The following is a 72,089-nucleotide window of genomic DNA, read 5'->3' on the forward strand; positions in this document are numbered from 1 at the left end:
TCCCACGTTTGTTTATTGCATAGCCATGATGATGATGATGATGATGATGTTCTCTCTCACTGCACTGCCTTGTGCTGCTCAGAGACCTGCTGGCCATGAACATTCCTGTGCCAGTCCAAAGGAGTGAGCTCTGGGACCCCTGCACGACCCCAGGCCTTTGCCAGTTGTTTTCCCTAAGAGTGGAGGGATCATTCCTATGGACAGACCAGCTTATGGGGTTGAAAAGGATGTGTAGCTACACCCTGACAGGAAACCCCCAAGGTCAGCATGACCAAGACAGGACCTGTGAGCTCTGCAGGCTCAGAAAATCTTCTCAGCAATGGCAGTGACAGATCCAGCTGCCTCCTTTGCTCACTGGAGGTGTTCCTCATCCTGTTAAAGGCTGGAGCAAGTTTACTGGCTTCTTTTCTTTTAACATTCTGTGAAAAGGTCTCTTTTCTGCTCATGCCATGTAGGGCTGCAGCATCACTTGGATCACTACTACTCTGTGACCATACACGAAGCCACACATGATTTTAGACAGAACTCCCACCAGTTTCAGGCATAAAGGTCTGGGCCCTCTGTTTTCAAATTGTGGATAATGGCAAAGATTAAAAAAAAAAGGGGCAGAAGGGATAAATCCTGCTGTCTTTTGAAAAGACTGACCAAAACAGACAATATATTTGCCTACTAAAGTAGAGGAGAGAATATTTTAGAAACAAATCAGCCACAGTATGTGGTTTGGTGTTTTATTAATTGAATTCTGCCCATATTAGCAAGTGTTACTACTTTTTTCCTTCAAATTATGCCAATTATGACTTCTCTTATGAAAATAATGATTCATGTTTTAGATTGAGTTTTGTGAACATGAAACAAAAGCAGTATGGAGTAAAACTGAAAAGAATTTTGAATTATTTCCCTCCAGTTTATCAGTACTTCAGGTCACAGTCCACTCACCAATTATCCAAATGGCACTCAGTCTCAAAGGAGCTAATAACTACTTAGCCATCAAAGAAAAGCTTTTGGGCTTCACAAAACCTCCCCAGCCACCTCCTCACTTGGAACTGCCATGAGCTGTATCGTGGGACTGCAGCATCACTGGCTGAGCAGCACAAAAAAGTCAGTCCTTCAAAATACAGAGATACAGGAATAGTGCTTTTCCCCCCACTTAGGGGAAATGTATCTCCCTCCTAGCTGCCCGTTCTCCTTTTGCCTGTAGGTGTTTGCTGTTGTGGTTTCTGTTAGTGTGACCCACTGGCCTTGCTCAGTTCCTTCCAGAAGTGACAGAATGACTGTCACTTCATCCCAACATTCAAGCCTTGGGCATGATTCAGAGCTCCAAGCCTCCTTCCTCCTCATGTCTCTCCCTTTTCTTTGGTGATGGGCTTCTAATTTTGGGTCTCCAGTGCACAGCTCCATTTTGTGCCCCTGGCTGGGACACCCCCCAGACTCAGATGCTCCTGGGGGCAGAGCTCCTGCCTCGTGCTCTAGTAAATCTGTGCACCTGGAACCCAGAAGGTTCAAGTTCCCTGCCCCTCAAACCATGAAGATGACATGATTTTTTTCATACTGCCAGAACAGGCCATAGTCCCACCGTCTGCTCCTGAAGAACAAAACGTGAACTAAAGTCCATCCAGGACAGTGAATCCACTGTTTGGCTGGACAGAGCAAGGCAATGGTGCTCCTCTCCAGGTCAGTTTTAGACAGGGGTGCTGAGTCATCTTGGACCTGTAAGCTAATGTCTAGGACTGTTCAGGCACTACATAGGAGGTTTCTTAGGAGAATATCTAATAAAACACAGTTTTTAGAGCTCAGGCTGTAGCTGCAGGCATGCTGGTGATTTTGCATCCATTTCAGATACAGGAGTTGAATGTCCAGTCCTCCAGCACAGTCTTGAGGTTGTGTTATAGCATCATCTGCAGCTTGCAAGTAATAAAAAAAAATGCAAGTATTTTTCACTTCACAGATTAAACAGCTGCTTCTTGAGTTGAAGGTGACCTTGAGCACCACTGCTGTCTGTAGCCCAGTGCCTTATCTGCACTTGGCTCCTTTTCAATGCTTTGGACAACAACTTAATGCCACAAACTTCACCTCACATTTTCCACTCAGATGTGACAATTAGACCAACAATAAAGCACATTTCCTTTCCCTTCTGGCTACCTTGAGAAACACACATCATCCTTTCTTCATCTCTGGCCTCTGGCAAGAATGCACAGTGGCCAGGTAATTTACTCTTCAATATTGGTTACTATTTAAAATAATAAAAAACAAAACCAAACCCTTGTGATTTTGCCTGAAACCTCAGAGATATTATGACTTGACTGTAAACCGAAATGTGTTCTTTTAGCTTGCCTAAATATTCAGCTTTATTTCCAGTGAAAGGGTTAATACCTGTATTTTACCCTTTTTGGGTCACGTTGTTGAAAGAGGGAAAGCTTCATGCACCACAGGAACCTGCACTAGTACCCTAATGACAGTATAATTAGAAGTATCATTGTGGTAATGATTCTTTTCATCTGGCAAGAGGCCTTAACAAAAAAGATCTCTTATTCAGTTAGCTTCACCTGCCCATTCTCTTCCCTCTGCAATACTCCTTTTCTAGGTCAGCATCAGAAGTTAATACTGGGTGTTTGACAAGGCTTCAGACTTTGTGCTCATCAAACTAATTAAAGAGAAACACATCCAAAGCCTGGTGAATTATTTTACTTTTTTAAAATGCTGCCCATTCATGTTGTTTAAAGATTTACCTGGCTCAGTGGGTTTGATTAATGCAAAGGACAATGGGGCTCTTGTCAGTGGAACCTGCAGTCACTTGGTTCAGGGTCAGCAGGTTGAGCCAGAGGCCTCCATGTCTATATTTAGTCTCTCTCTACTTTAAAAATCCAAAGGATTGAAACGTTCCTGATTTTATCAGTATGCCACAGTGGGGAGGAAAAGACGAGAACTGTCTTGATCTCCAGCTTCATTCAGCTCTTTTTTTGGTTTGTTTAAGTTAAACAGCACACAGCAGATCCCCCATGGTTGTCCTGGATGTGGGTGGGTAGGTTGGCTTTATGATAACACTAAAACCAAGTCTAGATGTGGGGTATGGACTTCAAGTAAGCTTAAAATGTAATATCTTCTAACTTGCTACTGGGGAAAATTTACACTAATATACACATTTGCATGAACTCTGAAAGGACAAAAAAAAACCATAAAGGGGGGGATATGATGCATATTAAATACCAGTGAGCTTATAAAATAATCATAAAAGCCTTGATCCTGCAAACATTCTGGCACACAATTAGCCATACTATCACAAATAGTCTTATTATTCCATTGGAGCTTTGATTGTGCCATAAATTAGAAACAAGGTAAAAAAATCACATTCATATAATTCCAGAAACAGCAATAAAGCAGTTTTCTGCCCACAGTCAGTGTTGTCCCTTTGTTTCAACAGAAGCATGCAACATCTACATGGCTTGGACTGCTCCTGTGTGTCCCCCCTCCCTGTTTGCTGCTGGCCGTGCTGGGCAGGGCTGAGGGTTGTCTCCCTCTGTTCCCCACCTGCCTGCAGGACAGGAGGCTGCTGAGAGCTGTTGCCTCCTTGTGACACAGGCAGCCAGCAGGGAAGTACCCAGCAGGGATTATAATCTGCCCTCTAGTGCTTCCTACAGTTAACATTTGGCAACATTTAACGTTATTTATGCATTACATAATTACACGTTCATTACATAATTATTTCATTATGCAACAGTGGCTGTGCCCATGCCTTACACCTTTCCAAGAGCTTCTTGGATATAATCAATGGACTGAGCATCCAGCAGATTGCTGATAATGATGGGTTGTGATCATTAATAACTCCTTCTACTGATATATTTATAGCCAGATCAGGCACAAATCACGCCTGTCCTGGGCCAGCTACTGTTGCTCCAAGCCATCTGCAGGCACAGAGATTGTGCAAAACAGCCACCCAGTTGCTTCACCCCAGTGCCTGGGGCCAGTGTTTTCAGCTGTGTGTGCTATTGAGCAATAATGCCCAGCTTCTCTCCTGTGAGGCTGAGTAGGATTTCCTGACTGATTTAATGGCCACAGAAACAGGGCTGAAACACAGCTTTGGTCGAGGGACAGCAGGAGAACAAAGGTGTTTGTAGTTTGGAGGGGAGGGCGTGGTCCCTGGTACTTAGTCTTGTGAGAAGCCTTGTGACTGGTAAAGGGCTTTGTTCTGTGTTACTGTACCTTGCTTTTGAGACAATCCTTGAGGTTCTTTATCAAGAATTCATTGCATCATGCCAGAATAACTCAGCAGTACATCATGGCAGAGCTCTACTGCCCCACAACAGGCTCTGTCTCAGGAATCTGGAAGGGCTTCCCAAATCAGCTGCCCCAAATGCCAAGCCTTCTGCAGAGAAGGCACCACAGTCCTGCTGTGATCCTGCTCCTTCAGCTGGGCAAAAACGTGAGACAGGGTGTCATGAGAGCCTTGGTCCCTCGTTCTGTCTGTGATGTGCACCAGTCCCAGTGCAGAAATGGAAGAACAAGTCCTACAAGGACTGGCTGTGCCTCCAGGAGTGGGGCACAACTGGAAGGAACATATCCCCCTCTCCCTGAACCCCCATGTGCTGTGTGCTTCATGTTCCACCTCCCCAGGTCAGCACAGACTGCAGTGACTGTCAGCACAGCTGTGCAAACCCACCCTCACTCAACAGGCACTTGAGTCTTGCAAATAAAACACTTCTGGGCTCGATCATTTTATCTGCCCTGTCATCTGGGAAAGGCTTTTGGATAAAGGGACATTTATTGAACTGTCTTTTATCACACAAGTATTTCTACCAAAGAAAGATTTCCAGGATTCAACTCTGTGTATTTAAAATGCAAAATTCAAAGAAGTATTATTGCCAGACTTTCACTTCTCAATAATTATGTCTTAATTGTTCTGCAAGTGTGTGTTAAAATTTGTCATACATTGGAGTAATTAGCATAGAAAAAAATCCACCTTCCTTCTGCTTCATAAATTGAGAAGTTGTATTCTAAATGCTGCTTTTTAAATGTTGTCATGCTCTGGAATTCTCCCTAGATTTTTAAATAGGTAAATACTACACTGGCATGTTTGCAAGGGAAAAAAAAACTAACAGAAAAGAAAAGAGAAGATTAAAGAGAGATGAGACTGTTGGGGGAAAGAAAAGTGTCATCTTTTCCACATAGTAAGTTAGATAGCAAATACAGTCACCTAAGGAAAAGGAGATCAGACACTGAACTCAATTTTTATTGTATTATATTTGAAATACCACTTCATTCCCATGAGAGAATTTCATGCAATCTTTCACACTGTACTTCTGCAAGAGCCATTTGCAACCATGCTGCCTATGGCTTTTCAAGACCTAAATTTCCAGTGTAGGAAGGTGAATTTTTTCAGTGTGTCATCAGTCATAGTGCACCCACCCTCCGAAGCCTGAACATTTCCTGCAGCAGCTTTGAGATAAAGATTTCCTGATACCTGCAAGCCCTGTAAGAATAATATTGTTTACAAATGAGAAATTCTGGTGCCTGATATTCCAGGCAGCACTAGGTGTTAGATCTTCCTTCTCAACGTAGTTACTTGTTTCCAGGTGTTAGATTTTTCATTATTTAAGAGCAGGTAGAAAAACCAGACAATAAGTATTCATAAAATGTCAGACATTCTCCAAAGGGCTGTTGAAGTTAATACAGGCCATAAAGCTCTCACTTTTATTAGGTTTGAAAATGACAGTTATTTGAAGGAAATTATGTCACTGGTTAAAATATTTTACCAGGAGAAACTGCTTAACACCATATCTTTAAACCACCAAGAAAGAAACTCCAGTTTCCACTACATTACAGCCTTCTGACAGCTCCTGTTAGTGTTGCAAAGCAATACAGGTGAAATAATCTTCCTATCCTGGGTCAAGAATACTAAGGTCATCAACACTTTTTGCTCAGGACATATTCCAGATGATTTTTTCTGAGTCTGCTTGGTGGTTAGCCGTGCTGCTGGCCCTCTGTGTGCAGTCCTTTGCAACCCTCCACCTGCACCATGAATACCTGGGAGCACACGAGTTCAATGAGGGTCAGCTGAAGTCCAGCTCGCTTCCAAAACAAGTGGATAGTTGGGTGCAGGCAGAAGATCAGTTTAAGAGCAGAATTTAGAGGTAAAAGGCAATATGAAACAGCTCCTGGCACTGCCCTGCAGCTGGTCCATGGAACCAGCCCCAGGCACATCCCCACTGCCCCATCCCAGCCAAGGGGGGCTGGAGAGGGGAAGGGCCCAGAGGCAGGAGGAGGGTGCACGTGAAAGGGGACTCGGGTCAAACCAACAGCAGGGAGCAGGGAAGCAGAAGCCATGTAAAATATGTTCCTGCTGCTGGTGAGGTGTGGATACAAAACCAGAATCAAACACCTGGGTTTGGATGCAGAAAGAGTTCCAGCTCCAGCCAGAATTTTGGGTCTGTGACAAGCACTTGCTGAGTGTATTTGTTTGAAGTGTTCAGATCAAAGTCAGTGCTTAAACCATGCTGTCACTTATACCTTCACAAAATTTCCAAGATACTGAAAACTCAAATGGCTAGAGCAAGAGGAAGAGAAGTAATTCTCTGAAATAGCTGAAAACTATGGTTGTACTTCAGGATTTCACACTGACATAAATAGATAGCAATTTACCTGTATATCTTTACAACACTACCAAGAGCTGTTCACCTCTTGGTGAAGGATTCTTGCTATTAGTACACTTGCATTTTAAAATAGGATAGACAAATAAAAGTATCCCATTGCTATCCATGTTTCTGACCTCCCAGAATAGGGTCAGAAATCAAGTACACTGCATAGGATATTAGCTAATTAAGAGGTGGAAAGGACATTTATTCTGTGTAGTACATATTTTTCTGAGCAGGGGCAATCAAACAGAATCTCTTTGTCTGTTATTATAAAATACTCTGAATTAGCAAATAAATTCTGCAGCAGAGAATCTTTTCTGGCATGCCTGTTAAAGTGCACCATCAAAATTGTTGGTGGCACACTGGCTCTGGTACAGCTGAGGGTTTACCTTTGTGACTTTTGCTGGTTCCTTCAATACAGTCATTCTGAAGGCCCCAGATGTTCAGTCTAACAACTCACAGGCTTATTTGTGTTCCAAGCCCCTCACTCTCCAGCATGGCTGTGCTCAATCCTGCAACGACAAAGTAGGTATTTCTTTCAATAACATTCACTTGTCATTAGAAAAATATCCTAATTATGGATTCAGAAGTGACAGATTGTGAGATTCAGTTTGCAAAGATGATGTCACTGGTGGGGAATTGGTGGGTAACCTGCAATTACCTCTTTGAATAAAGACATCAGTGTTGTATCTCGAGAAATAATGGCTAATGATATGTCTTCCAAAAGGAAATAGCGTTATTAATTACCTTACTGTGAACACACCACTTATTGACAGCTTTGAAGGCCATTCATCCAATTAAGTATAATGACTAAAAGCTTCATTTGGCCTTCATGGTTATACAGATGGGCTAAGAACAGAGAGCAAGATTCTGATTTCATTTATAACCTTCATAAATATTCAGAGAAAGTCACAAACACCCATGGAGCTCCCCTGGTTTCTATTGCTGTGATTAGAGTCAGACTGTGGCAGGTAATGATGGTATAGAAAGTGCTGTAAATTGATACCTCTAATACCTTGAAGACTTATTGTTGTGCAATAATACAATCTGTCATCTCTTCTGATTGTTACTAAGCACTTCGCTTCCAAGCACTTTCCTATCAACATTTAGGGGGTTTTTCTTTCCCCAGCTATCATCCAGGCCTGCATACATTTCAGTGACAGATGATTCAGTTGCAACCACTGCCCTAATTTAGTTCTTAGTGACACAGCTAATTTTTGCAATATTTTGCAGTTTCCACATTTTTTCCCCCTCAGAATAATCTAACAATCATTCTAAAAATCATTCATTCATATGATACTTCCCCTCAGTTTTATGGATCTGCTTCTGATTGTGTTCACACATGCTGTCAAGAATAATGCAACTGAAGCCAACACAATTACTTTGGAGAAGAGAATCTGACCCTAGGTATAAAGGATCATTTTTATGGACCCATCTAGGCATCTCCAGAGCCCTCATTAACATGCCATTTTGCTGATTAATTATTTTAATGGGTGGTAAGACAAATCCTTGTGCACAGGACAACTCAGATAGATGTCTCTGAGATAACTGTGTGGCTTTTAACAGTGCTTCTGCCATCACTGGCTTTTATCTCCGAACAGCAACAGGTTGCTAATGATATGTAGTTATCGTTTTCACATTTTGGAACATCAAAAATGCTGACAGACTGAGGTGGCAACAGTTTGTAAGCGCTCAGGTAGAACATCAAAGACCTTACTGAAGGTTTAGCACACACCAGGGGTAGCAACAGTTTTAGATCTACCTGTGCCAGGGGTCTAATCGCTCCGAAATCTGACACTGGGGCTCACATGACATCCCAGAAATGCTTTTTTTGTTAAATGGAAAGCAACATTACAGCCAAATGGCAAAGTGTCTGCAAGTGCTTTGTTTCTGTGCAACACTGAAGAGCCAAGAAACTCCAACCTTGTAACAGCTGACATTGTGGAATAACTTAATGCTGCCAACAGGTCTTGGGAGAATGCAGAATTATATGTAAATATATCCAGTAAATGTTTCTAAGTGATAGGTCTTCACCTTGTGCAAACAAGTTGCAACAGCAGCATTTATCAAAAGGGTGCCTGATGCAGAGGAGTCAGATTAATTGTTTATGCAGAGGCTTTCAGTCTGCATTGCAATGAGTGCAGGCACAGAGCAGAAATGTTTCTAGAAACCACCTCCTTCATGGGAATGACTGAGAATGAAGGAAATACAGTGGCAGCAATCTGAAGCACAGTTTTAATGCCTTCTGCCACTTTGCATTGCCTGTGTTCCTAACACCTGAGTGTACTCAGGGCTGACACAAAAAAGGGAGAGGAGCTGTTACTGAGCAGGTCAGAAATACAACCAGTGTGTAGATGAGCCTCCCACACCTGTGGAGGGACCAAGCTGTGGAAAAACACACTCTAGCCAGAAGATGCCTGGAAACCCATCAACCCAGGGACAAATTTACTGGTTTGGATTTGAAGCCTGTAGATATTAATCTATTTTTGCTTGTTACCTTGTTTCCATCACGAAGGTCTCTTACGGTGGCAGACAATGCTAAGGATTGGCCTCCTTTGCTTTTCCTGGCTATTCTTCAGAAACTACACCTGGCCCCACAGTTTCTAAGGCAGGGTAACCATTTCTGCTACTAAGAAAGTGGGATGTGGGGATAATGAAAATACAAATAAAGCACAAGTGGAGCGGCTGGAGCCAAGGGAGACTCTGGGCTTTGTGCTTTGGAGCTGTGCAGTGGTGCAGGGTCGGTTCCACAGCAGGGCTTTGCAACCTGGCCAGTCTGGATGGAGATTCAGGCTCAGCTGTGGCACTGGATCTCAGGGTTTATTTGTTTGAGACATCCTAATTTATGAAAGCAGGAGTGAAAGTCCACCCTGAAACATTCTCTGCACCTTTGAAAGCAATGCAGCACCAGGGCTGTCAATGACTGCAGGGCCATCACACCCTGTGCCAAACACCGGGGCAGCACAGGGACTGCAGGAGGGGGGGAGGCACCTGCCAGCCCCCTGTGCATCCCCAGGATGGGTCTGGCACACCAAAACCAGACAAGGCCAAACAAGGCATGTCCTTCCCTCAGGGTTCCAGCTGGCTGGCACTGAGAGCTGAAAAACCATCTCATCAGCATGACTGGCCTCCCATGGCAAAGAGAGGTGCCACAGCCCCTCCACGTGCTGTCCTTTCCATTCTGGGGCACCAGAGGGAACTAAGGAAGGCAGCAATGACACAGCCTCTCCAATACTTGGCCTCCTCAGTCACATACTTCCCTGATCCTCTGGTTAGCCCAGAGGAAAACAAAGCCATCACCCCATTCCTCATATCAAATATCACTGGATGGCAAAGCTCACACTGGAACTGTCATAAGTTGGGAGAGGCAAGTTCTGAGCATCCCAGTGAAAACATGAGGAGGACAATGTCACTGTGCTTCACAACACGGGCCATGAGCAAAACCATCTTTTGATCCTGCAGTTGGTTACATGTCAGTAACTGCACAGAACGAGGAAAAAAGATTCAAAGGCCTCATAAAATCATCAGGGGAACTGTTTTAAATTGATCATGTCGTACAAAAAAAATATCAAAACTTATTTCCAAGAAATAAACAAAAAATGTTTTCCAATAAAGCATTTAATTATGACAGTAAACATGATGAGTAGAATAAAAGAACATTGCCAATGAAAATCTAATTTCTCTATAGTGTCTTAATGCAGGACCTCATTTTCCAAGCCTGTTTAATAGCAAAATAGCAGCATCAATTTCATAAGTAATTTTTTTTGTTACTAAATGTACCCATAAATACAAGTTTTTTCAAGAGTGGAACTTAAGTCAGTGAATACATGATAAAATTTAGGGCTGTCTCCACAGCACAAAAAGAAGAGTGTAAAGCCTTTTCCTTCCAAGTCCACAATATTAAGACAAGGTTTATGTAGGTTTTCAATTTCTTAAACCAAGTCACTGCCATAGTGCCTTTGTAGCAAAAAAGGATGGATTTGAAGAAAATATTGGAAGTGCCAAAGTGAATGAAGAGAAAATAACTGATAGCAGCAATGCTGCCAACCAAAAATTACTGAACTCAGTCCCTCTGCACAAAGACCACCATAAAAAAAATAAAGTTAGAAGCAAAGCACAGCAGAAAGAATCACATTTCATGATATACCTGTGCCTGGCATATCACACACCTGTGATGCAAACACCTGCCCTACATTCAATTGTACATTCCCTACTGGCCACAATAATACTGTTAATGTCCTATTCACTCTGGGTACCATTAAGCAATTGGTGGCTGACAATGTTTTAGGAAGTCTAATGCAATACTTGCACTCCCATAATTTACACCAGTGGCCAGGCTATCTATTTATCATCCATGGCAGGTGTTAAAGCATGGTTGAAACAATAGTGTGGCAAATATATCCCAGTAAATTATCTCTACTGCATCATTGAGACAAAAATGAAAATGAAAAAAGAGATAAAAAATTAAAGAATTTGTCAGAAACACATTAAAAATAAAATAAAATCTGTGTTCTGTTTAATGTTCTTGCCATGGGAAAATCTCCCAGTGGAGTCAATGAGAGATTATCTTGGGCAGGGAGTACTGAGCTGGCCTTAACACATTAAAAGATAAATCATATATAGCTGATGCAAGTCAGGGGGGAAAAAGTGTTATGGGAAATGTTTATCTTTTCCAAATCTTTCTGGAGGGCAGTGTAAAAAAAAGTTGATGTGATTGAAGCATAATGTCTTTACTTGCCAGGAGAAATACAGGATGTCAGGAGGCTGATTAACCTGCCTTCACAGTACGAGCATGTGGCCCTAAATTTGTATCATATTAACTTTTTATCTTCTGAAGTTGTCCAACTGCAAAGGCACAGGGAAACTCAGAAGGTGTGTTCACTGCAGCTGGAGAGGGAGATGGGAGCTGGGGGCCACATTTAAAGCCAGAGCTCATCTGAACTTTTTGCAAATATGAGGAGGGCCAGCTCCAAGAATATAGCTCAGATCCATGCTTAGCTATAGGTAACTGAGTCCAAAGTGTGACCCTTCAGCCAGAGGAACTACAGAGCAATACAGCTTTTGTCAGTGCTGCTTGGGCTTGCACTGAATGTCTCCATGTGAAGAACAGAATCTGATCTAAAGCTTACCTATTTATAATCTGCACTCTATGAACTGTGTGTATAATCTTTTTATGATCCAGGATAAATAACTATTTTTCTGTGGCCTCCTGCAGCTTTGGAACTAACACTTTTCTTTGATTTACAAAACAAAGTTCTCACCCCTGGTTGTTAGGGCTTTCTATTTTGGGCTGGGGCAGCACTCCTGGAATGCAGCAGAGCACGACTGGGTGCTGCACCTCCACTCCAAGCAGGGAAGAGTCTCCCAGGGGCAGCACCCAGAGGTTTGAGGAGGGCCTGACAAAGCTCATCACTCTGGCACAAAGCACCGCAGGCAAATATATGCCTGCCAGCTCATGCCTCTAAAGACTGTAAGAACAGGCTGTTCCAGAGCATATATCATGAGATTCCCAACCTTACTGGCACCTCAATGCCTGTTGGAACACCAATGAACAGCATCATTACTCTTAAATTTGTTAATACGGTTGCTTACTCTCGTGTGACTTGGGTAAGATTATCCACCTGCATTAGACTGAGCCCATAATTTCTCCCAGTGCCAGTAGAAAATAGGTTTATGGTAAAATTATATCAAATTATGGATTTAGAAATGTTAAGAATATAAGTTTATAAAGTCAAGTGTTTCAAAGCTGAAAAATAACAAAATTAGGGTTGCCTTATTATTCTCATCTGATTTTTTCCAGAGGATGTACTGTGCTCACATTAAGAGCTGAAATTATACCTCTTGTTCTTGCCCTGCCCTTCTCTGTTGGTAGAAGGAGATGAGCTTTAAAGACTCATTTCTCAGAGACATTTACAGGCCCTCAACTGTCTCACTATGTTTCTTACTTGTTAACTATTTTACAACCTCCAAGCCAGATGAACTGGTGCCAGTGCCTCAGCAGAGGATGTGGAAGCTCAGAGCCCATGGTCAGTTTGGACTGATGGATGAACAAAGAAGAGATTTTGCAGGACAAGGAAATGTGTGATGTGTAAGTGAAGACTCTGTCACACTGGGAGAGGACGACTCTCCAGGCAGGTGACTCAGACTGTGGAGCACATTTGGGGTGTTTTTCCCTTCTCCCAGTCCACGTGGCTGTAAGCACCCCAAGACAGCTGTCAGTGTCCCCACAGGCTTCTCTGCCCTGCTGGACCTGCAGAGTTTTCCCACACCTATTTGTAAATAGCTGCTTGGTCACCCCAGAGGGTCCTAATTAAGCCTTTTAGAGTTCTCCATTGCAGAGTCCCTGTGATCTGTCGTGGAAGGGATAACTTACAAACAAACCTGATCCTCTTCACAGGGATCACCCAGAACAGAACAGCAGGGCCAGAGGATGATTTGCTAATTATGTCCCCAGCCTGAAAGACAGTGGCTTTGGTTCAGTTCCCTTCCTCATTACAGCTTTCTGCAGGATTTGTGGCAAATGGCCAAAGCCATCACCTGCCAAAGGATGCAAGCACAAAAAGGAAGAACAGAGTGAAATGCAGGCACTCAGGTACAGCACTGTGACTCCTCAGGTCACATATGCACTTACATTTTCAACAGCAAAACCCCCTCAAAGCCTATAGCCCAGCCCCACCACCCTCTGATGGTTCAGTGCCCAGCTCTAACATTATCCTAAACATGGGTGGCATTGCCTCCAGCACTGAGCAGCCACCAACAGCTCCTGCAGCTTTATGGTATCAAATACCATCATCACTGCACTAGAGAGCTCAGACTGTGCCTCCTGCCTTCACCACCCTGTCCTTTGTGTGCTTTCTGCAGCGCTGGCAAAGCCTCAGCCACACCAGTGGAGTGTCCTTGTGCCCAGCACTGTGACAGCCAGAGGCAAAAGCATCTTCCTGGGAAGCAGATGGTTTGGACCCCAACACAGTCATGCAGAACAGGACAGAGAACCTGAATTTCCTATGGCTTGGCCAAGGCCTCTAGTCACTAACGTGCTTTTTATCCTCCTCACATTCCTCTTTCCCTTCATTAAAATAAAATTTTAAAAAGGCCAGTATCACTTCCATTTTTAAAAGAAACTACAGAAGCATTTTAATTACAGAGAAGAGTCTAGCTGAGTGGAGTCTACACAATACTTTGGCCCAATAAATTAAAATACCAGCTTAAATATTTCCTACTGTCCTTAAATTCACTTGCATCAATGTATGGTCTGCAGTGTATTGCAAAAAAACTTTTCCACATGTCAGTGAGTGTAAAAACCTCTATAAGCACATATGAAGTGTGTGGTAACACCAAAGTGGATCTAGAGAAACAGAAGTGGTGTCATTTTCATACAACAGACTGCATTTATTCACTGGATTATCAAAACCTTTGTTCCCTTTGCTGTAACAAAGGCTCCACAATTGGAGTGCACCCACGGGACCACTGTTTACAAGATTCATTCAGAGATGCATCAACACTTCCAGTCCTGGTAGGGAGAACATTGTAGGACATTCACAGTCCATAAACCCTCACAGAACAACTGCCAAACCCTACAATATCTTGCTTTCAGAAGAACAATTCCCTCCTTTATACATCAAACAGCAATTTTCTCAACTGCAGTAATTGTGTATGTGATGATAAATTCGGATGGAAATCTGCCCAACAGTTTCTCAGGAAATGTAATGCAAAGAACTTCTCTAAACTTTTTCATGTATTATTTAAATGCTTAAATAGGCTTTCGTTTCTTTGGAAAAACTGGGTACCTGTGTGCTCCTGACACTGGCACAGGTCTTTCTCTCCCAGGATTAGTCTCACTGTAGTTTGCAGGATTTACCATGACTACTTATAATCACTGGTTGAAAAACTGACAGGCCGAGGGATTTTTCCCAAGAAAAGCACTTTCTAGGGCTTAAGAAACAGATATCTTGGTAATGGAGTTCAGAAAGGGAAGGCACATCACGCAGAGGAAGGTCATTGTTGCTGCAGTGTGACAGATCTGGTCCATATCCATTTATGGTGACTGGATGGAAATCTGTGACCTCACTGAGTGTGGGACTGACCCCCAACCACTGCAGACCCCAAACACAACGAGATCTCACTGTGGGGGCTTCCAGATCGACCCATTTGGGATAATACACTTCACAAAACCCAGACTGTGAAACTTGGGAGTTCTTCCCAACTCCAGCAGCTCCAAGGAAGCAGAGCAGCTGCAGCTGGAACTCTGTTTGGTGTGAGCCCTTACCAGACCTTGCAGTACCACAGTAAATCCTCCAGTTTTTAATCACTGCACACTAAGTGCCCTAAGTCTTCCTTAGAAAAAAAAAAAAAAGCTAAATCCATCAAACCCAAATAATAAAGTCCATTTCAAAAGATTTGTTATTTTCTTTTTGGTTTCACTTTTTTTGTGTGTGAAAATATGCCTTTCTGAACCAGGAGTTTTGCTTCAGCCCAGTGACTTGGGATTTCAAAGGTAAGGTACAAGTTCCAGCCTAACCCTGTATCACTTTACTTTAGGGCACTAGTTCTGATTAGTAATTAGTTCATCCTTAAAAAAAAGCTGGAAAATAATCAAACAGAAATTGAAAAATGGAAGAGATGTTATTTTCTCCTTTCTGTCTGTGTATAACAATACAGTGTAAGAGGGAGAAATTTATCATCTCTAAAATTATGAAGGATAAGGATGAATGTAAGTAAATCCATTCAATTTTCTAATTAAATACAATATTCCCTTTGTTTAGTAACTGAATTTAGATGAATTTATATTGTTTTCTTATGTATCTAGCCTACTCAAGATAATTTATTTCAGTAGCATCAAGATTAATTCCTAGATTTTTATCCATTGGAATTATAATTTCTATACAAATGAGGATACAACCATAATCCAACCCACAATAAATGCAAATAGAAACAAATCTATACAAGATCTTAAATAATAGATACAAGATAAAGTGTGGCCTATATGTAAGCAAATTTAAGACAAAGTTATGGCAGCCTTAAAGTTGTTCTCCTTGCTTATTAATATTAGTTAAATTAAATATTTATATTTGGGCTTAAATCAGCTTTGAATCTTGGTTTTATTGCAAACCTCTAATGGCACATCTCCATTCTTACCAGAGGATTGGGTTGGAGAAACCTCAGTCCTCCAGAGTGCAAAGCTCCCAGTCTTTCATTTCTGTACCTGTTGCAGAAATTCCCATTTCACCTCCTTAAACTCATTAGCTCTCACACCTTCCCTGTGCCACACAGACCTTGCTATCAATATCTGTACTTCAAATTTGGAGGCTGGTTCATAGAAATTCAATAATGTCATTCTGATATAGTTTTTATCTGACTGTGATTTTTGCCAGTTTAAGGAGTGCACTGCTAAACTCCAGAGCTTTATGGGTACCAGAACATGATTGTCCAACTTGCTTCTTGGATTAACTCATCCACTTTGGTTCAAACACACGTTATTTCAGTCCTATCAGCTCAGCTCCCTTTAATTCCTCTGACCTCTGAGTAAACACCAATGTTGTGGGAACCTCAAAACATTTTAAATTATTCCCCAAACTATTCTAATTTTGATCTCTCTAATATCAGTAGGTAAAACAATAGAGTGATTATCCCATGTTGTATTCTACAACTAAATCTATTTATAGGACCTAGGTAGTTTTTCCCTATGAGAACTTTATTTGACAGAATATTTAGATACAATTTTATCCTTTTTACAAGCTGGCCCTTTCTAACATGACCCCTGAAGAACACATAATTATACACTATTACAGTAATTTTCTATAAAGCTTGTGATTGTCCTTATTGTTACAATAATAATTTTGCTGCTAATATTGCTTGAGTATTTTTTATCATAACAAAACCATAAATCCCAATATTACTTGTTATTATAGTCCATATTAGTTTTTATTAAAGTTTGCTTTTCGATTTCTAGAAGTAGGAGTCACTTTTAACAACAGCACAGAGGCAATACTTACTTTTACACATCTCTGGGGGGTTCTGAGTTCGAATCCATTATTATCAGATCAATCAGCTGACTAGAAGATGACCTAATCCCATTCCCATTGCTGACAAACATAGTCCTGTTAACATAAATAGGGCAATGTAGAAGAATTGTGGATTACAAGGGGCTTTTACTTGTTTGTTTTTACATCTCCAAAGATGTTATGCAGTGTAATTCTGCATTTTGAGATACAAAAACACAAGAGCTGGTTACATTCCTGTGAAGAAACTGTTTAATTACACAGATTTCCTGGAAAGGTGATGCTGCCTAAAGGTGTTGGAAGCTGGACTAGAAGATCCAATCTGAGGGCCCTTCCAACCTGAATTATTCCAGGATAGACATCCCATCCCAGTGAGTCACCAGGCATCTTTAAAATTAACTGGGAGTTTCTTTCCCCCTAGTGCTTCGGGTGTGGAGAAATAATTCAGCTTTGTTAGTTAGACTTGCTAATGCCCTTCTTGCACACACTGTTTCTGCTAGAATGGACATAAAAAACACAGGATGCTTAAATTCAACTTGTTCTCCTCTCTAAGGCTGTGTCATTCTCTTCTCAGTGGCAGCTTTTCCTGCTGCCTCCCCAGCCAGTCCCCCAATCCAGAGGGATACACAGGTAGGAGAGGAAAGTGCTTCCAGCGTGGCAGATCCTGGAGGGGAAGGAAAAGCTTAAACCAGGAGTTCACCTGCCAGCTGTGGGAGGCAGAGGAGATGTCTTGGGGGCTAAACAACACCTAAAGATGAGAGCAGACCCTGGAGGGTGGCAGGAGGAGTCAGGGTTTGAATTTACTTCCCTTGCCAATGACTCCATGGAATTTCAGCAGTATTTCCAAATGCATCCACTCACCTTGCATCAGGAAGGGGAGGCTGTTTGGCTCAGTAGGACTCACAGAGATGCACAGGACACTCCTCCCAGGTGCCTTGGCCCTGTTCAGGAGGAAGCATCACTGTCAAAAACATTTGAACAATTACTGCAGTAAATTTGTCTGGTTTGAAACTCAGTCTCTGGGCTGCTTGAAGGAGAAATGCTCTGCAAAAGCAACACGTGGGGGTTTCTCCTCATACTTAAAGAAGATATTTACAATAACTTACTATTTGTTCAAATGGTGAAAATCCCTTTTAATTACATATATTTTCTGAAAAACTTCATGGTTACAATGGTTTTATGAGTCATTTATTAGAAAAGATTGAGGTTTTTAAGAGGATCCAGCTGTAACTTGCCCTGAGCACTGCACAAATTCTTTAGTAAGTGCTTTTTTTGTGTCTGAGTGATTGAAAAAAATACCCAGTAGTTTTGTTTATCAATGCAAAAACTTGTTTAAACATATTCAGAATTGTGTTTCTGGTTTTATTGAACATAATCTCTCTGTTTCTCTTATTAAGAATGCTTTCATACAAATGATCAAAATGATGAAACCTTACACCTCAGATTCACAGAGAATTTGAGAAAATGTAACAGTGGTAACTTTTGATGTTTTCTGAAGTAGGAAGACTACAAAATATCTCTATCTGTGTTTTGGCTTGGGGATAAGTACTTTAAAAGCGTAGCACATGATGTTCTTTTGCCCAGAAAAACAGAAGTAAAACAGACTTTTTTGGCAAAACAATTATCCTAACTTCCACACAAATCATCCAAGCAAACCGAGCCTGATCCCTTCACTGCAGCCTTGCTGGGAGTCAACATTTGGCACCACTGCATGCTTGTGCTTTCCAATTACTGGAAGGAAAAGATAAAGAAAAAATGAAGGAAAGTTAAGATCTTATAAAAAACCACCTAGCTGTGATGGTGCTTGGTTTAAATATCAAGAACATAAACAGTAAAATCTGCTCTGCTTTCCTGGGTCACTTGCTGTGCCTCAACTGATTTTTTTGTGGATTCAGAGGTGTTGTTTAAATGTTCTACCTGTGCAGAGCAATAAAATGCAACAAGGTGCCCAATATCTCCAAAGCCTTGTGCTGGGTCTGCTGCCTTCACTGGCTAAACATCCCTGGAATGACAGTTTTCCTTCTGAGTTACCTAAAACCCACAAACACTGCCAGAATTGCATCATTCTCTGTCAAGATAAAGGGAGAAACAAAAGAAAACCCCTCCTGAAATTCCTGATATTTTTACCCAGGCAACCTCCCAGATCCCAAAGGAGACTCGAGGCTGTAACTCAACACATGATTTTGCATAATTGGACTCATCTTAAATTGCAGTCTTCTAGTGTTGCCAACCCTGGAGTCTGACCTTGGCTTTAATTTTTAAAAGTTTACTTTGCTGAAGCTTCTCCTTCTCAGCTTCAGTGATATTGAAAACAATGAGAGAGCAGCTAATAACTGCAAAGTGGGCAAACAACAGAGCAATCATCCAACTTTTCTGTACTTGGATACCATTTTAAACACAAGTGATATTAGGAACAGAGCATGATTTAAATGTGCTTTGACACGGGAGATGATACCGGGGAAGATAAATGTTTTAAATCAAACTCTATTTAAGATAAGCAGAGCATACAAAGTAGCTACTTGACTCTTGATTTAAAAGCACAGTTATTCAGATACAGGCTTAAATATACAGAACTGTATCTGGAAAATAATTTCAATGAGCTATTATATTAGTAATGAAAATACAACATGCTTGGGCAGGATGCCATTTTACTTGTTATTATTCTACAACTAATTTTTACAGCTTGCCAAAGTGCATGCTCTATACTTATTTGAAGCCAAATTTTAAGTACAGGTGCACCAGTAGGTAAGAAAGTATTTCAATAGCTGAAGAAAAAGCTTATATCCAGAACTGAAGCTGTGCAATCAATGTCTTCAATGCTTAGCTGTGTGCCAGAAGAAAAAGACTCACAAAGAAAGAGGCTGATGCTATTGCCAACTCCCCAAAATCCTGGGCTACAAACACTTCACTTTTTGTGCAACTTTAATATCAGACAAGGCAAAATATTTAATTCCCAAGGACCAGGATTTATATTTAGTCCTAATTTTTCCTCTATGTCAGCAAAGCAAATTGCTGCTTTGAAAACAGGTGGGATAAGGGTCCACTGCCCTGGATCTAAGATAGTCATTAAAACAAGGGCAGACTGGGACTAGCTGTTAATATTGGGATTTAGTAGCCTTTTAAGCTCATTTTGACCTGGTATAATGCCAAATTTTTGCATTAATTTCAAAGTTTGAAAAAAATAATTACACTTACTAGGAATTTGACAACTTGATACTTAGTAAGGGTCTGGAGACAAATAAAAAAATAAATTTGAACAGGACTGAGCCTCCTGAGTTTTGCTGCTCATGAGAAGTGGTCTGAAAAAAAGAGATTCATGTTTCTTAGCAGATATGCTGCCAGCTTTTCTCACAGGAAGCACCAGGCAGAGTAAACTCCAGGGCCACATCAAAATGAACACATTTTATACCTGTGGGAAGCAGGAAGGGGCAGTTTTCCAGTAGTCACAATAATTAATCTCCAGCAGTTGAGAGGGTTGATAGATGAGGTATTAGGAAGGAATTCTCTCCTGTGAGGGTGGGGAGGCCCTGGCACAGGTTGCCCAGAAAAGCTGTGGCTGCCCCTGGATCCCTGGGAGTGTCCAAGGCCAGGCTGGACGGGGCTTGGAGCAACCTGGGCTAGTGGAAAGTTGGAACAAGGTGATCTTTGAGGTCCCTTCCAACCCAAACCTTCTGTGTTTCTGTGACACAAGCTGATCTAACACACAGTGGTGCCATTAGGGACAGCAGGAAAAGGGTGACAATAACCCACATGTCATGTGAGATCTGCCACTGTGCAAACTGCAAGGGCTGAGAACTGACTGCTCCAAGGTTCTCAGGCTGTCCAAGCACCAGTCCTGGGTCAGCAATGAGAAAAGGATGAAATGCTGCAAATTTTAGGATGTGATGATCTTATCACTCAGTATCTTTGAAAGTGCTCTCATGAGAACTCATTGCCTTCTCAGAAAAAGCACCACTTTGTATCTGGGCTGCAGTCAGGGGTTATTTCAGCTGGCCAGTAACACTTCCCAAGCTGGAATGTCAGCTGCTCCGTGTGGGGATTTATGGGGGGAAGTGCTGTCCCAGGACATGGCCAGAAGCACTCCTGGCAGAGCACCAACTTTCACTGAAAGATTTTAATTGTAAAAATAACTCCACCAGCCTGACATCCCCCCTTTATAACTGCATCACTCTTTGCTTCTGTGTCAGTCTGAACAAACCACCAACTCTGTTACCCTTTAGTCAGATTAAAATCCACGATTTTTCTTTCCAAGACAAATCGAAGGTAGAATCAAATAAAGAAGTAAAAAATTTAATATTTTGTGTATCTCCCATTGCCCTTTGGGTAACAAATAAATAAATAAATAAATAAATAAAATCAAGAGCTTGTACTTCAAGGAATTTACTCTGGAGGGCAATTTGTGTGCTTTTTTCCAGGCACTAGGAAAACCTGATAAATCTGCTGCTGTTTGTGTTCACAGCATCTCACACACTCCTGACGTGTGATGCTCACCACAGCCAGGCAGTTATTGCCTCCTGGAAGGAAGCAGTTATTGCTTCTCCTGTCTGCCACTGGAAAACTCAACAAGCTCATTCTGCACCTTTTATATTCTGAGAGAGCTGCTGTTCCCTTCTCCTGCTACCTCATGTATTAGCATTTGATCAACATTAACACAGCCACTGTCTAAAAGCTGTTTTACTTCCTCTCCTTCTAAAATTCCTGTTTCTCTTTACAACTCCCAATTGCTAGAGACCATCACTGCTGGATGGTTTTCTCCAGCTATTTCTGAACAACTTAAAACCTTGTGAGTTTGAGAGATCCTGTGATTGTGAGAGAGGCTTTGGTTTTTCACAGAACTCTCTTTTCTCCAATGCCAGCTTTTTTTAACACCCCCTCAACCACAAGGTACAGCCATCCCCTCAGTTACAGCAGCTGCCTTCTGCAAGTCTACACGTTCCTCTGAAGGATTCAGGGAAAAACGTGGCCTCTTTATTCAGGTGAACTGCCTAAAACTAATGAAACGAAGCTGAATGTCCTCATAGTTTTAAGTGAGATGAGGAGGACACTGAGTGTATTTAACAGAACATATCCTCAAACTTGGCAACTTTTCAAACAACTTAATGATGCCCCACATGACGTGATCAACAAATGTCACCTTTTAGTCTGAATGCTCTTTGACTAACACACTTGTGTGCAGTGAGCCCCAACAGGAACTGCAAAGGTCTGTGAGCCTGCAGCCCCAGAACACGTTGACCAACCCCCCTGATTGATCTGCACTTGGAAATTCATCTGCTTATTGGTTTCCTCTCCCTCAGACTGAAGGGACTGTCTGCTCTCAGAGGGACACACACCTTATTCAAGAAATCCCTTCTCCCCTCGGCGTTCCTTTCGCTGTGGTTTGCTCTGTTTAGAGTGTGGCTTTGAGTCCTCCTCCCAAAGTTCAGGATAGTTTCCCAGTGAGCTCTTCAGAAACTGGCTTTGGTGCCGGCTTTGGCAGTCGGCTCCCGGCACACATTTCATTTGTTACTTTAGACGTAATTCCCTTCCAGAGCAGCCCAAGAGCAAAGCAGAGGAACAGCCTCCGAATATGGTGAGAGCAGAGCCATCTCTGGAGCAGTTCGACACGTCGGCGTGCGTAAGAATGAAGGGAACTGGAACGAGCTCTAAATCATGCTCGAAATAGACTGTGCTGAAATGTTCAGAACTCAGAACCACACAGAAAACCCCGAGACAGATAAAAGAACAGCTCTGACCCTGTTAGCAAATAGAACTGTCGTCATCAGCTCCAGCAATAAAAAGCTGCTTAAACCCTCTGAAATCACGTCCAATGAAACAAAGGTTAAGCCCAAATCCTTAATTCAGTATTTGGTTTAGAGAGAGCCAGTAAAGTTTATACCATGAAACACAAAGGATGAGGTTTTTTCCAAGCAATTATACCAGAAAGTTACAATAAAAATACTTACCAGAAAAAATACAGATTAAGTATCCACCAGCTGAATCTTAATTCAGATCACACAATTCTTTTGGTTTTAATTAGGATTATTTTATTTCTCCCCACTATTGACGGATGTTCCTTTCATCAGTCTCTCAGCTTCAAATTCACACTATTTCACAGTATTCTGTGTGAGGATTATGAGGCCAATTACACGAGGGTCTCAAATAGCAGTAACATTAATCAAGTGAAATGTTACATGTGTTGTAGCCAAATATAATCTGGCCACCAACAATAAAATTTACACAAGTTTTTTTAATGTGAAAAATATAAGAAAACAGGAAGTTTTCCATATCTGACCCTGGAAACACGTGAACCTGGTATTCACATGCAATACACTTCACAAACCCCAAAAAGCCAAGAGCACATCTCACACAGCAGGAACATCTTTTAACTTGGTCCTTACAAGCAGCACCCAGCACCTGCTGCAAACTGATTCCTATTCTCCTGTCCCCCAGCTATAAAGAAATCAGGCAGATTTGATGCCAGGCTGTTGGATAAAGGAGTGCCTGAGGCTGCACAGCCACAGCTCTCTGCACTGCACTTCAACTCAAAGGTTTGGACAACTTCTTAGGAAGACTTTACTTCTCCCAGAGCTCACTTTTGACTTTTACAAAACACAGAAGAGTGTATCAGATACTTTGGATTTGTGTACTTTGGAAAAGAATAATTTGGAATCACACAATTGCAATTTAAAATATGTAACTGTGGTAGCTTTTGAATCATAACTATAAAATGTTGGAGCACGTATCCATAAAGGAATTAAAGCTATAAATTGCATGAACACTTCAAATTGTTTCTTGCTTTAGATGTTTAATTATTTAGTTTAAAATAGCATGTAAAAACTCCTTAAAAATAGCATATTTAAAAATGCTTATCCAAATGCAATTGCTATGCACAAGGCAAGACTTTTCGTTTAAAAAAAACCCTGACATTTTGTATTTTGTGCTTCAGTGTTCCTTAAAAATAAGCACTAAGTAATCTACAATTAGCAAAATATAAGCATGTTTAAGCTATGAATTATAAGCTAATGAAATAAGCTGCTTTAATGGGAAAACATTTTATTAGGAAATGGAAAATACTCATAGACTGAGAGTCAGCAGTTGCTTCCAAAGGATGCCATTAAGCTGCCATTATTTTGGCAAAGCTCTGGTCTCAAAGAGGCAGATTTTCTTTCTATATTGTAGAAGTCCTTGGCAAATTACATAATATTCATTAAATTTAAATGGAGACCCTTGATGTCTCCTGTAAAGATGTCCCAGGGAGTCAATTTTCAAGGAATTCATAATGTAAGCAGCAAGTTATCGGAGAAGGAGACGTTCACCACCTAAGAAGGCCCCAAATGAATGATTTAGAGAAGGAGGTGATGTGACACATTGTGGTGACTCCTGAGACAGACACCTGCCTCAAGGAACAGCAGAGCAATCTGGCCAGCCACGTGCTGCAAACCCCAATTTCCTCAGACACTTCCTGACTTTCCTAGGACAGTGGTTTGCTTAATCCCTGAAATCAATACTAATGTCAGGGGGGCTATAAAAGCAGAAGTGACAGGTGGCTGAAGCTTTATGCTCCTGCCTGACATCTGCCCCACATCCCTGGCACTTTGGGAACTCCCCCTTCTGCTAAAGAACCACCTTTGGGGGGGTTTCACCCTGATCTTGCTGGGAAAGGATGCTGGGTTAACTCTTCCTGTTACAAAAAGAACCTGGCACATGCCAGGCAAATAGATCCCCTAAAACCAGACTCCCAGCCCTGCTAACTTCTTGTTGATGGTGGTTTTTATGGTTCTCAACAGTGGAATCTCCCCAGTGCTGCTTCTACTCACTCCCTGTATGTCACACAGCAGACACTGTTCAGGCTGAAACAACAAAACATCCCACAAAGTTTTCCCCCTTTTTAATATTCAGCTTCATTTAAATGTTGCATGCCCCTAAAACCTTCATAAGCAGCTTACTTTTGAAGTATAAACATGTCAGTGTTTAGCCACATAGGGTACTTTTCTGTCCTAAATCATCATCCATTTATCAGACTGATCTACATTACTAAATGCTGTTAAAACACATTATAAATACATTGCAATAATCCCCATGTAATAGCCACTGGCTTCCAGCACTGAATATACTGATATTTATATAAGCATTACACAATCAATGCCCCACAGTCTCCAGGTTGGGCTGGACTCAGTGTGGCAGCCTTCTGTTGTCATTACTCAATAAGTACAGACAAGAGAAAACAGCTCACTTTAGCAGATAGTCTTATTCCCATCTCTCATAAAATGGCACTATTACAAAACAATCCAGCAAAATAATCCAACATTTAATTCATTAATGCAGAATAAGAGATGAGATTTGTTTTTCATCATCATTATTTATAACTTTACAAGCATGCCCAGTGTTACACAAAAGGGCAATGTATCCCAAGTGAGCTGCAGTCAGAACTTGCACAACACTCCCATAAAAACAAATTAAACAACTTGAAATATGGAAATGAAATCCTGATTTTCAGAGTAAATATTTATGGCTCCATAAGAAATATTTTTATAAATGTGACTGGAGAGAGAATTGTCTTTAATGACACATCTAATTTCAAGAGTTTTTTAACTGCTAAACTGTATTTAAAATATCCTTGAAAACCTTTATTAGGGGAAGGGAACACATCCCTGGGAAATTCAAGGCTCCAAGTAATCAGGTGAACTATTCACAGAGTTCTTGTCTCGAGCCAGGACTATTCTCCATACCTGCTTTACCAGCCAGAAAACCTACTTTTGTCAGGGGACAGACTTTGCTGGTTTGCTGCTTCACAGAAGAGGAAAAGAAGACAGGCAAAAGCCTATTTTTTCAGGGAAAAGTGTGTTGAAAAACTTGTGGGCACACTGAAAAAAATACCTACGGGGCAGGGCAGGGGTGGAGGATGGTTGAGTTTTCCGTCATTCTGGTTGGGTTTTTTCTGTCAAGTATGAAGAGAAATATGTGTCATGTTTTCCATATCAAAATTTGAAGTGCTTGTCCTCATGCTAAATGCAGCTCTGGTCTGCAGAGCCAAAGATCTCCTGGTAATATTTACACACCCAGGGAATCAGAGGAATAGTGCATTTAAAAGGATTGCAGACACAGTATGAAAAAAGATAATACAGATTAGTACATTTAAGAATATGGAGTTTTTTTAGTGGCTACCCTGCAAACATCTGGGATATTCATTTGGAGCTGTCCTTAAGGAAACACCCCTCTCTGTGGTCTGAGAGCCTTAACAGCATGGCTCTTACACACTTAAGCACAGCTTAGGACTCACATGCTTTGCATAACACAGATTAATATCACAATTCAAGAAATACTGTGGTAGTGCATTGTGGTGCTTTATTAGTGTTAGACATGCAATATTTATTTAATGAACAAAAATTAAAATATTAAGATAACATTTTAATCAAATTAAAAGGATCTGAACTTGCAATAATGAAACAAAAATAAAGTTTTTCATGCATTCTAAGTTTATAGTTCTCATAAGTGCATATAGTTATGATTCTGTACCATTATTAAATGTAGACAAACTACCATTGATTGCACGAGACAAAATAAACCCTTAAGTCATAAGTAATGTTTTTATCTTTCACAGACTTGCTATAGAACCTGGATCTTCAGCTTTTTATAGTACATTGTAATACAGGACATCTGGAAGCTTCTAAGATGACCAGGAATGGCTCTACCACTTGTAACATACAGTGGCTTCTTCAACACAGAAATTAAAACAGACACAGCAAATGCCCCCCGTGCTTTAGGAGACCTCAAACCCTTCATAGACACATTAAAGTGCTACCTGTTGCATATTAAGTACTTCCAGTGACTGTATCTCCATTTTTGAGTTACAGATCCCTGAAAACAGGGTTTCCTACTGAAAGTGCTGACAGCCCCTTACATCCAGCATCCTCAACACAGCAGCACTAGAATCCTTCACCAAGTACTTCAAGGAGAGCAAGCTGGTCACCCTGCTTTACACATCACCCCTGGGAAAGCCTCTACCAACCCTACAGCAGCAATGGGGACAGAAAGAGCACAAAGCATGAGCTTACTTTACACAGCTGATGCAGGACAACAATCTTTCTTTAAAGCTGGAGGTGTAAATAACCCTCCAGTGCAGCAGTAAACACATTAAGACAGCAGTTCTGCTCCTGTCAAGATGCACCAAGGAAAGGGCATCCTGGGCAGAAGGAAATGCAGACCAGGAGCTAATGAGCATGATTTTCATTAGGTCCCCAAATCATGAAACCTTTCTAAATGCAAGGCAACATTTTTCACAGCTGGAAAACTACAAATAGTTCTTGACACAGAGCCAACAGCAATAAATGTAGTTGTGGATAATCTAGGGAGAATGCTACATTCATTAGTAGGTGGAAAACCAAGCTAAACATAAAATACAGCAGCAAGGGGTAACATACATAAATATAAAACAACCTTCTTGAATGGCAAAAAGTTTAAATTTCTTGCTTACAACAATAAAGTATGGCCTTCATATTTGTCCTTTAAAGTAACCAAAACACATGGCTATGAGCAGAGCTGTTTCAAAGGATAATTTCAAAGTATAGTGCATGCATGGATGAACTCCTATGCTAATTTTTGAGAGAAAATATCAAAATAATATGGAGATGTTCAAAATTTTCATTCCTACATTTTAAAGGGCAAGAAAAACTGACTATAAGTAGCAAGTTATTATGGTTTTAAAATGATGTGCAAGAAAGTTGACAATTTTATTCTATGGGAGAAACAGAACTTTCTTTGTTTTCAACATATAAATTGTTCTGTATGAAATCTTTTATTTTGAAAGCTGCATGATTCAAAAAACACATGTAGGGTGAAGACGCTTTTCAAAAATAATCTCAAAATATAGAAACTAAACAGAAAATGTGTATATAATCTTTCAAGAATTCCTCCAAAAGCAGTCTATATCTTTACCTAAAAGAACTCCACAAAAATATTTTCATAGTTGTAAATGTCCCATTCTGCCTCCCTAAATAACTTTACCTTTTCCTAAATTGCATTTGTCATTCTCCCCTCTTTCTGTCAGAAACAAAAGGTGCTTTTATTCAACATGCAGATCAGATACAGACTAGGTAGTACATTGAAAGCTTCACTAAATTTCTTCACTAATGCACAAAAATTGATCTTTTCGCTACCTTTAATCTGCTTATCGTTCTTGGTATGCAAATATGTCAAATGATCTGCTTTTAGTCAATTATGCAGTTTGATATTCTACATTTACATTCTAAAAGAAGTGATTTCAGAGGTGCTAAATATAGTAGAGTTTCATTTTAATAATTATAAGTTGGCTTGCACGTGAGAAGCCATTGGAGCACATTCTGTGGTTAGTTTACTCGTTAATCCCCACTGGGGTGTCTGATTTAAGCAGAGTAGATACTAGAGATGGTCTCATACCAGTTAGCTGAAAATGACTGTGGAATTCCAAACAATTGCACAACACTTCCCCATCAACATGAGAAAACCACTTGCTTGGGCCAAGCATTTGAAAATGTTTGAGAATTTTTATGGAAATACTGAGTAACTGAAATACATCTTGGTGTAATTAGGAAATGAAACTCTAATTGAGTGCAAAACCTAAGTTCCAACAGCAAACGTACCATAACCCAGCACAGAACCTTTGGCACTTGGAGTACATTACAACAAATTTACAGTCATTTGGATCTTCAGTGGGTCCAAAAGAACATTCATGTGGTTTATGAGGTCCCCAGCTTGATAAATCCTCAGGTTGACAAAGTGCCTGATGTGTGAGCAGGTCTCTGCTCCACCAACTCTGAGTGCAGAGCTCTGCATGTGGGCAGGGCTGGGAACACTCAGGCTGCACACATTTCAGGGACAGCACTAGGGGGGTGGGAGGTAGCTGCTAAAGAAAAGAAGAAAATAAAGGAGAAAAAGCCCCAAACAGGTAAATGAAATCTGAGAACATTTGTACAAAGAAGCTTTTTCCCTAACAGGAATAATTCTGTGCTGCCATACAATACTAATGGCATCAAAGGCATTCAGATACAACTTTTTCACTTATGGTTATTCAAGATATTACCAATTTTTGCAGTTTTAAAAATGAAAGTATATTTAAGTCTTTTACAACAACAAAAAATTGGAATTTAATTTCAAGTTTTTTTGCCACCTCATCAACAATCATTTCATGGTGCTGTAAGAAAATAAAAAACAGATCAAGTAAAGAAAAAGAAAAGGAAAAGACAGTTTTCTTAAACCCAGATCTAAAATATTCTCTGCACTTTTTTGTTAATATTAGCTTACTGTTTCACAGCAAGAGACAATCCAACTGAGATTCTTATTAAGGAAATTAAAATTAAAATCTCCTTCTGATAATATTTTGAGGATTCTTCTCCTCAAAGTATTTCCCCATTACATGTACATCACTATATTTTGCCAATTCATTGAATAACAGATACCATTTTCATATGTCATTCCATAAACAATTATTAAATGATCAGGAAGATATTTACTACATTCTTCTTTCATTTGCCTCAATGAAAAGTGACTTTTAGAACTATTTACATGGATGCAGATATTTTAATGAAAGGTCTAAGTACTCTATATGTGTTTAAGCAACATGGCCTATTTCTAAAGGCATATACTTCATTGTCATAAGATTTAAAAAGTTAAGACATATATCATGTAAAACTCAACTTTACATTGAGTCAGTTCTACATTTTTTGAATTATCGTGTCTATTTAAGTCAGCCTCTCCATTTCTGCTACATTTTCATTGCAGTAGACTTTGACTGGACAAAAGTATTCGTATTTTTATTCCATACTTCTCTCCAGTCCTACCTCTGACTCTATTAACACTGTTCAAAGGACTTTAACACATAAAAAGGCATGCAGCAACTTCATACAAAAGGATCCTCAAAACAACCTTATGTCATGAGCTCACCACCAAAGTTCACTCATTACACACAAAATTCAGCATTTATGTGTAAAATAACTGTTTCCAGCATATGCCAGTACAGAAGTGGCACAGGTTCTTTTACATTGTTATAGAAGAAGCACATTGTATAGAATACAGCATTTACTCTGCAAAGATTGTGCATCACTGTTAGCCTTTACACTCCACTGCAATAAACCACACTTAGCTTTAGCAGAATACTACTACACTGGCCTGAAAACAGTGGTCTTGGTGGCATGCTGTAATAAAAGAATAGATACATTGCCTAATACCAATAATCATTCAAGAAAACACCCATAACAGCACAGGCTTCCCAGCTGAAACTGCCACATGGGGAACACTATGTATATAAACTCCATGGACATATTTAATGTGTATTATTAACTCTATTTTAAGTATTCGGTACCTAAAGGTGTTTTCAAAAAGAAAAAAAAAAGTTCCTCAGGTAATTTAACAGAGTATAACTTTTGGCGGTCCCTGCTAGTGTTTGGAGTACAAAAAACAAAAGAAAAACCCCACGCCACTGCCCCTTCTCCCTGGAAGGCGATTCCTGGAATTTCTTAGGAGAAAAGGAATGAAGAGAAGCCACAATCTTGCAGTGTGATTTCCTTCCACTACAGCATTCAGCAGGAGTACCCCCAGGTCCCGCTGGCTCAGCTTTTGGAAAACTTGCCAGCTTTGCGGGAAGGTTCGTATGGCACCCGGAGGATGCTGGGGGTCTCCTCCATCACTCGCACCAGAAGGTTGTCGATGTAGTCCTCCAGCTCCCGGATGTGGCTGTCCTTCTTCTTCAGCTGCTCTTTGTGTCTCACCAGCTCCTGCAGAACCTCCTCGTAGGTGAGGTTCCGGTATCCAGCAGTGGCATCGAAAGGGTTTCCTTCCTGCAGGGAAGGTTAGAAAAAACACCAGATTTCATTAAATACTTCAGCAAATTGATGGGTTGTTGCTTTTCATACATTTCTCATGTGCAGCTCTTGACAGAAGCAGCTCCTTTCAGAGAACACACCTCCATTTGCTCCAGATCTTTTCCCTGCCATACCCCACTGGAGCAGACACCAGAGACAGGCTGCACAGCTCAATGGATGAATCCCACACTGTCATCTCAGAGAAGAATATTCTTCTCAGTGAGGTGTACACACAGTTAATGACCATATGAGCAGCAACCACAAGAATGGCAGGTCCATTTTGGGAAACCAACTCTGTGGTAACCTTTATTACTGAAGAACAAGAGAAGAGCCCTGAGAATTCAAGTCCTGCTGTAACTTCCCCGAGTTCTCGCTTTGGGAGCACATCACAGCAAAGCACTTACTCAGCCCTAAATGGCATCAGCCCTCATCTGTCTTTCATATTCTATTTTTAGTCATCAGTGGTTCTCCAGGCCTTGGCTTCTGAATCACATAATAAAACTTCCAATTTTAAATTTCAGGTGAAGGTAAAAGGCTGCATCTTATTTTCACCCGAGCACTGAAACCAGAAATGTGTGCTTATAAAAGACCTTGCTTGCTCCTTGCTTGCCATAAAGCAGGAGGGGCCCAGAATTAAGCAGCAGGGAACATTATTTCTGTAATGATTTCTGATGACTCAGTAAGTGCAGGTATTAGCAGAGATGGACAAGTCAGTCCTCTTAACAAAGGGCAACATGTGATCCAAACCACTATAAACTTGAATGTCTTATTCTGTGTCAAGAATTAGCTGTGACCTTACGTAACCAGACAATGAACAATTTTGAAATGTAGAACTGAAAAAAGATTGTGAGAGTTGGTTTACAGAAGTATTAGCACTGCTAGACATGCTAAGCAGCAAGTTTGGTCTCATCCAGAAATGGAAACATTTAGAAGATATGGAACCTAAAAAGCCCTGCAGCTCTAACCGGGCAGAAGAACACAAGACAGTTTTTATTTACAGTAGAAGCATTAAAAAATATAAAGCTTGCACAGCTAAGAAGCACAGTGCATAATAAAGTCATATCCATTCCTTTTCCATGCTCCACTCCCTTTCCTTCCACACAGCTCCATATTTGCACACTGGCATATGTCAAACCATTCAAACACGCAGATGGCCAAAGTTTTCAAATACACCCAATTAAAAGTGATGGTGCTCTGCAAATAGGCTGAAGTGCAACAGATCAGCCTCTCTCCATCAATTATTTTCTAGCAGCAGTTCTCAAAAATATGTGCCTTTAAAGGTTTTTCCCTCCATTTAATTCATATCATGTTTAGGTACATGTATTCAGTATTTCAAACTTACCAAGTTACAGGACTGTAAGTAATCAGTAGCTCCCACTTTATTAAAATTGTTAACCTGATGAAATTTATAAATTCGTTAGGAATTGACTTCCAACAAGTATAGAAGAGAAAAATCACCTTTTGGCCATATTTTTAACAGATTTTCTTCTACAAGAAGCAGGTAAAATTTTCTCCTTAGGTTACTAAATTTTTGTACACATTGGAAAAGATATCATTAACACTTACATGTCTGAAATACAAAGTTTGCTTAATTTTTTGATTTGGTAAAGGAGCAGGAATTAAGATGCAATGATGTCTTTAATTATTCTATCAAGTTTACTTGAAAAGTTTGTGTAATACATATGTTTTAAAGATATTCATGCTCCATGCACATCTTTTGGGGAGAATAACTTATCACATTAATTATGCAAGAAAATTCTATTTAAAGTACAGTAGTACTTAGAAATAAATAATTGTTCAAATTAAGAAGGTTTTAAATGTTCAATTTGAGCCAATAGATGATATTTAAATGTATAAGGAACACCTATGTCCTTACAAAAAAAACAATTTTAACACAAAACATTAATCTTATAATGAATTATTAAGGAAAAAAAAGGATTCAAAAGAACAAGATATGCAAGTTATTGTCTCATCTACAAAGTGCTGTTGGGGTACACACTGCCAGGTAGAGGAAATGGCATTAGATAAAATGAAGGCCAGGCAATCTCTGATCATCTCTTCATTGTTCTAATGAGGAATTCTGCTCTGGGAATATCATCTAAGCTACTTTCACATCTTTTGTCCTACTTACTTCATCTTCCTTTCAGTTCTTAATTAGGCCTTAAAGAGCTCACGCTGCCCTTTCAACTGGCTACTGCTCCCATTTAAACACTGCTTTCACAGACAGGTGTTGGCATCACAGTGGAAGACATACAAACATAATTACTAAATAATATGCACAAGGAAGAAAAATAATAACTTGGTGAGGGCTATTACTGCAGAACCTAATAATAAATTACTTCAAACGCCTTAGAAAGCAATCTTGAATATTTTAAAAAAAATCAAATGGTTTCATTCAAAACTATGGTTGAGATATAATTTCTTCCCCACCTCATTTGTATTTTGTATTAAATGAGTGCCACCTCATAATCCTGCAACTGACATTTAGGATAGCTGGTATTCCAAAGGAAAAATCATCAAGGATTTCTTTTATCACCTTTAAATCCTTTAAATAAAACAATTCACATCTTATTTCTTAAAAGAATTCAACTGATGCTTTTACCAGCAATAAATTACATGATTTGCAGTCGTACATTTGCAAGCACATAGAAACTGTAATTATGGTTACTTTACAGACAATGGCTGCTAAGTCAAATCAATTTTTTTGATGTCGCTTTTTGTCAGAGATTAAGTAACTGCCTGGTAGAATTCAGTTTACTATCTGATCAAAGGCAGCCTTCAAATACTCTGACATCTCCCACCAGTAGCTCACATTATAAAAACTTGGGCATTTACAATAACATCAATTGTTATGACAAATCATTTACATAAACCAGTGAAAAACAAACAGTACAAAGCCATATTTGCTTGTGAACCTTGTTTTCTATATATTTTAAAGATTGAAAACAAACCCACTTATAAAGATTTCATCTATTCAGAGAACAAACCCCAGTAAGACCACATTTTCCTTCAAACAAAGACATTGCCTATGCCTTTTTTCTTTGTACACAATTTATTCTTGGTACTTTGAGAACGAAGAGCATTTGGAATAATATCTTTTAGTATTTCTATTTTTTAATGCTTTCTGAGAGGCTGTTCATGTATTATGTGTATTATTAATCCTATCATATATCAGCTCATTATTTCCATTTTGATTTGCCATCTACAGACTGTCCTCAAGTCTCTGATCAAAGTGACAGTAAATTCCTGTTTGGTCAATCAACACACCACTGCTTAATGCAGAGTTCCTCACCTGACCATTACTTCTCTAGATTAGTCACCTAAAGCACCCCCAAAGAAACAGTTTTGTTCCTGTTTTTCCTACTTTTTGTGCAAAGACCTAAATTTTTCCTTCCTCATCATCACATCACAGGTACACTGTGTATTGAGTGTAAAATTCTTCTTTATTCCCAAATTTCCATTAAGCCTGTGATTTTCTAATTAGATTTTCAGGGTATGTCAAAAGAGAAAGAAAAAATCCTAACATTTCCATATAGGAGGTTAAAAAAGAATATAAGGTTATATTGTGTCAAACACCATTTAGTTGGCATTTACTGATGTCTTTCCATAACATTCATAACTCACCGATTTTTTCCTGAGATCCTCAATGCCAGAAGGATTCATATGAAAACTGTGAGGAAAAAAACCCCAAACAAACAAATATTAGTAGTGCACACTTATTTGACCAAAACATCTACTAGAAGACAGTACTGAATTACATATATAGCTATAAAATATTTAATATGATTTATGTTCTTGATTTGTTGAACTCAGGAAGAGAAAATATTCAAAATGAAAGGAAATTTTAATGTACTCCTTGTTCAAAATTTTTTGTATTTTTCAAGTTCTTTTTGTCATAAAATCTGAATAAATAATTAAGAAATGCTAGAAAGGCTATCAGGGACTGGGCTCCCCTGTCTCTCCTCTTGTATCTAGACTTAGCTTAAGGTTCTAAGCAAAAAGTGATCCTTTAAATGAAATATCCCAGAAACAGGTCCCTGGGATGAGACTGCTGAAAAACAACCACCAAACCCTGCAGACTAACATGTATTCCCAGCTTTCATGGCAGCTCCTAGAGGAGAAAGGTCCCATGGAAATTCCAGTGAGATCACCAGCTTAAGTCAGAGCTGAAAAGCAACCCTCTGTCAGCAACACCTAAAACTGAGTAAATAATCAGTTCTTTTTATCCTACATATCCAAAAAGCAAAGCTATTTCCTGAGTTGTTGATACTGATAAAAGCAGCCACTGTCTAAGTGTCAGGGTTAAGAAACTGTCCACTGGTCTCTCAGGTTGGTGTCATTATTAGCAAGTATCTTCAAAAATGAGCGTTGCTATGTTCTGATGGACTTGCTGCAGAAAGTTTGGACAGAAAACATGCTCTGAAAGTGTGTTCAAAATCTGGATATGGCTCACAAACACTAATAACTTGGTAGCAACAGAGCAGACATCATTCTTTCACCTCACAGAATCTACTATTTCGTTAGACTGCATGTACTGGTTGTGAGGGTGATATTTATTGACTGAGAGTAACAAAAATATGTCCAGACTTTTTTAAAATAAATTTTAAAGATGGGTTAAAGTACGGAACATGAATTTTGTGACTGCTCATCACTCTTTGTTATCTGAATTTATAAGCCATATATTTCACAGTGTAAAAGCGGAAGGGACAAAAATTTACAAACTGAAACGATGTCAAATATAAAACATGATTTTTTTTCTGTAAAGAATTTCTGTTTATATTACGAGTTCTTTTTTTTGTTTTTTTTACATTTCTTTTATTCTGTACAATACTTTTCATTTCCAAAGCAGGCAGTCTTTTGCTCATACAGAAATCCCGTGAACCATGTGCTGGGCTGAGGGCTCAGACAGGGACTGGATTACAAGAACAGTCGCAACCAGAAATCAAGAGGTGTCTGACGAGTCAAGTTGCGGCTAATTCCCATTGTACCTGTTTGTACCAGTGCTCCCCAGCAGTCTGCCTCCTTTGCTGGAGCCCAGTTGTGAATGAGGGGCCTCTTTCCCGGGGTATTGTCTCAAGCCCAAAGGCAGGGCCCTCCCTCCCAGCCCTCCTTTCAGCCCCTCACCGAGGTGTCAAACCCGGGATGAACTCCCTCCATTGAGGGCTGCCTTCCCTGATCCCAGCACAAAGCACTGCCTGAGCTGAACTGCACTGAATTAGCCTGCTGAAAACCAAGAATGTCTCTATTTAACCAAGTGTGGCGTTAATTTGGGATATCTTTCTTTGGGGACTGCTTCCTCATGTTAGACAAGATATACAATAATACGGTCTGACTGCTCAACTGAGTGACTTTCTGAAAGGTCAAAAAAGCAAGATCTTTCACTGCCTTGAATGACTTTATAGTTTCTGTGAAATAAGTCCTAGGACTCTTTTGCATAGCAGCAGCTTAAAAGGAAAGCATTGGTTCTGATTATGAAAAGGTACTGTTTGAAAATTACAAATATAAATCACTGGCAATATGGACTAAATTTCTTTTTTAAGCAGTAAAAAGCCTGCAATCATTTCTGTAACATTGTGGACATCACAACTGCAGTTACAAGAGAGCACATCTGCGTATTTTACATGAAGAAATTTGAATACGCTTGCAAAAAATGAAAAACTATTAAAATATTCCCCAATAAAACCCCCAAACCCCATGAATACTCTTACTCATATTTTAAAGAGATATGTGGAAAATATAACGCTTCTCAAGGAAGAAACAGGTGCTGAGATTGCACAGAACATTTTTTTAAATCAAAGTGTCTGTTCAGTAAGGTGGGAGCTTGTTGGCCTCGCTGAGCCCTGTGGGGTTTCCTGCCAGTGCTCCCTGCCTGAGGTGAGTGTGAGCAGATGCAGACTCCCACCACTGCACCCATATTTCACTGTCCCCTCAAAAGAAATCACTGCAAAATTACGAATGCATTTAAGTTGGGGGAGTTGTCTGCTTGGTGCACTGAAATTAATGAGAGCGTTTATTTTTTAATTTCAATTTCATCATAATAATACACCCCTGAAGTTACCATTCTCACTCGATTACTGGCAATAATTACAGAAAACATGCCTCTAGGACTACAGCCCACATGCTGTACAACCATCACAAGCCTCCTTCAAGCATCCATTATCTTAACTTCCCAAGAGCATTCTGAAATCACTGATCTAAGCAACTATGAAGAACATCAGTTTTCCCTGTGTTACAGTCCTAGTTCATAGTGATAGTACCAGTTATAGTCCCATTCCTCTTTTTTCCCCCACGGGTTGATAAACTGGTGGGGAACCTCTGCTATGGAAGAAGTTCATATGTTCACAGCTTGGGAAAAAGTATCTTTTTGTTTTTGGGGTTCTTCTGAGTGCAGCTTACTGTGAACGGGGATTGTAAAAATCTAGCATTGCAGGATTCCGTCATTATTTTTTCTCAATTATGCCCAAACTAAATTTGCTCAGTTTACAAGTAAAATAATGTTTCTTTCCCAAGAAACAGCCTTTCTGCCAACTCACTCTGAGAACTGCAGTCAGCCTGGCTTTCCCTGGCTCATCCCCTGTAACCCTGTGTGTAACTCCAGGTGTTGGCACACCCAACACCTCCTCCCTGGACATACCTGCTAACCCACACACACTGACTGAACTACTCCTCTTCCAGCTCCCTGAATAGAGATCATCCACCTTCTTGCTCCTGTAGCCTCAAGGAATCAAGTAATTTTCCACCCTTCCACCTGCCCAGACACAGCACTGAACTCCCCCTCTCCCCCCGGGGAGTCTCATGTGCCTCAAGGTGATGGCCCAGGCCCCTGAACCATTTTTAACACAATAAACTTTCATACACCTGGATCACCCTCGAGACAACCAGAAACTACTAAAAGGGATGTAAATCCCACGGGCACAGATTAAACATCAGCTCCAGTGGGATCATGGAAGTGACAGTAACCAAGCAAGACACCCAACTTCTACACCAGCCTTACCCCACTACAGGTAGAACAGACTTCTCCAGTCTAGCACAGCAATTAGTCCCATCTCACTCATCTGGGAAATCCATTAATTTCCTTAGCAGTTATTTTATAACACATATTTTTACCAGATTAAATCATATCCATTATTTTATTGCTTTGGATATAACTTTTTCTTTACATTTTTTCCCCGAATAGTAAAGTTTGTTTGAATTTCTAGGGTTTTATTAGTTTGGATGTCAATTTTAGCCCATCTGAGATGAGAATCCTTTCCTATCACCATGTTCCTGAGGGGTGAAAGCAATGAGAAATAAAAATAGTATAAGCTAATAATGGAGACAGACATAGTGCAGTGCTGATTCTGTAGAGTGTTTTGGATTACTCTTTCATAACCATAGCAAGCATATTGTTTTATACTTTATTGCTGTTTTCCCTATTTAAATACATTTCATTAGAATTACATGAAACTTTACCTTTTTTTTTAATAACACCTATTTTTACTGGTAGTTAAATACTCACACTGCCTGTTGATAATTTACAGTTTGTATAGAAACTGCAACTCAGTGGAGTTGAGTTTGGGATGTATCACAAGTTCAGGTTTATGAGTGCAGCTTGTAATTTTGTCTTTTGAAGTTTAATGGTAGTTAAAAATTCAAACATTAGGTCTAGTGGCTGCTTAAATATTTAGCTTCTGAATGCCTAGAGATTAAAACAATCTTTATGAAATCTTTCCTATAACTGAATCAAACATTTTAGTGCCTGAACCATTTACTCTGACAACATAATGAATGGGAATCAGACTCCTAAATTATGCTCCATGGAAAGTGTATTTTCTTAAGGAGCAAAAGCTTTTTACTTATCTTTTTCTATTCCTATTAGTTATGTGATCGTTGCACTGTATACTATTAGAAATTAAAATTAGGATATTTACATTAATCATCACTATTCAAAGTATTGAAATCTATGTTAATACTCTGTAAAATACCCATAATAAGCCCAGGTTTCAGGTTTTTTCCTTTAATATGGAATGTCTGCACACAGGTAATTAACAAAGCTCTACCATATTCATTTTCCATTAGAGTTGAAATATGTTCCTATTCCTACTTCTTGGTCTTTGGACTGATTCTTAACTACAGTGCCTATGTATTTTTCTTTGGATTCTCACAACATATATCAAACCCTTAAATTATTAGGATGGCATTTAAGTTATTACCAATGCACTAAAAAAAAAAAACAAACCAAAAGAAACGAATAAAATCAGCTACAGTTAATGAAATTCAGAAACTTAGCCTTCCACAGAATATTGTTGGCCTGCTGTGCCTGGCACTGCAGACCTCACTTTATATTCTGAGATGGAATGACTGTCATGTCTGGCAGCCAAGTAAGTACAGAATAAGCATATTACCACTTATTTTGCAATTAGATTCTGGGGAACATCACTTCACAGACTGCACTCCATAAATTGTTCTGCTGTCAAGCCACGTTCCATGGCCTTTTGGAGCTTGTGTCCAGAGGAACACAAGAAGAGTATCAGGTTTTGTTGCTGTCACTCTGTTTTCTTAATATTCCTATAAAGCCTGATGCCAAGAGTGAAGAAAACAGACCGAAAAACCTGAACTCTGCTTACTTTTCTTGCAAATCATTTGTTTTCAAGCTACATATTCTTTCCATAGACTCCTTTGGAAACGGTCTGTTCAGGAGCACACTGCTGCCCTTCAAAGGGGGCAGAAGGTTCCACGAGATGAAGGAGTTCCATGAGATAAAGAAGTCCCACGAGACGAAGCTCCAGTCTCAGAACACAACGCTCCATCCTGGCCCTGAACAACACACCCTTCAGGGGAGCAGCCTCTTCTCTTGGGGCTCACGTGTATTTCAAATTTACAGCAGCAAAAACACAATGCAGCTACACAGAAGCACAAAAACTTTCAGTTAAATCAACTCGAAGAATTTAACAGAATTTTGCCTTTGTTCTGAAAACACACATGGACTGGGATCCACAACAGGCTGGTGACCAAATCTGAGTTGTCTGGCACTGCTGCCTGCATGAGCCCTACCAGAATGCTGGACTTCTCCTGCCAAAAAACAAGTAGTATTTTAAAACAATAACACTTGCACACTGCTGGACACATTACTAGTGCAAATTCATTTGTTATTCAGGACTCACAAGACATTCTAAAATTAAAAGTGATCTCATAAAGTGTACTCAGCTGACTTATAATTACAGTTTCAGGAAACAAGCAACAACAGTTTTACATTAAAAGTTATTATTTTTAAATACATAAAAATTCTTTCTTTTACGAAGCAGTTGTGCTATGGTTAAAAAAGCTAATGAAATTTTATTCTCTAGAGACCACTAAAGAACTGTCATACTAAAAGTTGTGCCAGCATCTTCACTAGAAGACACTATTATTGGAGATCTGTAAGTCAACAAAAAGAAAAAAAAAACAAAAACAAAAAACCAAACAACCCTAAAGTAAAATTTTATACTGAAACTTCCAGAACCATTTTTAAATTATTAAAAAAATAGAACTAATTTTTAGCTCTTATAATGAAACAGAAAAAAGAATTGCCCATCATCTCTACACTTATTAATAAACTGAGTATAACTATTAGATTATTCTTTTGTAAAATAAGATAGAACAGGCCATGCATTTTCCCTTGGGAAAGATAATGTGGCTCATGTGTGCTCTCAAAAAAGATTTCATATGCCTTAATGTGCACCAACAGACAGTGAAAGCTTGAAAAAATCTCTTCATGCAGCCAGCAGGATGAACTTTCCTAGGAGTATTCCCAAAACAGTCAACTAATTAGGAGTGATTTCTGATGAAGACTCTGAAAAGTCAAGATTAATACTAAGTATTTCTACAATATCTCTGCAAGAATTGATTGCTCCAACTCCCCTTAGTAATGCCCCAAATGCTGTGCCCATTGCTTTGTAGGAGCTCTGCAAAAGATTTCATTATTCTCTCATCACATGCAGTGATCTTTCTAAACCAGATGGTAACAGACCTGGCAGGACAGACCAAGAATCCCTGCATGGCTTCTGCTTGCTTTGTAATATCCCTTTACCTCTCATGCACCAGCAAGGTATTTCTTTTGTTGAAATAATACTCTACTGACAGCTTTACCATGCTGAATTAACAAATATTAACAGTCTACAGTACAGTTAAAGCACTGGCATAGTCCATCAATATTTTACCTTGACTAGAGATCAGACTGACTAAAGTCTAGTCTAACTTCCACAGAGAACTGAAAAAAATATACTCATTTCAAGAAAAGCAATGCAGAAGTGCATTGCTCTTAAAATAAGACATGCTACCACTGACAGAGGAAACAAAATTCTAAAAATAGCATAATTCACCTGATGTCGTTTTTTGACCAACAGAGACATAAATATGCCAAAATGTCAGAACAGACTTTATTACTCCAGCAAGCACAGTAATAAACTCGTGAGAGAAGAACATTTCCCAAAAAGGCATGTGAAAATTAGAAATAGTGAACTGTACTGTACACTGGATGATCTATTTGGCAAATAAATATACAACCATTACAACCCTGTGCTCTGATCAGGCAACTTTTGGGGGTCATTCCAATGGAGCTGTGGCCAGTAACTACATAGGATTGAACCCATTTAACAGTCAGTTCTCCTTGATGATGTTGGAGTTATTGCACTAATAACTGACCTTCAGCGTGGTTTAAGGGAACAGGTTTTACTTTACAGTTGAGTAGGGACAGGCACCTGCTAATTCAGCTCAAGCAGTGACCCAGGCAGGGGAACACCATGGTTTGGCAAAGCTTCTGTGGCTGGCTGACCATCACACACACAAAATGTGAATGTCTGTGGAAATGGAGCAGACACCAGCTGTTCTTTAAACTCAACAGGATACAAACACACTGCTCTTACCAAGAGCCTCGTGTTTTCATGGCACCTCATTTGTTTTTTAACCAGCCTAATAATGAACTTGTCCCAGTGCAGCGACATTGCTGATTTCAAATATTCCTCCATGAGGAAGAATGAAACTGTTTGGCACAGGTGCCCCTGGAGAGGCAGGCAGCTCCAACAGCCACATGTGAGGAGAGCACAAGGCTGAAGAAAATAACCACATTCACAAATGACAAAGCAGAAACAGTTTAAGGGTTGGGTTGCTGGTTTTTTTCTTTTTGAGCTGCAAATTTTAAAAAACACTCAAGCAGTAAGAGAACACAGAAAAAAATATTAAGTAGTATTTTTATAATTTATGCTCCAATTGACCAGGGACTGTTATAAATATGAGCATGGTTCATAATTGTTACAGTGAATCCCAGCAAGACACAGGTTTCTTTCTCCTCCACAATCCCATCTTCCACACTGGTTAGAATGTAACATCCTACTGTCAGAACTTGAGATAAACTGCAATTTGTACGTAGGCACAAGCTTTATCTTCTTTTCTCTGAAGTTTAACAGAAGTCATATTTTAGAAGGGGTTTTTTAATGCTTCTCCCTATATGTGCATACATATATATGTATATACAGACACACACTTACCTTGTTTGTATATGTGTATGTATTTTATATACATAATTATGTATAACATTATATACAATGTTTAGTAGAAAGCTCCCAAACACCTATCAATCCAGTTTCCCAGATCTGCAATTGGATCAGACGAGTAACAACCTGTCAGCTTTAAATATTGGTCTGTTTGTCTCCCTGTGTCCAGTGCCTACGATCTCATTAATTACCTAAACTCTCTTTCTGTAGGTCTTGTTAATTACCCGTCTCCTGTCTCAGAGGACCTTGTTAATAACTTGTACAATCTCTCTAAAAAGGTCCTAATAACACATTAAAATTAAAGATGCTTTTCTTTTAGCACTTGTCAAGTGGTGTAAATTGAGAAATTTGCACATCAGTTTATTAGCCTGTAGTGTGGTGTCATGTATTTTCCTAAACAAAAACAATTTCAGAAAAATGATGCACCAGGTTTGGTTATGGCACAAAACAACCTTCAGTTTCTTTAACTGTGTTCAATACAAAATCCACGTGGCTTCTGACTGCAAATTAACCTCTTGAGAGCCATGACAATAGCAGTGATTGTAAGAACAAATTCAATTTAAGGCAATATTAGGTCAAAGTTTCAAAGCAGTGGATTAAGAAGTAGGAAGACAAAGCTGTCCTTGGTAAATGCTGGCCTGAAGAACACTGGACATATTGTTTGCTTAAAAATTCTTCACTGGTTGTATGATATAAAACCTCTGGAACCAACAGATTTTGTAATATTTGCTAAAATAGCATTTTTTGTTTCACTATGAGACTCCTGCATTTTTAAATTGTCAGGAAGTCAGCTCATAAATATCTGTATTACGCCTACACCCAACAATATAACCCCTCAATCTTAACACTTATGTAATACTGCAATACAATATCTATAAAAATGTTAAAAAATACTAATTTATCCACTCAGCATTTCCAGGGGGTAACAAAATATCATCCCCATTTTACAGATCTAGGTGATTTTGCCAAAGCCAAAGAAAAAGCCTTTGCCAGGTCAGAGATTAATAGAAATCAGAGGTCCATATTTTGTGATTTCCTGATAACTAGTATTATATACAAACCAAGCAGGTTTTCTTTTGCTTTTCCAAAATACTTCTTAAACCTCCTTGAAAGAAAAATAATAAATAATAGTAACAAAAATAAATAATGATTTTCAAATAATCCTGAGACACTTGCTTTTAGAAAAAAATAAATCCCGTAACTGTTGCTGAACCACTTCTACATTTTCTGTATCATCAGCTGAGAAACACGTGGCAGATTTACTAATGAAAAGAATGAAGATTAGTACATCAGAGTAATTAGTGACAGAGCATGCATACACTCAGCTAGAAGGAAGGATGGGCTGGGTGAAGGGCTATTCAGCAGCTCTGTCTGCAGCTCACCCGCCCAGCACTGATGTTCTCCACAATTTACTGCTCAGTAACTTACCAACCACAGTTCATTAGGATGGACTTGGTAATTAGGACCCGACCCAGAGCCCCCCAAAGTCACTGCAGAGCCTCCCACCAAGTTCCCAGGCACAGCCCCATCACTGCTGAGAGGTCACACCCACACCACACACAGGGAGGAGTTGGTTTGGGTCAAGGGGTTTTCTTTGGAGGAAGAGTTGTTGTGGTTTGTTTGTTGTTGTTTTTTTTTTTTCCTTCCACTTTGCTTTATCTCCAGCCTGGTCCCCCAGACTGACTGTCCTTCTGTGGTTACAGTGTGCTCCTGGGACCCACCTTCCAGCTGAATTTCGTCAGACAGGAGCCCAGCTCACAGCCCCAGGACTGTTCCATCCCTCACACCAAGGCTGAGCTAACTGGGTTAATTGGGAGATCCAAGTGCCGAGCAAACACCTCCCCACAGCAGAACACTCATCTGGGACACACCTTAATAACAACACACTGCCTGATTTGCTTGCAGAAATGGGATCCATCCAAAAGAGCTTAATAGCATGTTGAGTAAATAAAAACCAACTCAGGGTCTAAATTCCCTGTCCATGCTTTCTGCATACTGAATTCATTACCCAGCCTCATGTATTTTGTGCCCACAGATTCATGCAATTCTTTCTTACAGTATTACTAGTTCAAAAAAATTAAAAATGGGACTCTCTTCGACAAATCCTCCACAGATAAAAGGTAAACTCAAACTGTAAACTTATTAAATATGCACATTTTGTATTAGTTTCTACTTCAAAAGAAAATAATTGTACAAGATACATTTGAAAGAAAGTAAACTAAGTCTAAAAGGTTTGCACAGAACATAATAATGGAACACATAAAAATCAAGAGCTTCTAACTCAAATTATTGCACACTAGATACTATTCCATAATAGCTGCCTTGTAGAAAAGGTCAAAACGTTTATTTTTTTCTTTTTGAAAATAAAATAATATCTATTTGTTTTATCAAAAGTTTATGTTTACATAAAAGTCAAGAACTGGTAAAAGAGACTCTCATATAAAGAGGGAAACAAATGACTAGAGTCCTTCTGAATGGGCACTGTGATGAGCTTTTCAATTACAAAATAAAGAAAAAGAAGTCCATCATGATTACCATTAAAGATTTATATTTATCAAGATTTGCTGCATTCAAGAACTTCAAAAGATTTCACTGCTTATATCTAGCATCTGCCTGAATACAGTGTTTCATTTTAAAAAAATTAAATGCTATGTAGTTTTAATTGTTATTTAAATTATTTCTCTTTAAAGCAGCTTATTTAAACGGAAGTTTAACTTCTGACAAACCAAGCTACAACCTAACCTTCCTCTAATCCAGAGAAAGCCTTTATTAAATAACTAATATTCCAGGACTGCCTGTAAACATGTTATTGCAGACACTAGGAACTGACCTGACTCACAGAAGACACTAAGAAGATAATTCATTGAAGTCTGTGTGAGCTTCTAACAACTGAATCTTTTCTACAGCAGTTCCAGTTCAGTCCATTTATCTAATTCACATCCACCATTAGTTTTGTTAAGAAAATTATTCTAAGGTTAAATCAGGAGTGCATGCATTCTAACTATGAATAAAACTGAGTTCAGATACAATAAGATCACCCTGTTCTAAAATCTTAAAGAACAAGATAACAAGAAACAAGTTCTTATTTCTTTTTAAGAAACTACTCCCATGTCATTAATTAAGGAATTAATACACAGGAGAAGGAAAATTTGTTAGAACACATTTTCCATTTAAAACAGTGATTTATTTTCCAATCTTAAGATTACAGTTTGGAGCATTTTAATTTTAAATGCATTTTCTACCAAATTTAAGTCCTTAAATAGAAATTAATCATTACCTTGAAAAAACAAGGACATTAATATACAATATACCATTAAAAAAATGCAAATGAATAAAAGTTAATTATTTAACTTCTTAAACATTTATCTATTGGGAACAGTATATGGACAGAGAGACAGAGAGTGTATCTTCCTCACTAGTAAACAAAGGCCAAAAAGAAATCTAACTGTGGGTTACACTTTTTTTTTTCTTAAGGACAACAAGTAAAGTGTTGATAGACAAACAAAGATTAAAGTGGATTATTTAAATCAAACTTTCTTATCAGCCCTGGGGACTTAATTCATTCTGCTCAACCCCTGAACTGCTGCCTTGTGCAAGGATTTCCATCCACAGAAAGCCAAAGGAATTCAAGAGAGGTGGGTGGCCATGTGGATGTCCCCAGTTAGAAATAAAATGGTATTTAATTCTTGTACTCTAACATATAGAACCTAAATACTCTTTTTTCCCCTCACACAGTGACATCCACAGGACTTGTTTTCACTACTCACATTTTCTTTGCTCTTTTATTTATTTCATTTTATTCTTCCCTTAGATTTGAAATTTTTCCCTCTAAAAGCCTGACTTTGGGCAATGCAATAATTAGCAGTAAGTGTTCAGTGAAAGCAGAAGACTTTCAGGAAGAATCCATTCTGAAGCACAAACAAGGTCTTCCACAGATGCAAGTACCCAAGAACATTCACAGTACATATAAAATAAATAGTAATAAAACCAGTAATAAATAGTAATAAAAAGTCACTTCAAAATGAAGAAAATTATATAAAAAGTTTATAACTTTTACTCAGAAACAGACAAGCAATGATATAAAGGCATATGAAGCGGAAAGATGGTGTTCCTCAACACTTCACATTTTCATTTATATCACATGTTGAAGATATCAGACTGAAGCCTACCTTGAAGATGGCAACATGCTTGTGGGCTTGAAGTTCGTCACAAAGGGATTAGTTGGCTCATAATCAAAACTCTCCTGATGAGCTTCCCCGACCACCCCGGGCGATTTCAGGTCAGTGGAACTGTCTGATCCCCCATTGCTGAGTTTATCTGACCTCTTGCCATCTTTTTTTCCAGTCACTCTTTCAAAAAGACTAACTTTCTCCTTTTTCTCTTTCTTCAGTTCTCTCCTGATTTCCCCGGGTTTGGAGAACAGACTTATGTTCTGATCCCACGTTGCTGGGCTCTCTTCAAACGGGTTCTTCTGTCTTGGCAGTGTGGCAAATTTTTGGGGTAACGAAGCACTCACATTGGTAAATGGGTCATTTTGTGCTTCAAGTGCAGCTTCATCAACCGTGCTGTCAAGCTGGTTCATTTTAGAAGTATCAACACTTAATGTCCTTCTGTGTGGAGATTTTAGACTCCCTGTAAACAATCTGTCATTAGTATATTATCAATAGACACAGTACCACAGTTTATGACATGCAGAAAACCCAGTTTAGCTCAGATCTAGGACCTCTGCAAGGGAGTGTCAGTTCAAAATTCTGATGAGTAACTAAGCTATTTAAAAAAAAAATAAATTAACAGCTTGACTTTGTGGTTCAGAAATGTTTATAGATAGACACTACAGGAAATTTTTGTTTCCTGTGTGAAAACTAAGTTCTACAGAGAGACAGCTATGACTAGTGAGCCATTCCAGAAAGAGATAGTAGTCTGTTGCTGCATAATAACTTTGAACACAGCAAGGTACTTTCAGTTCTTTGTATAAATCACATTTAAAAATTGGTGATAGTTTTCAACTTTTTATTTAAACTTTTTTCTCACAAGGTGTTATTTTGCCTACATTCCCAGAATGCAATGCTTCACTACAATATACTCTCAAATGAGAACATAAGAAAAGCTAAATTATCATATATTTTCACAAAATAAGTAATTTCTTATGCTCAGAAGTAGGAATGATGAGCTACCACCAACTAAAGGAAGTAAAAAAAAACTAGGTCAGCAATATTTATTTACTTTTTGGCCTTGTATTGCTTCATGAACTGAAGAAACAGATTTTGAATGCCCTAATAGCAGGGAACTGTGTTTGTAGTGGCCATGAGTTTTACTCACCCCCTTCATCCACGGAGCCAAAGGACTCCAGCTGGCGCCTGAAGAGGTGGGAGTAGCCAACGGTGCCGGATTTCACCCTCTCGGAGGAGACGTGCGGGCCCGTCAGATCCGACATCGAGTGAGCTGAGGACAACCTCTGAGGTCCCAAAAGGAAAGGTTTTTTTGGTTTGGATTTCATCTGTACTTCCCCACTACACAGCTCTATGTTTGCATCAGGTATGTGAGTACTTGGGATGATTGCAGAGGATGTGTCCGAAAACGTCCCATCGTTTTTCCGACCCTTCATTTTGTCTTTTAGTTTAGCAAAAGGGGATTTGGTTTTGTCCTTCATTGACAAATCAAACATACTTGCTGTCATGTTATTCCTCATAAACTGAATATTGACCTTTATTTCTCCTCTGTCTTTAGTTCTCTTCCCTTGTCTGGACTCTAGAGGAAACCACCTTAAAGGAGAAAAAGAGCAAATTCAGTTGTGTTTTCTGGAGGTTACTCATTAAACTCTGGTTAGTGGGTTAATGCATCGGGTCAGTATAATCTGAAAGATGAAAACCCAAATCCTGTATCAAAGATTCAATTATTCCTGTACTGAAAAACTTCTTTGTTTATATTCGTTTTTGCAACAGAAAATAACTAAGCAAGTAGGGAGCTCTTCACAGTGTTCACCTGCTTTGAAAACCAACAGCAACCCTGGAAGCTTACTAAACTTCATCAAAGCTAATGGGCTCACATCTGCTTGTGAAGGAGAATTTGTACCTCATGTGAATGATAAATACAGCTACATTTTATTTTGCTATTTTAAAGAACACTTGATAGCTTTCAAGTGCTCTATATTTATCAGTGATGTGTATTAATGTACATTAATATAACGTATATTAATGTGGCAACTCCCTCATCTGGTAACCTTTTCTCCTTTGGTTTTGCTCAGGTTTACACACTAGCAAACATTTTCCCCTCTACTCCTTCCTTCTGACCGCTGGTTAACATTTATGTCAACTGCATGAGCAAAGAGATGTCTGAGACCTCTGAACAGCCAACTACCATTTCAGTTCTGCAACTGCATCCCCAGGGATGCTGACAGCAACTCCAGGAGCATGAGGTGCAGAGCTGTGAGCACAGAGGTGCATCTACAGCCATCCTCTCCTTTGCAGGTCACCAGCAGGATTAACTTCAGAAATATTTCCACAGGCTTTGGAACTGTGATGTAAATCCCCACTCCTTGAAAAGAGATCAAAGGTGTGATCATCTGCTTCAAAAAGCCAAGTGTGCTTCCTTGCCAGGTCCAACTAAAGCTTTATCATTATCCAAGTGTCTTATTCATCCCCTATTGTGCTCCATTGTCCCATGGAAGCATCTGCAGAATTTTGGCTCAGTCTTCCCTCCACAGCTTCACCCAAATGAATGACCCAGATGATCCCTTCTCCACAACCATCACCAACAGCCCTTCCCTATTTCAAAAGGGGCACGAGGGCACATTTCAGATCCAGCAGCTCCAAAGGAATGCTCTAAACCCACTGCCAGCAGAATTGTATGCACACAGATTAACAGAGCAGCTCATCACCATGAGGAAGTAACTCCTGAATTGGAGACCAAGAAATTAAATTGCCTATCGGCACAGATGCAAAACTGATTGCACAGTTATTCATACATTATTCAGTCCTGTCAAATATAGAAAACAAGGTCAGGAAAGGAGAAAAATAACCCTCCATTTCCTTTCAGATTTCATAAATATTTTTAAAGGTGACAGCTGAAACCAAATTTTCAGGCAGAGATACTGTTATTTGAGTTGAGAAAATACTTCTAAAAATGACACACTAAAGAAATAACATGAGGATAGAGAGTATTAAGCCTTTTTTTGTTGCTTTGTGATGTCCACAAGATTTTATGTTTCATACTGAACCAGAATAATTAAGATATATCAGACCTCCTCTGTCCTGGCACTGAACAACATGAATCCAGACCAGTAGACCCAGAAGTTCAAACCAGTAGGAGGATAATTAAACCTTTAGGAAGAAAGTTTTTCTTCTGTTGTGAGGTAACTTCATTTATGTATTTTAAATGAAATGCAAAACCTGAAATATGTGTCTGAAGAAGATGGATCGTTTTTCCTTTTAGTTAATAACGTTTCACTTCTTTGGTAACTGATTCCAGAAACACTCTAAGTCATCTATAGACTCATTACAGAAAACACACACACCAGAACCACAAGGAAGTTTTTTGTGCTATATAATACTGCAAAAATGGGAAGACAAGACAGCCTACTTTCTTTAAAACTCTCCTTTAAAAGAAAATCTGTTCACATTTTTTCTTAAAAAAATATGAAAAAATACACAGCCATAATGGGCAAGCCCTTGCTCAGAGAGATCCTGTCTGTGCAGAGAAAAGCTCAAACCCAAAATCACCCTGTAACTGAGAAAGTGCTCCCATGATTCCTTAGACAGACATTAAATATACACATAACTACAAATAAGGCTCATGAGTATTTCAAGAGACTTAATAGGCAGAGAGGACCTCACTTTTTGACATTTAAATGTAATGGCTCGGCCTACACTGTAACACAACATTCCCTTATTCCCTCTTCCCCTCTCCTCACGGGTCTTAAACATTAATACTGTACCTCTGATCAGACTGCTGAATTTTCCTATGTTCCTACTTAGGAACTACCAAAGCTTGAAACTGGTGTATGACACTTGTTAACTTGTTTTAGAACAATATCAAGACACAAATTCTTAAGTTTTTGCTGTGTGGAAGAAAGTATCTTATTTTAAAAATTAATTTAACTCAATTATTGGCATTCTTATCATCAATCACCAAACACTCTGTGCCACTGCCAGTACTCACCTGCTAACAGCAATACCTCCACTTAATATTTTGAAATTCACCACTTCTTCACCACTAAAAATAAGTTGGGAAAACAAAGGAACTCCCCTTACCCAGGGAAGACACCAGAAGAGCACACGGGACTGAGCCTCCTCGTACCTGCTGGGACCAGGTTCAACACTGCTGCTGACTCCAACAGAATTCAGTCACAAACTCTGTTACTCCAGCAAAATTCCTCTGGACTTCAGTGGAATTTCTATTTGAATAACGATTGCTGGATCAGATCATTGTATAAAAGACAGATATTTAATTTTCATAGGCATTTCAAGGAGGTTTCTTTGTTACCTTGGAGAGTTTATCTTGTTTTAGTTATAATGAAGGTCCCATATGCTTCAGCTCATAACAAGACAATACGAGAAGCAGACTTGAATCATGATTTCCCTCAAATTCAAAGGCAACTAATTACTTTTTTAAACAGATGAGAACAAATGCAGGCAACGCATTTGTGTGGAGCTGCACGTGAACGAGCAACTGAGCCTGTAAATGTTTCTTATTAGAATCTGTTTTGACAACACATGGGTGTGAGCAACAAACAGAAAAGGCAGCACTGTGTGTAACAGAAAAAAAGAGCTGGAAAATGAAGTCCGCTGCTTGCAGATAACAACATTTGGGTCCTAAAATACCAAATTCCACTATACCACTGCCAATTTAAGAAATTGTAATGTATTATAAAAGCCAATAAAACTTGCTATTTTGGTTTTGTTTACAGTACTTTTAGCCACAGTAAATGCTCCATTTGTCAGGCTGCCACGAGCTGATTCTATAGAAAGTCTGTACAAAGTAGGAAAATAGCCAATAACACACATGAACAAAACAGGGTGGCTTTTATGAGAGCAGATGCCCTTTTATTTAATAACCAAATATTACATCCAGTCTTGCAGACAGTCTTTATTTAAACAGACCTTGTACAAAGTCTGGCAAATTTTCCCAACTTCAAAGGAAGCCCTATTGCCTTCTGAATCACATTCATACTTCTTGCTCTCACCTTCCAATGTTCTGTAGGGCAACGTCCTCCATACAACCCCTAATTTCGGATTTTTCCCTATGGCTTCCATCAGAACAACCCTTGCTGCTTTCTCTCATCTGTTTTTGAGTGTGCTGATGGGCTTTGCCTGCCTTGCACGGGGTTCTGATCATTTTTACTTTTACATAATTGCCACTCTGTATGCTGACAATTTTTGAACATGCAAAGAGATGATCAACATTCAAGGCTGAATAGGAAAAATCCTGCTGACCAGGCAGTCCTGAAAAGCTAAACTTTTAACTGAAGAAACATGGCTACTTTCTAATCATGATAAAACCCCCTGGGTTTGGCCATATCTACAATCAGGGGTAGAAAAAGCAAACTCCCTTTTTTTCTAGCAAAGACAATAACCACCTTCTGCATACCATAAAGTAAATTGTGCAGTATTAGCAGCAATGAACCCTTTACCTTACTAAAGACAGGCAGGAAGAGTGAAGGAGAAAACTGAAATAAGCTACTATAAATGAGCAAGTTACAAAATTCTGGCCTGCCTATTCCATTTAAATAGCTAGTGATCTACAAATGTACTGACATTTCCAACACATTTTCTTCAACTGGTTTTTTGCCTCCCCCTTTTTAAATTTAATTTGTCCCCCAAATCTGCCATGGAATTTGACAGTTCCAAGTCACATCCCTCTCTTTCCTTTGAAGAAGTATCACTCAGCCTATTCTGCTCACCATGTAACAGGGACCAGCACTGGCTGACTGTGGGTAAGAAAAACAGTAACAGCATGGGTAAGAAAAACCACTACATAATTTCAATTACATTTTAATTATATAGTTTAACTGCCTCCAAAATCACTGAGTAACTTGTCTACCCATTCCAACAGGAATCATAAGTCTTCCAGCCAGAAAATTCAACCTGTGCATGACAGATGATCTCCTGACTCCGTCTTCTTGCCAGTGCCAAAGCTGGAAAGTATTGAAGGAATTTTCTCACTCATTTCCCTGCTTCTCAAATACACTGCTCTGCCTTCACTCTACTCAATAATTATCTATTGAGCTGATGTAGTTTTGTTTTGCTGGAAGCATTAGTTTGCACCCAAAGAATTTTTCAAAGTCTGTATTTTAATTCACAAATTACTGAAGGAGTATTTCAAAAAGCCCCATAATCGTCACAGCATCTGCAAGGCTTCTAACCTTGATTTTACACGTAGAAATCAGCATCCTGACCTAAACACCCTTCATCTGCTACACAGGAACGAGGGGTATTTTCTATAGCAGCAAATACTTCTAAACCTATAAAAGATCATCAGAATGCCAGTGGCAGAACATGTCCATTACTGTCACAGGCAAGAAGTACTTCTCCATCTAAGATGACTACTACCAACCCAGACACACTGAAGAAACTTGCTTCAGAAAACTCCACTAACACAAATGTCCACAGCTAATTGATAAAAAAAACAGCACCCACAGCCCACAACTGACATTTTCATTAGCAGCATATGCACTTTGAAAAATGCAGAAGTATGTTTTGTGATAAATCATTCTGATACCACACTGAGAGACAGCCCCAAAAGTCAGCAAGTAGGAAAATTAAGGCAAGGGGCTGAGCACAGACATTGTGCATGAGGGGAAATTAGGAAGAAAACAGATTATTTATTAAAATAAGTGATGACACTCACAAAGATGAATACTATTACTTTCTGGAAGCCAAGTGAAACGACATATTCAAAGTAAGAGTTTAAAATAAATATTACAGAGTGACATTGTAACACCACAAAACATATGGGAACTGACAGACATCACAACACCCTCACTATGGAGTCAGCCAACATCGACTGCAATCACAGTAATGAAAGTGGTCTTAGTTTACTTCTGATTTTGGCTAAAGGCTACATGCAAATATTTTTATTTTAGAAACAAAATAACTGCAGGTATGAGAGTTAAGGCCAGTTATTTCAGTGTGTGCGTGCACAGACAATGGGGAAGCATTTCAATCCAGATGGCACTTAGACTCTGACTCAGAACTATGACTTACTCAGAGGATGTGCATGCATTTGTTGTCAAAATGTAAATGCTGGGAATATTACCAGATAATTGGAAAATATCACTATAATTCCATAAAGCTACAACTGGGCAGAAGTTTATTTTCTCCCATAACCATTTTCTCTTCTGTTCCTCACTACTAACCTTCCTTCATTTTTTTTACATTTACTGACTGGTGCCACAAAACTACTCATATGGAATCTCCAGGCTCCTCTTTATTTCTGTGCCTTTAACAAATTTCTCAGTCACTACTTTTCCCATTTTTGACTCGAGTGGAACAAGATTCTTCTCTTGCTTCAATGACAACATTTTGACATTTTCTGTTACAGGTTGCTAATTCCACTGCTACTGAGATTTATCACTTAAAATGCATTTTTCTGGTTTTACCTAAATTTAAGACTAAAAATTAGTACATAATAGTATGCTATATTTTGTAGAAATATTATTAACATACTAACAATTTACCAGTTGTTTGCTTGTTCATAATTCAAGTTGTATTTGAAGCCACCTACTCCAGTGCCTCCTCCTGCCTGTGCTGCTACAGGTGAGAGAGAGGACAGAGAAGAGGCAGTTGAAGATGGAACCTGTTCATATCCAAGCAGGAGGCTGCCAGGAAAGAATTCACATCAATCTGGAGGAAGACACACAATGTGCACATCTTCCAGGAAGCTCAGCAGCACTGGGGCAGTGACTGTGGTCAGTCATTAGTTCTTTCTATTTGCTTGCTGAGAAGCTGGTTCTGACTATTTTTTATGATCAATGTAAGTAGAGAAGTCTCTTAGATGAGGCCAAGATTCCTTCACTGTGCTCAAATAAGCATTGTTTTTAACAAGAGTGCTGCAATTTGTGAGTGTGTGTGTAGGGGGGTGTTGTTGAGGTATTACAGACGCCGGGGAGAAGAGGAATTAAATCACAAATAAAGATGTCTCCTCCGACATTTCCATAAGAAATAGTAACTCTGCATCTCCTGCCTCCTCAAATTTATAACATTCCAGACAAGAGCTGCATCTTAAATCAGCTGAACATACAATAAAATTAGCTGTCCAGGAAAGCTAATAAAGGAATGGACAATAAACAGAGTGGAATTAGTAACAAGGATGAAGCAAAAGCTGATGAAATAAGTAACATCATGGTGAAAGCTAACAGAAATTTGTTCTTCTCTTGCTGTGTTCTTTTAGCCCACAGGTGAAAAAAACCTAAGCACAGCCATTATGAAAAACAACTGGAAAATACTTCAATAAATTAAGACATGTCAGTAAATGAGTATTTTTTTATTCCACGGTAATTCAAAAATTTGTTTTGATGCTGTGCAGTCAGATTATCAGCAGCATTAAGGCAACCATGAATTATAACTGAACTGAAATTACTACAAAAAAGCACACATGCTTTAAAACAGCACATTTGTTGCTCATAATTTACATTTCAAATGCAAGAGTAGAAGAGGTATATTTATTTTGCAAGAGCAGACCACAAAACCTGTCATGTATTTCTCAGGATGAATTAAAAAACTCACACGACGCCACTGCAAGAAATAAAAGTCATGTCAGAAATGTAACATTCGGAAACTTATGCTAAATATGCTTCCAGTCAAGCAGTATCTCCCAAGCTTTCTGAACTGCTGACAAACCTCACTAAAATCTCTCCACATCTGCAGCCTAGTTTTCAGCTCTGAGAAAAGAGCAGAAGTGGGAAGTCCCTGTCCATTTCCAATTACAACCTCACAACCTTGCACAGGGTGATGGGCATCTCTGCACTGAGAGGGCAAGAACACGACCTGGGATCCTGCAGATGCTTTGGATGAAGTCCCTGGAACAGACCTGGTCAGGGACCATCTGAGCCGCAGCTGGATCTCACTGTTCCAGGAATACTTATTTTTAATACTTCCCAAAATCACCAGTTTCAGCAGGAAAAGGACACTGCACCACTGCACTGTGGTGCACACAAAACTTTCACTAGGAGTTGTAGTAAATAGAGGGCTTTGTTTCATTAGCTCTTGAGCCAGAGCAAGTTTATTAGAACACAAGATGTGCAAATCCTATCATGAGGCCTCTGCCTGAAAACTTTAATGCAGCGAGTATGTTTCTTAAGATGTGACGAATAGCAAAAAAAAGTTATACAGGCAAAAAAAAGGATTATTTTTCCCTAACATAATGTTCCCGAATCCGCAGTGACTTTTGAAATTTATTTCTTCCAAATTATAAAATATTAAATCAAAAAAATATACAAAAAGCCAAATGTCACACACTCCATGGTCTTCCTAGGAATTCGAAATCAGCTGGTAGCCTTCACTTCTCATACCTCCTTACTAAAAAAGCACTAGGGAATTGCTGACAGGGTTCAGCATTGTGCAGAATATTAAATATCTTTTTTGCAATACCCTGGTGACTCTTGAGTCTGTCTCCTACAGCACCATATGTACAGCTGTGTTGGAAAGAGGAAGCTATTAAATATATTAAAAAGTAGAAATATTACCAATAGACACTTCATCAAATAACTGGATCTCATTCATCCCCAAACAAAGCAAGAAATGTTAAGGTTACATCAACATAAGAAAATAACTCTGGATTTAATAACAGCACAAGCCTGTTGAACATATTTGAAAGTAAAAACATTGCTTAATAAAACAGATTAGTGTTTCTGAAACAATGAATATAGCTTTCAACCCTCAGAAAACTTTGGTAACAAAGGCTCTGGACTTGGTTGGGAAAGGCACTGGGTGTCTCAGTTCCCACACCACAGTCACAGCTAGAAGGCCTTCAGGTCCAAATATATTACCCTCAGTTTACTGCCAACACAGGACTAGAAATATTTTGTATCAAAAAGGATTTAATAAAAGGAAAACAAAAAAAGAGTGCTTTGTTTGAGATCACATTTGCAAATATATTCTTGTAAGTTTGCCCTCCTGCACACACGTCCCAACCCTGCACCCACATGTCCAAGTAATGCTTAGAGGGGACAGCAACAGCACGAGCACACAGCCGTGAAAACTTCCAAAGCATCCACGCACTTCAGGGCTCAGAGTTATTTTTATTTTCAAAAGTGAGTTTCAGAAAGGACATTCTTGAGGTTTCTAAGCACCTAAAGACACCAACGGGAGAACTGGACTTTCAGTGGCTCATAAGAATTTAAATCGGCACTAAGCGAGTACGCGCTGCCAAAAACCCCACCAGCCACACTTTTACACTTACATAAGACTTTTACAAGTACGGCTGTTCGGCTCTAGAAGCCTAACACACATCAACTTTTAATAAGATTTGCAATCTTAAATGCCCAAGGAACTCCTGAAGAAAGGACTCAGGCTGTTTGTAAAAATCCCCCCCCCCGGCCCCACATTGCACAGCCCAGCTCGAGGAACGTGAGGTGTCCCGGGGATCCCAGCAGTGCTCTGGGAGAACTGCTGCACCTTCCCATAGCAGGAGTTCCTCTCTCACACTTAGAGAAAGGAATGAAAAAATAAAGAACACCTAGGAAGCCCTGCATAACTTCATATATGAGTAGTGCAGAGATCTGAGTGTTTTGTTTAACTATCACAAGGACTATGTTAATGATCCCACTCAAAAATTTCTGGAATAATTTTGTAAGTCTCCAATACTATTTTTGCCAAAATTGGTGCAAGAGCCTATGGTTCTTTTTCTAGGTTTTGTTACTCACAGTAACACACGAATAATTACATATTTCCCTCCAATTTCTGAATATATATTTCTACCTATATTTATAGCCTTTACATTTAGTAGCATTCCTTCCTCATTCATTCCCCTTTTTTTCTGTAGAGCATTTAGGTGTTGCAACTAAGGCAGTCACCTACTGACTTGCAAGATAATTACAACTAATGACTAAAGAATTTTTAAGATGCATGTCTGAAGAGCACTGAAACTTCTTGAATCAAGTATAAACAGAAATTAAGACCCCAAGGCTACAGACATTACCACGTATTGCATCAAGATAACTGGTTTGTCCCTAAAGTGATAAGCAATTAAAAAGCATAATACTCCAGACAATGAAGTCACAAGATATTCAGCACGAGCCTCTTCTTTCCTATTATATGGTTTGTTAACATCCTGTTTTGGTAAATATGTAGTTTACAAATGCAAACAAACACCAGGGCAAAGACAGCTTTGACTTGTCTTTGGTGCTCCTTCAGCCTCAGCCACTGCACAGAAGCAGGACCAGGGTTTGAGGTGGTCTCTGCAGAAACAGTTGTCTGATGAACAAGACCTGGCTGGTGTTGCTGCATGGATTTCCACCTTTCCATCCTCCTGTAAGTTCACACCCCAGCACAGTCAGTGACAGACAAGTGATGCCAATCTTTTAGTCACTTTGATGCCAAGCCCAGCACCTCACCGTAGACCCACCACCATTATGAATACCAGGCTTTAACAGCTGAGATTTTTCTACAGAGCCTTTCTGTTCTACTGAAGATACACTGGAGGAGGAAAACCATCTGGAGCAGGAAGTTCTGAACCCCTGCAGAAAGATCTGTCAGTGTTCATACACCGCTGCCTACACAGACCTCACCTGGAGGTCTCCACGTGTTCCTAGACAACTTCTGTGGGACAAGCACAAGTAGAACAAACCCAAACCGTGCAGTCCCAGCCACGCCTGCAGGACACTCATACCTACAGTTTATTCCCGTAGACTTTGGAGGATAAATTACACAGGTACCAGACATCTTTGTCCTTACTAGGAATTATAACAACTTTCCTATTTAGTTGAAAACCCCAGAGAATTAGATAAGTTTACAGTTCAGCTTAACTGCTATGATGCTTTTTTTTAAATTTTTTTTTTTTTTTGCATTCCAGTGCCTGAATTTGCTGGCAAACAGCAACTTCATTTGACAAAGGCTTATGTAGGTACTGATGGAAGCTACCACAACAGCTGACATTTCTCTTCACTCTTCTCTGTTGAGGCCTGCTGTACAGTGCAGCCTGCACGATCACGGCCTAAGATTAATCAGGATCAGCAAAGCACTGTGCTGTTGTGGTAAGCCTTCATTAAGTCACAGTTCATTGACCACTAAAACATAAATATAAAATATTTATAAAGACGCTTGGTTGCAGCAACTGAAAGCAAACAATTTTAAAGAGAACAACACAAGGCTTTGAGGACATCTGAGCCTCATGCATGGCCCAGACTGAGGTAGGAGCTGAATGGGGATATGGCCCTGTGCAGAATAAAGAAAAATCCTTAGAAAAACAGGCTGTGATGAGTTCACGTTACACACAAGAATTTGTCAAAAAAGTTAATGTTATTGACACTCCCTCCCTGTACAGGGTAACCACTGTGATTACAGTAAACTTCTCTGGAAGAGGTCAGGCCATAATGACATAACTGTGGACGTTAAGGAGTTTGACCACAACATTTCACAGAGAACTGTTCTGATTTAATTTCAAAGTACGTTGAGGGTCAGGTTATTTCCCACCCTCCCCAAGTGCAACCGTACAAGGCATACAAATTACAATGAAAGAAAGCCAACCATCACTTACTCTGTTTTCCGCCTTTGCTTGTCTTCAAATATATCATTCAGGCTTATGGCCACCTGTCCCAAAAACCTGTCCAGCCCCACCAGCGACCTGTGCATGACGATCAGGTACAGGATGTATTTTTCTGGATTCTCCTGCATGAGCAATCCAGGGAGCTCGAAGGAGGCCTCTTCCTTCCAGACGGGGTCCAGGGTCTTCTCTGCCACCGAGGTGGAGTACTTCTCCTTGCCCAGCTGGATGATGGTGTAGGCATCGTTGCTGCCATTTTTACCTTTTGGCTTCAGACCTTTGGCTTGAAGGACCGTAACTTGCACGTGAGTTGGGAACCACTTCTGGGCTTGCTCCGCCAGCATCATCGCTGAAGATCGCAGCAGCAGCAACAAGCAGAGCCCGCCAGCCCTCGAGCGGCCGCCTAGGGGCACTTACGGCGGGGACACCTGTCAGGGGCTCTGCCGGCCTCCCCTAGCGCTGCTGGCCGCGGCTGTCCCTGCCCAGCCCGCGGGTGCCCCCCTTGCCCCGCAGCCCCCCCCGCGGCTCCATGGCCGGGGTTCCCCCGCAGCCGCTCCGGGCCCGCCCGCGGCCTCGCCCTGCCCGCCTCTGCCGCTGCCGCCGGCCCGGCCCGGCCCCCCAGGGCATCCCCCGGGCGCGGCCGCTCCGCCGCGGGGCCGGCGGCCGCTGTCCCTGCCCGTCGCGGCTCGGGGCCGGCGGGGGGCTCGGGGCCAGGCTGCCCTCCCTCCCGTCCGTCCCTCTGTCCCTCCGTCCGTCCGTCCGTCCGTCCGTCCGCGCTCAGCCGCTCGCCGCGCTGCCCCCCCGCCGCCGCCCGGCCTGCCGGGCCGGCTCCGCCGCTTCCGCCTTCCCCATGCTGCGGGCGGCGGTCAGAGGGCAGAGGGCAGGGTTCGCCCCCTCCTCCGCTCCCCTCCCTCCTGCCCCTCCCCGCCGCGCCCCGGGCACCGGGCACCGAGCACCGGGCCCCGAGCACCGGGCACCGAGCACCGCCCGCGGGCAGGGCCGGGCCGGGCCGGGCTCCCCCGGCCGGAGGCAGCGCTGGGCTCCGGGGCCCCTCCCGGCTCACAGCCCCGGCCCGGTAATTAATGCATCGCTATTTCTGTTTCTGGAGCGGGCAGAGAGCCCTGCAGGAGGGGAGGGAGCCTGAATGAAGACATCTAGTTTTGTTATTATTTAATAGCAGCGGCTCGGGGGCGGCCACGGCCCGGGGGTTTTGGTGAGCCCATCCTGCTGCCAGCCGCTCCGGGGTGTCTGCATTTTCCATCCCGTCCACCCACCCTGCCAATTCTGATGGATTTCAACGAGAAAGTGAAAATAATAAAATACGAAAATATATTAATGAAGATTAATATAAAATACAATAATATATTAATGAAGATTAATATAAAATACAATAATAAAAGATAAAAAATGCAATAATAAAATATTAAAAATACAGCAATAAAAGGTAAAAAAAATACAATAAAAGATGTTTTGAGAACACATAATTTTGTTGATGGAGAGGATGGAGACTTGTGTGTTTACATGCACACCTGAAAGTGGAGTCACTGGTATTAACTTTGTTTCTACAAAAAAAAAAAAAAAAAATAAAAAAGGAGAGCATTAGGGTTGCAAGGCTGTGTGTCCCACCCCTGCAAACCATAACAAGCAGGGAAACCAGCAGCCAAGTCAGATAATACTTCATCTGCCACCCCTCACTCATGAGTCCCCAATCCACAGCTCACAGGTTAGCGAGCAACGAAAAGCTTGGGAGACCACCTTGTACTGCTGAGACCTACAGGAAATTAAAAAGTTAAAGCTGAAGGCCATTAGAGAAAGTAAAGTATGATGCTGCCCACGATTCTTAATACTGAGCGAGTTATTGTGCAGGGTCAGAACAGGCAGGGGATCACCAGTCAACACACAGTCATCAGCCTGGGTCCCAGCTCACGTTACCTCTGTGCACAGTTTCAATAACAGCTTCATGGGCCCTTGGATTTTGGCTGGGAATGACAGCTGTGCACGCTGGGACACCTGAGACAGTGCTGGCAATTTTTTTCCGTGTTGTATGTGATTTTTGTTGATATTGGAAAATAGATGGTCCAGTTGGAAATAGTAACTTCAGAACATGTCTTGGGACTATTTAGACAAAAACATGTAAATGGGTTATCTGGGGTAGTAATTTCTGAAAGAGTTATAAATGCTATGGTTATCTGCCTTGGTTTGTAATGCTAATGGCCAATTAGGGCAGCACAGCAGTTCCCTGGGATAAATCACCATCCTCCTCACCTGAAAATCCCTTCCCCTACTCTACAGCTGCCACTCTCCCACGTCCTCAGGTATCTTTCCCAAATGTTTCACTGCCAAGCTTCCAGGGTGAGCTGCTGTGCTTGGGAAAAGAGCAGCAGCATTTCAGGGTGGAAGAGCCAGAAGGGATTATGGTGACAGTGCTCTGCAGGAAACTTAGGCCATGGGGGAAAGCCACGGGGTTCTTGTTGGAAACCAGAGAGACATAAGTACATCAGAATATTTCTTAAGTGAATTTTACCACATACAAGCTCTGTTTTAATACAACATTCTTCATTGCACTAAATAGAAACCAAGCATGATGCACTCAACAAATCAAAAGAAGAAATGAATTTTAGGTAGGCAGAATGTATTTCTTTAGTCAGAAATTTAAGTCAAACATCATGTCTTGCATGCTGTGTCTTAGGAAAATTTTATGAGATTTTATAACAGGCAGGATTTGTGCTTTATTAGTGTTCTCTAATTTCATATGATTGTCTTCTTCCTAAACAGCAGCTGACTGCAAAACATACACAGGCAGCTGAAGAGGGGAAGGTGGAAGAACTTTTGCACCTCTGCAGACAATATATCAATACAATACCCAATCTTCCTTTTCTGCTTTCAAAAATAAACAAATTAATAGTTCTCTACTCCTTGTGCGCAATCTGCCACGTGAGAAGAGGAATGTGGAGCCTTTCTCATGTCTCTCCTCCCTGCTCAGGTGGTGGAGCAGGCATTGGGGAAATGCCCTTTCAACTCCTCCACCATTCTGCTTCATAAAAAATTCTGCTCAAAGGTGCACCAGATATATTTTATTCCCTCTTATACCCCTCCAGGGTCAAGCTGTAAGCTGGCCTTTTGGTTTTGTCCTCTTTGGAATAGAGTAATTGTCATCTTCTGGAATGAAACATGCAATATAAATGACAAAATATCTCGGAGAAATAACGATATCTCCAGCAACACAGTGTCCCCTGGCACTATGTTAGAGCATTAATCCAGAAATGACTCAGACTCCCGTTCACTAAGCCACCACCACTGCTCAGTGCCTGCATGCACTGTAGGTTTTGCTCATCACTGTCCATGATTTAGGGAATATCACATTAGCAAATCCATTTTATTTTCTATGCAACACTTTGGTTACAAGACTGCACCATTCCTTCATTACACCATAGATATCCACTGTTGGTCTGTAATAATAATCTCTTAAACTCACTCTTATTGCTGTATCTTGTTTTCTGTCCAAGCCCACTCACTCTGGGGATGCCCTGTCACGAATATTCTAGTCCTTGGTTTCTTCTGGAGGATTTTGAGCTCAAAACATTACATTTGGAGTTTGCACTCATATGTAGCTCCCTCGAATGGTAAAAAGGATTTCTCCCTAGGGGTGGTTGGAAGCTCCTGTACTGTTCTCTGCCTCGTCCCTTTTCTTTGTTCTGCCACTACCTGTGTAGCTGGGGGAAGCTGGGGGAGAAAAGCAAGCCCAGAATTCTTGCTGAGGAAGAGAAAGCCATCCAAGCTGGAGTCTCTAGGAAAACTGTTTTCTCTCTAGGAAAACTGTTTCTGCATTTCTGATTTGCAATAGCTGTCCTTTGCTCCTGGTGTCTACTCCAGCACTACATCTGCTTGTAGGTAATGATGAGAGTGAGTTTGAAAACTGATTGTTTATTGCAGAACAGTGGGTATCTGTGCTATGTCTGTGCTGTATGCTTGATACAAAGCCTGAAACCTCACGTGTGCTGTCTGTCTCTATTACATATTCTTCCAGTCAGTTCTGACCCAGGAGATCAACATTGTTTTTTAAAGAGGGAATTCCAAGAATTATGGTGGATTTTTTTCAATTTCAGCAATTTGTAATAAGCTCTCAGTTCTCCCTCCTGAGCCCCCAGTATATCTGATAGGCTTTGATACTGTGCCTGCCCTTGCGAAAGAAAATGCAAGAAAATATTTTGGTTCCACGTTCTGCTTCTCATTTCCAGTTGTGGACTTGCTAAAGAGGATCAGAGCAGTTCTTCCAGTGGTAAACTGTAGCAGATAATTTGGTGATTTAATTTCTCCCTGGTTTCTGTTTATGAAGTAGGAAACATTTTGTTATTTTTTTTTAATGAAAATGCTATCTTTTCTTTGAAATTATTTGCTGACTAATTCTTTGTTGGCAGATCCCAGGCGATGTGTCTGCTTTGAACGTTACATCGTTGGGAGGAACAGGCTGGTTTTGTCTAGACATGTGACAAACTTCTGCTTTCTGCCTGGCTGACTGACTTTCACTAGCTGTTGCAACTGTCCAGGCTGCATGTTTTCCAGAAAGACTATGAAATTTTTGAGACTGCACATTGTTGCCTGTTAGCTTGCTTTATCTCAGCTGTTGTTATTTTTTCAATTAGTGATTTCTTCAGGAATTCACCAGCATTAATTGACTGCAGAAATCAAATAGCTGGGCTCAAACCCACCACTGTGAATTAGGAGGTTTTTCCCAAGCTACTGTTTTTGTCTGCTCTCTTGGTTGGAGAAACATTCATTAAGTTGGGAGCATTTGGATGTAAAAAGCTGGATTGATATTCATTAAATTTTTGTTATGAGCCCAAATGTTACATCCCAAAATGTTCCAGGTTTTCTGAGGCTGGGTGACTTAGGCCACTGTCCTGCTCTGGGGGCTTTCTTTTAACTTTCACATTCACTCTTAGGGGACATCTCCTCAGAGGGAGCAGACCTTTGGCCTCATCACTAGGGCTGAATTTTCTCTGATAGCTTTTGAAAGTCCTATGCACACCTCAGTGGTCCTGAGCTCTCAGGTCCTGCCAGCATCATTTCTGGTGTGCCACTGTTCTCTCTAGCCAGCTATGGGATCATCCTACCCTCTGCTTAGCAAGCAATTTTTGTCTCTTCTGCCTCACTCTTCACCTGTCTGTCTTGCATTACTGCAATGAACAGGGTCAAACAAGAAACAGCAAAGGAAATGCATCTTTGAAGATCAGAGTGAGGGCTTGAAATCAGGACAAAACCCACAGAATTATCCATTGTTCTAATAGAAATCCAGTGCTTTTCGACCGGAAACCTGGAGTCAAAGATAGGGGGAGTACTCTGTGCAATATCAGACTTCAAATAAATGCCAGGTACCACTGAGAGTGTTGGAAGCATCATCTTTTTTGTTCATTTTTAGCTGAACGTGTTTCACAGCCTTTCAACACTCTCATCCATTGTGAAGTTCAAAGAGGCTTAAATGCTGTAAAACAGTCATCAAATGCTATAATTAAACTTGCCAGTCATCCAGATTTGACCCAAACTGCCTGTGTCTCAAGATGTTAGTCAGCTGTCTGGGTTAGATTTCAATTGAGTCTTCTAAAAACATGAAAACACCTAGTTCTCAGCAACTTTTGCACAAACTGCAAGCAGGCAAACCACTGTGCTCTTCTGTCAAAGCCCTTGAGCACTTCTAACCTGCCATGGCCATCCCTCAGGCACACTGAAGGGCCATCACCCTGCCCTACACTGTAGGATCCAGACTGTCATCAGCAACACCTCCCCAGGGGACAGCCCCAGCCACACCAAACTCTTCCAAAGCTGAACTCCAAGGGCTGGATTCAGGTTTGCCCTTGGCTCTCCTAAAACTTCATGGAAACCTCCAGGCTGACCCATAGAGAAGTACCAAAAAGTTCAAAAATCACAGAAACACAAATTTGGGGCTCAAACTGAAGAGTTACATTGAAATGGAAATCAGCTATATCACATCTATCTTTAGACTTAAATATGCACATTCTCTTCTTGTTTTCAGTCCATGTCCAGTGCTTGAAGGTCACAAATAACTTCTATGCATTGGAAAGGGACATAGAGGGAGAGCTGAGGATAATTTTGTCATCTCTGCAGAGAATAATATTTTTTTGTGCTTGACAGAACCTCAGAAACATTAATAATAGAAACAAACAATTTCAAAATTATGACCTTCTTTCTGGTTTCCTAATGAACCAGGAGGGGAAAAAAATAGAGATTTTTATCTGTCTCAGTATAAGGCTTCTTCAGAGGTGTTTTTTCCTGGGTTTAAATAACTCCTGAATTTATTCTCTAGGTCATTTATTCTTTATGGGGTCTCCAAGGATCTCAGAGACCATTACCTCACAAATTCTCCAAAGTTATCAACTCTATTAGGGAGAATCTCAGCAAATAACATAAAATTATGTCCTAAAAGAAGTTCTTTCAGTGGAAGTTCTGAACTTCTCTGCTGGTTCTCCCTCTCTGGGACCTCAAAGGGCTTTACAGGACCTCCACATTCAACATCAGTAGGCTGCCTATGAAGACAGACAAAAGGGAATTATCTTTAAAAAGATTAAATTCTTGTATTTATATCACTGGTTTATGTAATAAGTTAGCAGCAAGTGGGTAAAATACCTACCCATCCTAAAGCACAGTGTATGCCTTGAAATGAGCAAAAAGTCCTCCCTGAAGTTTGGTCTTCTTAACTAAAACAACACACTTAAACTTCCTGCTCGTTCCCAAGACTTTTTCCCAGGCATAGCTGCCCCCAAACTTTATTCCCAGGGATTTTTCTTCTAGCAGAGGACTACTCTGTGTCTCTTCTGCTGTTGAAGGGTCTAATGGAACCCACCTGCAGCCCTGAGCCAGCCGTGATTAATCTGCAGCTCACTGCAGGGTCTCAACACCTCCTGCCTGTTTGTAACAGGAGAACTCTTCTTCCCTGATGATACAGAGAAAAACCCCAACCAACCAACCAATTAAATAACATAAAACAAAATATTTAATGAATGAAGGAAGAAGGATTGATGTGTTTGTTGCACATGTCTCCTTTCAAGCCCTGATGAACCAAGACATGGATTTTCTAACCCTTCACCCCACATTGCAAAGCTGATATAAAACCCCAGAACAATATTTTGTATTTTGGTAGAATTTTTTTCTCTTGCCCAGTTGCTTAATAATTCAGCTTTTTATATCATATTTGCCTCCTAGCAATATAAATTTGAATTTGGCTTCATCAAGGTCTTAAGATAAATATGTGATTACTGAAGGAATCTCAATTAAATCACTGTAGTTAAGTTTTATGTGTGTTAAATGTATGTACTCCAAGCACTCTTCTCCAATGTTACTTAAAGCCTTCCTTTCATTGAAGTGTGGTTTATTCTTAGAAAACTCAAGCTGCTCCTAGAATTCTGCTCCCAGTAAGAGACAAATTAGATAAAAACAACTTTTTGAGAGGAGAGAGCTTGCAGAGCAAATAGACATGGAGTGCTGCTTGACAGCCTTCTATGGCCTTTTGGTAAGAATTATCCAATAACTAGTAATGTAGCAGATAGAATTTCACTTTTCCAAAATATCTGTAGTGCATCTTCTTCCCAACACCATAAGTTGGAAGGATTGTGAGGGCTATGGGAATACTGCAGATTTATTTTGGCACTGCCTAGTGCTTCAAGCATCCTGGAAATCAGCACTGGATATGTTCTCATACTCTGGATGTAAATTAGCCATATGTGCATTAGAGGCATTATTTACAGATTGAATTGTGCAGCTAACTATACTTAGGGCCTTAGATAAATTATCTCTATACTGGGTCCAATTTTTGCTGTCATTTACAGTAATATAAATCTAGGATCACTCCACTGCAGTCAGTGGGGTAATTGCTTTGAATTTTCTCCAGTGTGACAGAGAGCAGAATTTCGTCTCTGATTATTATTTGCAGCTCTGAAGGCCTTTTCCCTACACTGGTAATCTACTGAGGCTCCTCTGTCACTTTGGCCACTGTTGCTTTAGGATTGTGCTCAGGAAGTGCACGTGCACACGGAAGCAAAGCGAGGCGTCAGATTTAGGTGGGTTTGGAGTCTGAGTAAATGAAAATGGGAACAGTTACCTGGTGTCACAACCTCTTTTTGCTTTGTTTTTCACACTCCTTTGTCTTTGCTTCCAAAAGTTTGCAGCTGGAGCTCTTTCTGGTTAAACCTTATTAAAAAAGTCAACACTGACAGTGTTGTAATACAGACATCACCCTCTGAGCTTCTTCACCCACCACTTTAAATGGACCTTAAAAAAAGTGATTTGTCCCTACCTTGGGGTTTTCACTGCAGCTTCATGGCTTAAACCAATGTCCCTCTCGCTTTTTCCATCAGTGTTTGACAGCACTGTCTGTCTAACTGTGAAAAAGCAGTAAATAACAGTAAAAGCTCTCTACAGCAGCTCTTTTGAAATTCCCATCTGCTAGAAAATTAAGAACTCAAGGATGGAGCATACTAGCCTCAATAGAAAGATAGAAACCATGCTAACACATCAGAATTGTTCTGTAGGAACACTCTCGCTGATGTTGGGGTGAATGGGATTGTCCATGTCAGAACACAGATGTCTCATCATCCAGCAACATATGATATTAAGGCATATCAGTGTTGGATTCAGCTTCGTAGCTGTGGTTCAAAAGCTCATGTTAGAGGAACACACTGGGATACTGGTTATATCTTTTTCAACTCAGTATTTCTAATGAGAAGAAGATGTTTGAATGTATTTTCTGTAAGTCATAATCATTTGAAAAAATGCATTAGCAGGCACAGGTCTCACAAGTGATTTTAAATCATCTCCATATTTTGTTTTCCTTCAGCTTCTCCTTTGTTTCTTTGCTGCTGCTCAGTCTCATTTTTTCTCTCCCCCTATTGCTGTAACAGCACGTCCACCTTCATTTCCAGTGATAGAAAAGGCTGTGGGATTGAATGCTTCACTTTGGCAATCAGATATTCTTGCTATTTATTTATCTATGGGTCTTTTGTGCAATGTCCTGCCACTACCCGAGTCCTTCCATTGCTAGTGACAATATCAGGATATCACAGGAACTGATAATTGCACCATCGCTGAGTTTGAGCAGCATGGTAATGCCTGGAGAGTGCTGATTGAACAGGCCCAAGAGTAACATTACTGTGCAAATAACCTTTACTCAGCAAAACTCACAGGCAGTTGTAGGTACTGACTTAAATATCACCCCAGCCAAGACATGACTTCTTGGGGTCATCACTGGAATTACTTACATTACAGAAACAGAGATTCACTTCAACATTTAAGTATCCAGTATATGTTCCCAAAGAAGACATTGTTTCAGACTTTTCTATACAGTAGCAAGTCTGGAATTTAGAGTGTCCGTGAGAAAAAAAAAAGAGGTAAAGAGGCAGAAGAAAGATTAGAGCAGTTGGTTCGTGCATGGTACTAGTGGAATTGGACCAAGCAGATTACCTGGCTCCATTTTTGTATTTTCTACAGGAAAGCATGGACATGGAGGGTATCAGGAAAGAGGGAGCTGTTCACCAAGCCAAGTGCAGGTGGCAGGGCTTCCCAAATATCAGTGTGGCTGTGCAGGCAGGACTCCTCAGGTAGGTCTGACTGTGGTTCCTGTACCCATGTGGATTTTGCCAGTTAGCTCAGCTGAATAAGACCTGCCCCAGCACATCCATGGCCACAGGGATCCCATGATTAACAGATTTGCCCTGGCTGGGATGCCTTGCCTGGGAAACCTGCACCCAGCCCAGTTCACAGCTCTCCTTGTGTCCAAGAGCCATCCAGTCTGGACTGAAAAGCTTCTGGGGTGAGGAACCCACAATCCTTTTGTAGAAGTTTTCCTGATGACTACTTAACCACACTGTTAATAATTCTATCTACTTTATCTATAATCAGAACTTGACCATTTCCAGCTTCTCTGTCTTGATTAATTTTTATATGCTAAAAACGGAGCCATTACAAATCTGCTGCACATGTAGATATTAATATATCGATCAAGTCTCTTAAGCTTTCATTTGATAAAGTAAACAGATTAGGTTGCAAACATCTATCCCTAAAAGGCAGATACTCCAGATCTTGAAATCATTCTTTTCTGATCTATTTTCAATTTTCCATGGCTTCTTTGAAGTGTGAACACCAAGACTAGTCATGATATTCCAGTAGTTTTCCCACCAGCTCACACACAGCTGTACTTCTTGTGCCAGAATCCCTGGCCCAGTAATTCTGCTGCTAGCTTAGGTTTAGGAAATTCAATCTAGGGTATTAAAACCTTACTATATATTTTTCTTGCATAATTGGAAAGCAGCGAGAGATCAAGCAAAGGATCAAATCTGGGAGGGGGAAAAAAAAAGTTTCCAATTCTCAAGTTAATTGTCCTGAAAAGTTTGGAGAAATTTACTGCAGAGATACTCTCCCATAGAGCAATCAAGTGCTGACTGTAAGTCTGTTTATGCTTTGGACACATCTGTATGGCAGCAGCATAAAGAGTGTGGCATGCTGTTTAATATCTGTCAGGCTTCTTTTTTAAACCACTTAATAAGCATGTATGTAAATTCTGCGCAATAAAAAAGTTCTAACAACGAGAACAAGAATAACCTTTTATGTGGTGGCTCCCACCCTTAATCCCAGCTTCTACATGCCAGTTCCTCCCCCCACTTTCACATCCCCATTTCTTGACAGGTGCCAGGAGGTTTCAGAGTGTTCTTGCAGCTTCCCCATGGGAACTGCCGTTTCACCAGGGATGAATTTGACCCGCTGAGCAATAAAGCTGAGGCCAAACACTAACACTGCAGCCAGGCTGGGGGGATTGCTTGTTTTGCTGTTGGCATGTTCTCCTCTGGCAAGTTTTTTTCACCAGGGAGAGTTCCATGTTCATTCACCCTTCCTCTAACTTCACCTTGAGAAAGAAACAGGGCTTTCAAAGTGTCGTTTTCCCAGGAACAGCTGCTGCTTTTAGCATCCAACAGTCTTTAAATCCATAGAAGGCTAGTTTATTTGGACAGGGAAGCATTAAATGCTAGGAAATGAGGGTCTTTAGGTAACTATTCCAGATCTGCTATATCTGCAGTTACAGCAATAGGTGGTGTTCTTTTACTGGCTTTTAATGAGACACATTTATTACTGCCTTGTGATAAACCGAAGTAAAGCCATAAAAGTGACTTTCATTGAACATTTGTTTGAGTTCTGCCTGGGTCTTATAAAGCTCCATTTGTTCAAGAGTTCGGTTTTTGCTTTACATGCCTGCCACCTTTTTGGTAACAGCTGTTATCTCCTTGGATAGTTGAATACAATAGGTTCACCTTCCAGGACACAACAGAACCTTGGTTCATGACTTGTGTGAGACAGAGCTGGGATCTGATCCTTCCCAATCTGCTGAATGAGCAGAGTATCCCAACTGCTCCAACGACCAGGCAGGATTTGGGTTTGAAACTGCTCATGTTTATTTGTTAAAATTTCACAACAGTTGAAAACAGTGACTGTGCAGGTTGGTAACACAACTGAAATTTTAAAAGAGCATCTAATCCAGCAGTCTTTGTTCAGAGGACTGAAGACCTAAGGACTTGAGAGATCCTTGACAGACCCAAACCTTCAACCATAGCATGGTGATAAAAATAAATATGCTTTTTTTAACTCCAGCAGTGAATTCAAGGCTTATGCATTTTCTTCTTCTGTAGGGCTGGTTCACATTTCACTAAATATGAGTTCCAATATTGCAGCTAAACTCTCTGGAAATATTGTTCAAGAAATGTGCTTAACAATTCACCTCCGTAAGTTAATACCTATTAAAACCTAAAAATGAATTAGATTTGGAATTTCCTGGATTCTTGCGTTTGTCATGCAAATTTTCAGTGCTGTTCTTTTTATGATAATATGAAATAAAGTAGTTTCTTATAGTAACATTGTAAATCATTTGCTTTCTATTACCCGCAGCTGGTTTTGTTACAGTAATGATTTTGTATGGGTGCACACTGCAGTGCGTATTAAAGGCAATGAAACGTTCTTTTTCAGGGCTCACATGCCATTGATGTTTGTGCAAATAGAACCAGATAATGACAAAACAGTAATTTATTATAATATATTAACGAGGTTGGTTTTTCTCTCTTCTCCCAAAACACACCTTCTCATAGGCTGCCCCTCCTCCCTGCAGCAAATCCTTATTTTCCCTGTTTACAAAAGCCCCTCCCCACCCTTGCAGATGCAGATTACAGTTTTTCAGCTCACTAGAGATCCAGAATCCAAATCTAAACCAGCTGGTGTTTTTATGCGGGTGTCTTACTTTAGCTTACTCAAAAGAACACAAGATGAACGGTAAGAATTAAATAAACCACAAATTATTTTGGGGACTGTCTGGTTTACATTAGAAGTAAACTTTTCACTGCTGGCTGTTGTTTCAAAACTATTGCCTCTATTTTTGATATTCATCCTTGGGATCTAACACAAACTATGTCTTACTAGTTTAATCCATTGTTAGGCCATGTTTAAATATCTTTTATTATAGTCATGTGCTATAAAATAGTTCTCACTGGAGTTTGCTGGCTCAAAGCCAGAGGGTAATACTCCTTCAAGTGGCACAGCGCAGTATTAAAAGAATTTTTTTCCTTTGGTGTTGGTACTTACCAATTTCACACCTTGAAAAGAGCCTGACTACATCAAAATGAGATGTATCTACTTTGAGTGCAGGGACTAGAAAAATATTATGGCACAAAACAAGAGCAAAGAAAACATTTCAACTGTATCAACGGTGTATTCATTTTGGTGCCTGATTAGCAATTGGTGTAATTCCTTGCTGGAGAGCCTAGAAATTATATACATATGTTTTTCAGGCTTCTGTTTTTAAAAGTAAGTTTGTTTTTAACTTCCTGCAGCAGAACCACCTACAGGACTGCAACGACCATTATTTGGCTCACAGTTAGCATTAAATTAGTTCATCTGTATTTAGAAAGATTTTTTTTTCTCCTCTGAAATGGTAATGGAGTGAAGAGTGTAACATCTCCAGACTCTGACAGCGGTTTTTTTTCTCATGGAGAGCCACAATCATGCAAACACTATCAATAAAGTGAATAAGGAATGATAATAGTGCTTAATAATGTGCACCTTCAATTCTGCAAGCATTTTGGCAAAAGTAGGTTCCTTCCCTGATACATTTCAAAATACTTCCAGGTATGGACTGAGTTCCATTGGGGTGATCAAGGACGAGGACAAAAAAATTGCTACCATTATTTCCTTGCTGTGGTCTGTACCAGCACCTTCATTCTGGGGTATTGTGACATTCAGTTCTGGTTTTTCTATTATTCCTGGGGAAAACATGGCCAGAAAGGAAGGAAAGGGCCTGTTAGGAGCAGTTAACCTCTGCAGCTTCCACGGAGAGCGCTAACATTCAATATATGCCAAAGCAGCCCCATTAGGGTGAATAATGAGGGAGTAGATCTG

The 72,089-nt window shown here is 40.1% G+C and overlaps 1 protein-coding gene and 1 long non-coding RNA gene across 2 annotated transcripts; both read right to left on the minus strand.

Moving 5' to 3' along the window:
- Positions 1–6,868: 6,868 nt before the first annotated feature.
- LOC127476928 (uncharacterized) lies at positions 6,869–17,520 on the minus strand. The gene is made up of 3 exons (XR_007906790.1): positions 17,486–17,520; positions 16,619–16,723; positions 6,869–7,138 (listed from the first exon to the last, which is right to left on the minus strand). It is a non-coding gene; the product is annotated as an uncharacterized LOC127476928 (long non-coding RNA).
- An 8,408-nt stretch (positions 17,521–25,928) lies between these two features.
- Positions 25,929–59,165, minus strand: RAB11FIP2 (RAB11 family interacting protein 2). The gene is made up of 5 exons (XM_051800397.1): positions 58,641–59,165; positions 47,268–47,710; positions 46,118–46,580; positions 34,063–34,108; positions 25,929–30,414 (listed from the first exon to the last, which is right to left on the minus strand). Exons 1-5 carry the CDS (start codon positions 58,991–58,993, stop codon positions 30,187–30,189), a joined length of 1,533 nt encoding a protein of 510 aa, XP_051656357.1. The 5' UTR covers positions 58,994–59,165; the 3' UTR covers positions 25,929–30,186.
- Positions 59,166–72,089: the final 12,924 nt, after the last annotated feature.

This window comes from Manacus candei, unplaced genomic scaffold, assembly GCF_025592945.1.
Source record: "Manacus candei isolate 608988 ecotype Guabito, Panama unplaced genomic scaffold, ASM2559294v1 h1tg000050l, whole genome shotgun sequence".
Lineage (NCBI taxonomy): Eukaryota > Metazoa > Chordata > Aves > Passeriformes > Pipridae > Manacus > Manacus candei.

Bases quoted from the DNA above. Each gene is read 5' to 3' on its own strand.
- RAB11FIP2 (XM_051800397.1), bottom strand. From the start codon at position 58,993: ATGATGCTGGCGGAGCAAGCCCAGAAGTGGTTCCCAACTCACGTGCAA. The intron at 46,581-47,267 runs GTGAGTAAAACT...GATTGTTTACAG, and splicing joins TGGCTCCGTGGATGAAGGGG to GGAGTCTAAAATCTCCACAC. The intron at 34,109-46,117 runs GTAGGCTTCAGT...TTTTCCTCACAG, and splicing joins AGCATGTTGCCATCTTCAAG to TTTTCATATGAATCCTTCTG.